Source organism: Felis catus, chromosome A2, assembly GCF_018350175.1.
Source record: "Felis catus isolate Fca126 chromosome A2, F.catus_Fca126_mat1.0, whole genome shotgun sequence".
In the NCBI taxonomy this organism is placed as follows: Eukaryota; Metazoa; Chordata; class Mammalia; order Carnivora; family Felidae; genus Felis; species Felis catus.
This window is the reverse complement of record NC_058369.1, coordinates 100081485-100142432: the sequence shown is the minus strand read 5'-3', so window position 1 is coordinate 100142432 and position 60948 is coordinate 100081485. Positions and strand designations below refer to the sequence as shown.

The window sequence follows — 60948 nt, the reverse complement described above, 5'->3', positions numbered from 1 at the left end:
CTCCCAGGCAACCGTGGGGGCTGGTGATGCGAATGGAGAAAGCGTTGGGTTTGGGGTTGGTTTCCCAAGACAGGCTCGCTTGTACACGGTAATGTTTCTGCTTCTGAGGCTCATTTGGTCAATGAGGTAGGTGGGATTTTCATGTGACAGACAAGGCTCGAGAGATTCAACTTCGGGCAAGTCTGAGGGTTCTGAAGGCAGCAGTCCCAGGATTTCCTGATTTCCCGCCAGTGTTCTTTGAACAGACTCCTTTCTCCAGTCTAATAACTTTCTCTTAAATTCTGAATACTTTAACCCTTGCTTGTAGTAAATGTATTTGTAGTTCTAAAATGTGTCTATTTCCCACAGAAATCTAGCGTGCGAAGGCGAGAATCGATACTAAAGTACTCTTTTTTATTTTTAAAATGGGTTTTAAAGGCCTATTGTGGGGGGAACCGAGTTGTCAATGTGACCCGGAGGCGCAGTGGAGATCGGGATTCTATTGGTTGCCACAGCGGGCCCGGGCACAGCCACAGCTGACTCACGTGTGAGCCTTATCATGCAAATCCGAAGGCTGGGCATGCGCACTGCATCTCGGGTGTGGGGGCGGGGGTACCCGCCTCCGTCTCTTAGTTGGGACCAAGACTTCCAGATGCGCAATAATTAGGTTTCCTCATTAAACAAAGGTCTCCCCATCATTCCCCTCCTCCCACCGTTCTCAGCCGCCGGAGCTCCTTGCAAACCAAGCTGATTACCCGTCCCCCCGTACGCCCCAATCTCTCATACACAGACTTCGGTCCACGGCTTCTATTTGTTAGGGTCTCCCCGAATTTTGGGGCCCTTTACATACCTCTCCATTATTCCCTTTCTTTGGGCCAACTTTAAAGGATATTAAGATCTGATTCTCTCTTCATTTTAGGTCCCCTCCCTCATCTCTCCTCAATTAAGAGAAAAAAATCCCCAGAGGTTGGTGCCACGAGAAGAGTACCAGCATCGCCGCTCCCCATTCTCTTTGGGGCTTCGGCCATCTCCGCCTCCCCCCCCCCCCGCCCCCGGCCATGTGGATTTCAGTCCAAAGTGCAGGAGCGTTGGATGGACCAAGAACTCTATGGGCAGTAGAGCCGGTCACCAGTCAAGCCGGACGGCGCACTCCCAGGCACGACGAGCCCCGGCCGCTAAGAAGCCCAAGGCCAGCACCTGCAAGCCCGCCTGCGTGGGTGGGCGGCTGCTCCGCGGCTTCCAGCCCCCACCTCTCAGGAGAAGCTCCTGACTCAGGGAACGCCTGCAGGGATGTCCTCTAAACCTCTCCAAGACCCCCCAGTGAGGGCACGGAGACCCCAGAGATCCATCTCCTTGGAGCAGAATGGCCTTTTCTGGAAAGGGATCTCAGTGGGCGACAAATAGCCACCATTACGCTCTAAGCCTCCCGCGGGAAAGCTCCGAGTCTGGGCGCTGAGCTCTGGCAGACCCGCGTGCGGCGTCGCGCGGAGGACCGCGCCCACACGCGCTCCCGGAATCGCAGTGAGCTCATTCTCCCCGGTAGGAACGGGCATCGTTCCTCTGGCTTTCAATTACTCTCAGCTTACCTGCAGGGAGAGCAGACTTGTATTTTTCCTCCGAAAAACCTCTTACCCTCGATTCCCCCAGATTTCCCCTTCCCCCTCAACCGACCTTAGCCCAAAGAAGGGCGAGATAGCGGCTTGATTCTTTGATATGACACGAATAGTTGTTGCATCATGTAACTTCCTGCATCTTGGTTTTAATTTGCCGTGAACCAAACAAAGATATTTGCAATTTTAAAATAAGCACTCGATTTAATAAATGGGAACATTGTGCAGGGAAGACTATGCTCCCCCCCCCCCCCCCAAGAAGACGTTATTAGCTCTGACAGCATGCCGCTCAGGTTTGCGGAGAGGATTTTGTAAAGGGATGACAGACAGGAAGGCCAGCAATCATGGGCTCCTTGGGCTGAAGCTTTTTTTTCTTTCTTTCTTTCTTTCTTTCTTTTTTTTTTTTTTTATCAGAATGTTCTGTTCGATGCCATTTATCCTTGATGATAGAAAATTGCGCTGTTGCCAGGACGCTGCTGCTGCCGCTGAAATAGAGGGCAGGAGCCACATTTCCATTTTCCGGCTTGAAAGCTATTCAAATGAATTTGTGGAGAGGTGGGGGGAACGTCTAGCGATAAACAAATGAGAATAAATCGAGTTCCCCTTTCCATTCTTTCCTTTAAATGGGTACTCTTCATTTCCGATATAAAGATTTTTGTTCATCAGTGTTTAGGAATACCTGGGAGATAGTGTGAGCCAACGTATAATTTATTTTGATGTTCTTAAAGTGACTAACCATGTAAACATTTAAAAGGGATGCATGTCTAAACATATATAAAGTACAAGAACTATACATACATAGATCCCGTACATACATACCTTCACACAATTCCAAAATACAATGAAAGATCAACTCTTCAGCAGAGTTTCAATCGGATACAATTTGCAAGCAATGCTGGCTGTTGGTAGTTGTGGACTTCTTGCTAGTTGTGTATATGCAAGGATTGTTAGATGGGATCATTTTTTAAAGCCCTCCCCATATTATATATTTCAGAATGCTATGTAATTTTATTACTCTGTGGGTCTTAACTGATTTAAACACCCTTCCCTCCAAAAAAAACCTGATGAAAGTCACCCTTTGTTATGTGCTGCTTTCAAGTTAATTTTCCAAATTTACCTTTAAAGTTTTCTAAGTTAGCAAATACAAGTCAAAAGAGTTGGTAAACCTTACTTGTAACGATGTGAAGAGAGGCTGAAACCTGCACTTCCCTTCCTTAGAATTTCGATTTTCTGCTGGATTAAAAAGATCACATATTAATAGGAACTTAAGGAATCATGCCCAAAACATGAAGTTTTAAAAATGAGAGCTTAAAAAAATACAACCCATGAGAATATATACATACATGTTAGCAATGTCTTGGCAGAAACTGTAAAACTTACAGGGCTCCCATTGCGCTTTAGTAAGTAACTTCTACTAAATTCTAACTCCTATATTTTGCAAAGTCAGACACCGACGGTTAGAAATTTTTCAGCAATATAAAGTCCTTTAAAATACAGCGACTAATTGTACTTGAGTTTTCAGGTGGTCCTTTAAACTTCGGGAAAAAACACCCTGCAATATTTTAAAACTTAACATTTTTAAAATGAATTGTGGGTCTCTAACTACTATCCCTTTTAGCTACAGGATGGTTTCCGAGTGATAGGCCACCGCTGTGCAAACCAGGGCTGCAGAAAGAATAATAGTGTAAAAATAGGGAATGAGAGGGGGAGGGTGGGTGGGCTGATACTGATGTTGGGAGCTTTTCCAACAGAATTTTCGGGCTGAGTCCCACAGCCAGCCAAGATTCCTAGTTACCGATTCCGGAATAATCCCTGTTCAACGGAAAATTTCCTTGTTAACAAATTAGCATGATAATGAGAAAACAATTATCAACACCGCCAGCTGTAGCTAAATAAAGCAAGGACAGTCCAGTTTGCTAGTGTTTGTTGTGCTTGAAACAACTGGAGGTGAGCGTAGCGTGTTTAGGCACTGAGAGAGATTCCTCCTCCCTTATCTTGGCCCTGGGAATTGTATTCCGGACAAAAAGCTTCACCAGCGGGCTGCTTATCCAGTTGAGGCAATTCACCGGGTTCCTTGTTGAATTCCCTCTCCAGGTGGGAGCTCGGGGCAGGCAGCGGGAGTCCGGCGCCGCCAGGACGCAGAAGCGAAAGTTTGAGCTCTCGGGCGGGGCTGCGAGGACTGCAGCAGAGGAGACCCCTGGCCTCGCACTCCTGGCCCTGGAGACAGCCTGACTCCAAGCTCCCCGCCGCTCCGCAGGGGACAGGCGTATTGGACGTTACGCAAAAGGAGGTGGAACCTCCATGGGTGTCAGGGCGGGGATACGTGTGGGAAGGCCCCTGGGTTCCCGCCTTTGGGTCCTATCTAGACCTTTATCCCCAGCGTGTCATGAGGTGTCTTCTTCTTGCGCCACTTTTGGGGCTTTGGCCACGTAGCCTCCAGCTGGGTTTGGAGAGACTTGGTGAAAGGGGGAAAAAGTGGTCTTCGATCACGAACCTAAAGGAACTTGGAAGAGCGAACAAGACGAAGGTGCTCGCAGGAAAAACCAGGGCTTAGCTTAGTAGTGAATGGGCTGTTGGAGTTGGGGACTTCTTGTTGTGCGAGTGTCTTTGTGTGGCTAGGCGTGCAGAGTTGCGGAGAAGGTGAGTTTGGGGTGGAATTACGTAAACCAAGAGTGGAGACCGTGGGGTCACATCCCTGACTGAGAGAACCTCCGCCCCTACCCCCGCAATCCGGTTCTCCCCTGCTGTACCGAGTCCCTAAAAAGTGCAGCGCCCTCTTCTAGGTAAGGCAGCTGAAATCACAGTCAGGTTTGGCAGAGGGGGGCTTTCTCTACCCCTCCAAGAGGTGTATACATTAAGCATTAAAAACGAGAATGATTTTTCCTTCACCTTCGGAGATCCCAGGAATATAAGACTTGCCTTTTTTTCTCAAGAAAACAACGAGCACCTCTGAAAGGCTGCAGAAACACTCTCTAGGGGTTCCGGCATCCAGGAATGTGACACGCGGTGGAAATACAAAAGCTCATTTTGATATTTTGGAAGATTTTCCCTTCTTTTAAATCCTCTGCATAAATGCCTGGTTGTAACGCGAAAGGGCTTTAGTGTGAAAACATGCAGGGTTCCATTCTCTTATTATGTGTACTAGCAGCTGCAAAACATTCCCAATGAGCTAGAAGGTCATTGTGGAGACTTATTAATATGACATTTAGTGCTGGCCTCATCAATTAGCCAAAAGCCTTGCCCCAGAAAATGAGAAAAGAGAAAGCAGAGGTGTTTAAAAATGCACAGGACTTTAAATTCTGCATTGCTTCCCAAATCCCAAATAACTTTTCATAGTTATCCTTTGGACTGTTCACCCACCACATTCCTATTCTGTTTCCCCTGTGTTCCAGGGCTGCATCTCCACTTATTTCCGAAGTCTCCAGAGCTCTGAGATGTGCAGGGCAAACAGTAAAGAATCACATTAATCCTGCTTTGATCTCCAAAGGGAGATCGTAGCAAAAATGAGGTCACCACACAGATAGGCACTGCTGTGAAAAGGAGCCCCCTCCCCTTTCTCTCTCTCTTTCTTTTTTCTTTCCTTTGTGTGTGTGTGTGTGTTTCTATAAGATATCTTTCTTGGCTTCAGGACATCCACTGCTAGTTGGCAAACTGGAAAGTGTCAGTGTGAACTATAACTTTTTATTTAAAAGCTCAAGGATTAAGCATCTTAGATGGAGCCATTTTTTTGTCTTACAGATCTAGATACTGAAGTGTATGTACTCCTCTTGTCTACCTGGTTATCTACATAAATACATTGGACCACTTTCCAAATGCATGCCCCAAACACAACCTCCACAGGAACTTAATTGCCTGAAAAAAAGTTATTATTTCCTCTGCCTTTCTTTACCCCTGCATCCTGTAGGCATAGAATAAGAGTAGTTAATCTGCTTAGATAATTTAAGACTTAAATATTAGAAGGACTATATTGACAATTTCAAAATTTGAGTCTGAGTGCTTTGGCTAAGCAAAGCTTAGGGGATGACAGATGTGATAAAAGAACTGCCAAAAACTAGACTTTTTTAAAACTAAAAAAGTATGATGTTTTTGTGGCTTTGAAAGAAATGATTGTTATAGTGCTCACTCAATCCAAATGTGTCCCTAAACAAACAACTATAGGGTATTTTATTTTATACTACCTGATATTTATACACACAATACAGTATTTCACTCTGCTTGCATATGCACACACACATTCTAGTGCTTTTCAAACCACCTCCCATATATATAAATACAGTTAATCAGTTAGTATAGTTAGTATAGCTGAGCTATGTACTCAACACGAGTGATGTGTACATAATCATAAACATTTGTGCTATGTGCACATCCTTCCCCTCATTTCTCAATTTTTTGTCAGCGCATCAACATCATATAGCAAGAAGCTGCTTATGAAGCTGTAGCTGCTGTCCAGCTTTTTTCAGAACTTGTTGAATGGGAGGAATACCTGCAGATATCTGAATGTGTTTTTAAAAAATGCTATTCTGTTTTACATCATCCCTGTTAGAGTTGATTTTCATTTAATCTCGGTGGGCCAGCCTCCATGGCAGCCCAATTCACACTGACACGGAGGCTACCCAAATGCTTCTTCTACACATAGGACAGAGTGCACTAAGCTGCTTTGCATCAAATATGTCCTTTTAAGGTGATTTTAGACAATCAGTTTGGGAACAGCTTGGAAGGTGGACTGCCATGGAAAGAGAGCGATCAGGAAGGAAGAAAGCAAAGAGAGAAAGCAGGTGAAGGAAAAAAAAAAAACCCTGAGTGATTACTTAGGCTGAGAAACCTTTTGTGGCCATAGATCCTATCCTGTGAATTGCTGAGGTTATTTTCAAACTCAGTGTCTGTTCTCACCTTAGTGGCCTCCCTTTTCCTTGATCCATTCCTCTAAATATGCTACCAGTAAGATCAGCTTCTGGAGAATTTGTAGTGGAAACTACCAAAATATTTTTTATAGGATGCTGGGGATATTTTATCGGATATAGATACATAAAGCACAGTGTTAAGCGTCTTAGGAATCCTCATCTTGGTGATATTTAACTGCAGAACGTTATTGTCATGTTCCTATGAGGTGATTTGTGTGTTGTTACTTGTGACTTAACCTGCCTCTACAGTTTATTTTATAAACTAACTTTACACATATTTTCAAGTAAAACATATTTTCTCTCTAGAAAAGCAACAATGTTTGATACTTGTTGGTCCTTAATGATGGAAATAAGCATTACATCTTAATTAGCTTTAGTTTTGCTAAAAATTCTAATTTCTTCAATCTGCTCTTTTCCTTTCACCAGAATCCCAAGGGCCTAGTATGTCGTATGTGTGTAAGGAGAGGAGAGAATAGGCCTCCTTGTCTTTTTAATTAAAGTTTATGCAGCTTGTAGAAAGTAGTAATTTTCTAGAAAATTAGATCATTTTAGATCACTGTAGTTTTACTCTACTATTTTAACCATGGTTCTAAGCAAATCTTGCCCTTTAAAAACCTTCAATTATAAAGAAAGAATACTGAAGAAGTACTCTGAATTTAAATTATTCAGATTTAGCAATCTGACCCTACCTCCATGAGAGTAGTTACAAATGAAGTATTCTACCATGTATGCATGGCATGACAGCTCAAGTTGGTGTCTACACAGCATATCAGAGTGACCGACAGCAGTTCCCATCTCTGCTTGTTGGAAATAGTATTACTCTTACCTCTGTCCTAATTCTAGGGGTTATGATTCACATGCACAAAGGGACTTCTTAAGTCACTGTTCTTTTTCTCAAGTTGGAAGTCAGATTTAACCAGAAAGCAATCAAGGTATTGGGCTATAGGATTTAAAAAAAAAAGGATTACTTTAAGTATATTCACCTAAGATTTTTAGAGGTCTCCTATTGCCTATAAAGCAAAGACAAACTCCATTTGGGGTTTGGGGCATTCCTGTGGAGGCTTAGAGCTTAGAGGTGAGGATCTTGGGTTCTCGAGTCAAACTGCTACATAATCTTGAGCAAATTATATTTCTTCTCTGAATCCTCACTTTTCTTTTTGTACAACTGGAATGACAATAGAACTGACTTATTTGGTAATGGTGGAATTAAATGAGATAAATGACTGTAAAATCCTTAGTCAGGTGCTTTGTGAAAAGTACTAGCTAATGCTTACCATTAACATTAATATAATGCTTAACAAGGCCTTTTGGTTTCTCCTTCTGCATCTCCTTCTGCTATTCCCTTATTCTAGAAAGCCCTCCCTGGCTCATTGTGCACGAGGCTATGTTCTCAGCTCTCCAGCTTTGCTCAAGTAATAACCCTCCAAAAGTCTTCTCTGATGCTTGAAATTAGGTGTCTGTCTTTATGACTACATAGCACCCACTGCTTATTTCTTTTATAGTATTTGTAGTTTTGTGGGTTTTTTTTGTCATTGTTGCTTTATTAACCTGTGTCTCCCTAAGTAGCCAATAAGCTGTGGTGTGAGTGCCATGTAATATTTATCTTCCGTTTTCAGCGCTTATAACTGAACCTGATGGATAGTAAATACTTAATATATGTATGTTGGATGAATACTCAATCTTTCTGTTTTGTTTGCATTTATAACTAAGTTGTAGTTAGATGGATTCTTCTACATTTAGTTTACTTAGTGTGCCTCAAGGAGAGTACTCAAAGAGACCTATCGTTCCCATAAGTAACATTATGAAGAGTTTTGGTTGTGGGCTCTGTAATGAATTGTTGGTGTTTTCAAGACAAAATATCTTCAGCTAGCTTCTCAATTTAATTGAAGAGCTCATGAACAAGTTGGGTCTACCTGTGAAATCCTTAGACATTTGACCATACTATTCAATGTATGGCTTTTGTATATTCCTTGGATAGTGATTTAGATTATCTACATGATTATCTACATGAGTGTTCATAGTTAAGTTTCAACTATCACAATGTGCTGGACAACTGGCTTCCAATTAATCCAATTGTGCCATTGGTTTAAGGGACATATGTATATGTAAAAGTCATTAACAGAGATTGCATGGATCATAAGTATCTTCAAAAGACCATTTAGGCTTATTTGACTGACATCTTGGGTTCATACAACTCTAGAACAGAAATACAGAGAAACCTTCATTACAGCAGGCTAATTTGAGGGAAGGTCATTATACACTATAATATGTCAGAATTAGAGAATACTGTGTGTAACCTACCATATAGAAAATATTTGCTCAGTTCATGATCTCACAGTTTGTGAGATCGAGCCCAATGTCAGGCTCTGACCTGACAGCATGGAACATGCTTGGGATTCTCTCCCTGTCTCTCTGTACACCACCCCCCCTTGCCTATGTGCTCTCTTTCTCTCTCTCTCTCTCTCTCTCAAAATACATAAATAAACATTAAAAAATATATTAGGAAATATTTACATAATCCAGGGACCAATATTCTGTAGCCAAGACCTTATAACTTGGGTCTGCTTTAATGAGTAGGCCAGGATTCTTTGTAATCGTTTCATTAATTGTCAGAAACAGTTATTACTGGAGTGTTTGAAAGCAGTTTGTTTTCTTAAGATTAATCACCCCCTGCAAAGCTCACTTAATTAGATTTATTAACTCTCTCACTTCCACCAAAGGAAAAGTTCAGTCAATTCCCCATCTTGGAATTACCAAATGTTTCAAAGGCTCAGGTCTAAATTAACTAGGTTTTCCTGGAACAACTTAATAAATATATGAGTTATGTGATAATAATGATGATTCCTACTGTTCTGTTCATGTAAACCATAATTGATTTTATAATTTTTCTCTCTCCCCCTTGAAAATAAAATGAAGCAATACAAAATTTAAAAATAAATTCATTTCATTGTGAGAACAATAGAATTTCCATTGATGATGAAGAAATACTATGCTCTTCAAACTAAAGAACGAAGTAAATATTTTAATTTGATTGCAGGTCGAATGAATGAGTCTCACAGAAGCTGCAAGAAAATCTTGGGAAAGGTCGTGTGGTCTATTTTCTTGGACTCAGGCAGGGCACTCCTCTGCCATCACAGAGTCAACATTACTCAAAACCTAGTACAGCTCTAACCCTGCACTTACATGTTCCCATGAGGCATTTCATTTCCTGGCTCAGACAAAGGAGGTCAAAGAAAGGAAAGGAATGGAGAAACAGGAATTTGTATTTTGCAACTGGCATAAGACAATACAGAGTATGGGATCCTAAGATTAGGAAACTGTAGATAACTAGTCAGGGAAGTGGTAAAGTTTGCTGTGCAAATGGATCTTTGCATTTCTGCCACCTCTTTTGTGGCACTTCCCATTTATATGTGCTCCACATCTTTCCATGAAGGTTTTGAAGCGGCTTTAATAACTGACATGTAAAACAAAATGGATTATGTTACTCTTCTCTCTCTCACTTTAGACTCATGCTATGGAGTTGCTCACAGCAAGATATTTCTGCCAATGGAACTAATCTTTTACTAGTTTTATGATTAACAAAATGACATGCATAATAATCCCTTGCTTTCTTTTTCCTATGTAGATAATATTGGTCCAGGAAAAGACAGCCTTTTTCTTCCCTCTCAATATCAGAATCAATTTTTGTCACATAAATATGGCCCAAATAGTCCATCTATCAACCATATTTAAAAGATATTCAAACAAGAGTCTACAACTTCTCTTGGAAGCTTATTCCTTGTGGTTGCTGAAAGGATAGTGTGAAAACTTTTTATTGTTTTAGATTGGACCTCCCAAGCCTGACTGTGAATTTTTATGCCTGAGTACCTAAAATACTCCAAGAAAAACATAGCTCAAACCACCACATTTTGCTTGCTTTCAGGTTCAAACCCTATAAAACCACCACATTTTGTATGGTTTCCACACCAAACCATAAGCTGGCATGAGATTCCACTAGATGCTCTGTTCAGGTCTAATTGAGATGTTTACCAACCTTGACAACATTTTTGGCTAACTTGTCACTAATTTGGAATGCAGGTGAAGCAAGCTGAATTCTCAGCAATAATTTCTTCATTTGGATCCCTTTACTTGGCAACCCTACCCCCAACCCCTGCCACCAACTAGAGGCACAGAGCCATTGCATTGTCTTGGGTCAGTCATTATTACTTCCTCTGTGACATTCTACTGATGCTTGCCTTGCCTTGGACCTTAGTCTTCCCTTCAAAACTTAGTTCTGCACTTTGAGGCTAATTGGATAAATCCACTTTTGCTAAGGTGCTAATAGGTTTAAAAATTCTTAGGGAATGCATAGGGCACTAGATTGTAAGGTCCTTGTGGGCAGGCATGGTCTCTTGCTGGCCATTTAGAGTTGCCAGACCAAATACAAGATTTTTATTTGCTAAATCTGGCAACCCTATGGCCATTGTATTTCCATCTTCTAAAAACCCCTGCACAGCAGGTGCTCAATAAATAATGGTTGACTGACTGAATGAAAGTAGTTGAGGGGTATATATCTTGGAATCTTTTGATTTGCTCCAAATTATATTGCATAGGGAGCTGGCTTACTGTGTAGGCTTGAAGCTGTTTTTATATGATCTTAGGCTTCTGACTTTTTGATGGAAACTGAGGTGTGCCAGTTCTGCATTTTGTGTGACAATTGTTCTAGAAGGGCATCCTTCTTTGGAGGAGCCTGTGGCATAGAAAGGGGTGAGGAAGAGAATACCTGCTGTTAGATCCTAGTTCACTATGACAGAGCAGTCCCATCAATTGAGTTGGGAGGCCTTGAGAGAGAGGGGAAGAGTCTTGCTGTCTTTCTTTCCTCGCCAGATTGGGGATCTCCCTTGGTAATCACCAATATACAAATAGGAGCCTCCTGGGAGTTCACAGGTACGGGGAGGACAAGTAATAATAGTAGTTTGGGCTGACTAGAATATTTTATAAATAGTCCTAATGCTCCCAAAGTCATCATCATGAGGATTCTTAAGGCCTCTGTGGATGGGGGAATACTGTCTCAACATGTTTATTTGATAATTATGTTAAATTATCAATTACATTTATTATTGAAACTGCTGTAAAATCATAAGGGTTCTCTTACTTTAAGAGCGAGGGGCCATTGGATACAAAGGCAGTGTTGACTTTTTCTTCCTTTATTGCATCTACTGTTTCTTCAGGAAGTTTCCAGAATATTCCCAGTACTTTATTATGCTTCTCCTTGGTGTTGGTCAGTCAGTATTTCTCCTAAAAATGTGGTTTGGAAAGTTAAGGAATTAGTGAGTAAAGTTCTTGCTCTTCAGGGACCTGCTGAATATATCAGATATTAGCATGTTACCTATTTATGTAGAGCTGCGACTAAAGCTCATGGCGGTGTATCTTCCTGTATTAGCTGCTGCTGAAAGACAAGAGAAATACTTTAACTTTGACACAAGTCAACTCTGAGCCAGACTAAGCCTAGAATTCACATTTCCACCCACACATTCCCTCAAGTTCTGCTTCGTGAGTGGATTATCTCTGATGCTTGTTTATCTGATTTCTAGAATCTACTTCTGTCCTCAGGCACATTGTCAGATAGAGGAAAACTATGTGCTGTCTGGCTACTGAATTCTGTCCCTCTAACAAAACAAGGTCGAAATGACTTAAAATCTCATCCAGGAAGAGTGCTCTCAAAGGTGTAGAATTTTGGTTTCCTACGCTTGATCATTAAAAATGTGGGTTTTGCAAATGAACAAACAAAAGCAGAAACAGACCCATAAATACAGAGAACAAACTGGTGTTTGTCAGAGGGGAGGAGGTAGGAGATGGGCAAAATGGGCAAAGGGTAGTGGGGACACAGGCTTCCAGTTATGGAATGAGTAAGTCAGGGGGATGAAAGGCACAGCATAGGGAATATAGTCAATGTAATGTAATCGCGTTGTATGGTGACAGATGGTAATTATACTTGTGGTGAGTACAGCATCACATACAGAACTATGGAATCACTATGTTGTATACCTGAAACTAATGTAACATTTTGTGTCAACCATAGCTCAATAATAAAAAGAAATAACAAGAAAAAGAAAATGATGGGACATTTTAAAAAACTGTGGGTGTTGGAGTCAAATCTACCTGGCATGGAATCTTGGATCGGGCTCTTCAGTGGCTTGAATCAAGTTCTCTACTCTTCTAAATTCTAGTTTCCCAGTATGGAAAGGAGAGATAATTATAGTATCTACTGCATAGGATTATTAGAATTAAATGATCTATTACATGGAGAGTCTAGCCCATACATAGCAAGCGCTCAACAAATGACAGCCATTATTGTTCAGAGTCTGGAAGAGAAGATTTTCTTTTTAAACAGAATCTCATAATGTTTCTGTTCAACAAACACACCTGTGTGGCCTGGATTCTGGTTGTGGGCCATGATAGAAACTGTGGCAGTAATGTCCCTGCACCTGGTTGGCCACATTCCTGGCTCCTCCCCTGAATGTCCAGCTTCTGGTTTAACTGGAAGTTAGGATGCAGGACTGGGACACCCTTGCACCCTGTTTCATAGCCACAACTAGAGCCCAGCAGGAAGGTGGGTGAGTGCTGGTGCCAACCCCAATTGCTTCTGAAATTGCTGGCTGCTTCTCTGTACCTAACTTTTACGGGTTGGGTGTTTTGGGGACAGTACATTCCCAGTGCTGTAGAGGAGGTGGCTGAGCCCACTGCCTGAGGCTGTGCTGGGCTTCTGGCCCTGCCCCCAAACTTCCAAGTGCTCTTCTGGCTCAACCAGAAGTTCAGGTGTGGGGTGGCCTGGGAGAGTGGGTGGGGTGCAGTGGAAAATACTTGAGCAATGAATCTAGAGGCCCTGGGGAAGTGTTTTTGGTTTTGTTTTGGTTTTTGGTTTTTGGCTTCTAAGTGGGATTTTACTTTATGCCATTTGTCCCTTCTACTTCTTCTGGGCTTCCCAAGGGTTTCCATCCCACCAGGAGTGTAAAGGCCACTGCAGGTGAGTTGTGAAAAGAGAGATTAGAAGAAGAAGGAAAAAGTTGAGATGGTTCCTCCCTTTAGCAGAGTCTCTTCTGGCATCTCTTGACGTTGTCTCTCTTCCTAGCATTTTTGATCTTTTTAGTGTTTCTAGAATGGTCGTTCACTTCTGGTTGTCCACAGAAATAGAACCTGAGGTTAAAACACTGAGAGAACCTCACAATTCTTCTTTTTTCATCTTTGTTCACCTTTCCCATCCTATCTTCCATTCTCTTTAGTATTCTTCTTTCTTAGAAAATAGGTCCAGGGAGCTTTTCAGAAGAACAGCAGGAAAAAACAAACAAAACAAAGCAGAGGGAAACTAGGCAATAAAGTAAGGAAGATGGAGAGGAGGAGGAAGGGGGGGCGGTGACCCCCTCAATCCCAAGTTAACAGGAAATGGTCCTGAGTTAATACAGAGCTGGCAAGGCTTCCTGTCTTACTTAAACTACAGAAAGGAATTGGCTGAAATTTGATAAAATTGTAAAGGAAAATCCGAGGGGGAAAACCCTCCACAAGAGTAGTGATGATATTAAACCACTCAACATGTTAAGGAAGTCTGGCTATACGCCTGCAGATGACCTATCCAGATAGACTAAGAGGATTAAATTATCTCTTGATATTGCACTGTATGTGTATGTGTGTGTGCGTGTGTGTGCGTGTGTGTGAGTGTGTGTGTGTGTGGTGATAGCTACGTGTATTTTAAATATAAGGTAATAATTACCTATACGCTTGTTAGAATGGGCTTTATTTTTTATTAAGCATAAATTTAGTTCACATTTATTCGTTTGTTTATTTATTTACCAGCATATTCAAAACACACAACAATTCCGGTAGCATCAGAGCAAAATAAAAAGATGACTCCTCTATTCATGGAAGACTTAAATTAAATAGGAAGCCACCAAAATATGATAAAGCTAACTAACTTTAATCGTAATGAGTGTACAGGGAATACGGAAAGGTAATAAAAAGAGTACAAACTTCCAGCTGTAAGACTAGTGAGATCTGAGGATCTAATGTATAACATGGTGATGGTAGTTGATAACACTGTGTTGTATAATTAAGCATATAAATTATCACCAAAAAAGAAGATCAATATGTGAAGTGATGGATGTGTCAATTAACTAGGTCAGGGATCCTTTCACAATATACAAATCACCATGATGTATACTGTAAATATCTTACAATTTTGCTTTGTCATTTATGTCAATAAAGTTAAAAAACTATTAAGAAGAGTAAATGTTTTCCTTTCACAGGAGTATATTACTGATAACGGATTTGTATAATAAACTTTCTAAATGCTACTGCAATGGTAAAAGACCCTGCTTGGAAAGAATCCTAGGTGTCTCATTTCCCCAGCAGAAGGGCAGCAGCTCGTAGCCAGGAAGTGGCCACGTTTATCTTTGTGCCTCTCATGCTGGGACAGGGCTGGGCACATACCAGTGTTTCTTGAGCTAAACCAAACTGGGGGAGAATAGTGAAGGGGAAATTCTGAGGAAAAGTGATTTGTTTGCTTATTTTAGCATCCTTATTGTCTGGGTGGTAATTGGATTTAGAAACCCACTCCCATTTTTCTCCTGACATTGAACTCCCAGAATATTCTAATTAAAACAACTTTTTTTTTGGTCCCCATTTATTGAGCACTTCTTATGTGTGAGGCTTTTAAATATCCTGGGTGCTCAGTCCTCATCACAGGTGATACCATTTAACACTTACACAGGCCAGAGATGTGGGGATCCTGACTGTTGTACACAGCATCCTGCTCGTTGCCAGGACTCAATACAACTTAAACAATAGCAGCAACAGCTGTGAGAAGAATCCAAGGACCAATTTGTTGGAATAAAGCAGAACAAGACTTTACCATATGGTAGATATATCTCAGATGGGTTTATTAGATGTAGGATGATTTTTCTTGTAGCCTAAGGGCTTTCTGGAGGGAAACTGAAATCTTTTCACTATGCCCACATCATTGCCAGATGTGGATGTAGTGAAATAGACCTTATTCTGTGTGTGTGTGTGTGTGTGTGTGTGTGTGTGTTTGTGCACGTGCACATATGTGCGTGTGCAAAAGTAGCAAATTCTGATTCCCATAACAAGTTTCAGTTATCTCACTTTCACTTTCTTATGCAAAAATTTCTTCTTGAGCCTTTCAAGTGTGCAGCAGGACTCTGTCCCTGCTCCATCAGAATATGTTATGGGTCATAATCATGTTCACCAAAATGTAAAACTAGAGGCAGTAAAAGAATGATAAAACATGGCAATTTCATAAAGGGCTTTGTTAGTCTTGTATTCTAACAGGATGTATTGGAGTGCTCCACCAAAAGTTAAAAATTCATCGTGATTACTGATACCATTAATCAGAATTTGCCATGTGAACAGCTCAGAGCTCTGTTGTATTAAGCTGTCATGTGGTTGCAATCATACCTTTCTAACTGCCATCAGAGGTAACTGTCAGCAACACCATGTCTTCTCTCCAGTCTATTGCGGCTCCAGGTCCCCAGGGTTCCATCCTGAGTCCAAGGTGATTTGTACGGTACGCTAATGACCTGCTGATTGTCTGCACAAAAGCGTAATTGTACACTGTTCAGGCAACACTGTGATTCTACACAAAAGCAAAGGACTGTCTGGTGTCAAAATAATACCATAGTCTAACTTTGATAAAGGTTTTTTAACTGACTACAAGGTACTATTTGGTGCTAAAGCATGTGGCAGAAATAATGTTTATTCAAATAACTAACAAGTTGCCAGCAGGGGGAAATTTCAGAAGTGTGTGTGTGTGTGTGTGTGCGCGCAGGATACTGTTTGATAGCTGTTTCTGTTCAGATTTTTGTTCTAATTTTGAAAGGTATAGAAACTAGCAAATATCTTTGTTTCAGTTAGATATTTATTCATGGCGCTGATTATCAATGTACATCTTAAATAAGATGTCACTGAAGGGTTTTCCTACTAGGTAATGAAAATGTGTGGTGAACACTATCTTGATCTATTTTCCTCTTTGTCTTTTGGCCTACCTCTCTGATTTGCCTCAGTGAGCAGGTGAAGCCATCAATACTCTTCCATGGGTGTGACTGCCCCCATGTCTCCCCTCTAAACCTGAGGACAGAGGAGAGAACCTGTCCAGTGATGGAACAATTGAAAGTCACTGAAAACCCTATCCTGCTCCTCTTTTTCCCTGACCCCATGCTCTGCTAGCTGAAGTCTGGCCAGTTTGTGTGTGTGAAATGGGCTGGTTCTTCCCTACAGGGACTTGTCACTAAGTCATTTATCTGTTTAGTGATAGAGGAGAATTCCTGCTGAGACTCTGACCTGATTCCAAAGCTTGATTCCAAGACTTGACTTGTTTCATTTCTTCATTCATTTGTTTATGCTTTCACGCATTTGGTGATAGTTTTAAACCTGTTGTTATATACCAAACACTATGCTAACCAGGATGATAATGATGAATAAGATTTGGCCTCAGGTCTCAAGCCCCTTGTTGTCCTATAGGAGTTAACTGGCTATTACCAAATGCTTAAGAGACTACCAAGCATCCCTTGTCAGCTCAGTTCTGAAAGGATTTAAAGAGAATGTGAATTGCAACACGTTGGCAAAATGAAAGGTTCTCCATGGGACTGTATGCATATTTAGGGCAAGAAGCAAGTCTTGTCCTTGGAGTTATTTATGGCTCTGAGTGCAGGAAGGACATAGAGCATATGTCCTATAAATGTTGATTTTTTTTTGAATTTTTGAATTGGAATCAAATTTTGGAATTTGGAAAAGAATCTTTAGCAATGGACAGTAAATTGAAGATGCCAAGAGCAGGGGCTTTGGGGTCAGCTATGAGTTTGGCCTCTACTGATACAGCTTCACTTAGTAGTCAGTAATGGCCTTTGTCCCATCAAATTTATTTGTCCATTTCAGAATCTTTGTGTTTAAAACTTATGATATGTCAGTGCATGTGCTAGGTGTTGTACATTCAAGAGTGAACAAAATGGAAACAGGATCTTTCCTCATGTAGCTCCCAGTAGAGGGGGTATGGGGATCTCAGAACAGATTAAGAGGATTCCAATAAGGTGTGTTAAGTTTCATGAGAAAGGAGTCCTACTGTCACCAAGGAGTCATCCTTGGTGACTACAAATGGGAGGGGTTGGAGGTCAGGCAGACAAGTTCTCCAGCACATAGGGACAATGTGCCGAGCCCTGGAGGCAAGAATGGTCAAGGTGCATTCCAATACTTAAATATATCCAGAGCCATTGAATTTTCACCTGCAAGGAGAGGAGATTGAGATGAAGCTAGGGAGGTGAATGGGGCCAGACCTTGCATGGCCTTGTAGGGAGTGCTAAGTAGTCTGGACTCCACCGAAGACCAAAAGGAATTTATTGAAGGGATTTGAACAGGCAGTGCTACAGTGAAATTTGTATTTTTGAACTATTGCTTGGGCTACATATTGGATGAAGGATGGAGGAGGTGAGAGATATACCAGTTAGGAAGGCTTTTGCATAAATCCAGGTGGGAGATGGCCCATAGTGAGTGTGGTATTGTGGAAAATGCATAAGTTTGAGAATCCAGTAAGACCTGGCTCTAAAACTTAACTAGCGGGGCGCCTGGGTGGCGCAGTCGGTTAAGCGTCCGACTTCAGCCAGGTGACGATCTTGCGGTCCGTGAGTTCGAGCCCCGCGTCGGGCTCTGGGCTGATGGCTCAGAGCCTGGAGCCTGTTTCCGATTCTGTGTCTCCCTCTCTCTCTGCCCCTCCCCCATTCATGCTCTGTCTCTCTCTGTCCCCAAAATAAATAAACGTTGAAAAAAAAATTAAAAAAAAAATAAATAAAACTTAACTAGCTTTGTGACTGTTAGCAAGTAATTATTATTTTATATAACCCCCACACTTTCTTCTGCAAAACAGAGTAACTTTGCCTATTCCCAAATGGAATACTGTAACCAACCTGCCAGATATTACATGACACACACTTAAATGCTAGCCCCTTCTTGTGCCTAACAGTAATAGCCCTCCTTCCTCCTTGCTTGTATTTCTTCTCCTTTGATGTACAACCTTGTGCTTTAAAATCTTTTTAATGTTTATTTATTTTTGACACAGAGAGAGAGAGAGACAGAGAGAGAGAGAGTGTGTGTGGAGGAGGGGCAGAGAGAGAGGGAGACACAGAATCTGAAGCAGGCTCCAGGCTCTGAGCTGTCAGCACAGCTGACAAACCGCGAGATCATGACCTGAGCCAAAGTCAGACACTTAACCTACTGAGCCACCCAGGTGCCCCTACAACTTTGTGCTTTTAAATAGGATATTTTGTTACTGTTGTTGGTCCTTTTTATTCCTGGACCATGTGTATGGAGAAGAGCCCTCTTTTTTCTTTCTGCCTTTGTGACTACTATAGTTCTCCCAGAGCGTTCTGGGCCATCACAAGGTTACCTCTGAAGTTGCTTCTGTGGAACACTTCATTCTGTTCTGTGTGATGTTACAACCAATGAAAACCAAGCTTAGTAAAGATGAAAATCTTTGCTCCCTTCACTTTTGGAACTTTCTGGTAACTGTATTCTCCTCCTCATACCCTCGGAATGCAGCTTTGGTATTATCTTTGGCTGTCCTCGGGGCTGCTTCTTAAGCACTTGTGGAGAGACAACTTTGTATTTTTTACAGAATAGACCTTATTTTCACTCGGAAAATATTCCAAAATCCTGTCATATTTTCCTTTCTGACATCTCTAAAACTCATCTTTTCCCACTGGTCTCTAATAGCTAAAATCCTTTCCCATATTTTGGACCTCTTTTTCTTCTACTCCTTATAAGTCCCTCCATTGTGGTCTCTATTCTTGAGTTCTGTCTCTGTTAAAGCAATCTCCTTGGTACCTTCATTACAACATCTTTTTAAAATGCTCTCCCCAGTTTCTCTCCTCTGCATTAAATCTGGACTTCAGGGACTTTCACTGGTCTTCACTGCCTGATTAGTTTTTCCCTGCTGGTTTCTTACATTTCTTCTTAATTTCTTAATACCTGACCTCTTTATATGTGTTCTTTTTATTTTACTCATTCACTTTTTGTTTTCTTAGGCAGTTTTCAAGCTGTCTCCTCCCTAGCCAAGGACATTTTCTTTCCTTTTTATATGCCAAACTCAGCCTCAAACAAGTCGTATCCTGAAACCCCTTTCTTATTTTTCTCATAACATTCTTCCTTATTTGCTAATGCCTCCCTCTTCATGATGATGGTTTTTCTTTATCAGGTGATGCTGCTGCTATTTAATAGAGTGTATGTATACACTGTTTTGATATAAGCAGATCTATTACTTATTAAAGAAGGTCTCTGTTATTAATTGACTTAAGTCCATTCTCTCACTTCCATTACCACTGCTTGTTTGAGGTTGACAATTGTAGTTACCTCCCATTCAGTCTCACTGCCTCAGCTATCTCTCCCAGCTCCTCTATCCTTAATATCATTCTCAGAATGTCTTTCTGATCTGGTGCATTTCTCTTCTAAAACAAAACAAAACAAAACAAAATAAAAGAAAAGAAAAAACAAAACAAAACAAAACAAACAAAGCTTCTGGCTTTCCCTGGCTTGTGGAATGAGATTTATCTTCCTTAGGTGTGCTTCAAAAATCTTCACACTGTGGCCCGTCCTCACCATTCCAGGTTCACCCTGTCACTTTTTGACCCCAAATCCCAAATTCCAGTCACATGGAACAGCTTAAGGATGTTTGCAATACAATTTACTATATATAGAGGTTGAGAGCGGACTGCTACATACCAAATTTAAGCTGCAGAATTCTTTGCCATTTTTTTAAAAAGTCAAAAGATTTCACGTAAAAACCTGTCTTTCTGCTTTCTCTCAGAAAATATGGCAATACTGCATCATATACATACCTGGCAACAGAAGGGTGGAATTGAATGGTGGCCGCCCCTTTAGACGAAACAGGCTTTTCTCCAATTTGCCAGTTTCTGCCACTGTGTTTTGTATCCTCAATGTTGAGGCAAAGGGGCACTTGCCATCCGCCATTGCTCTTGTGCTTTGTCTTGCCTGACAGTATCAAGACACTGTCGTTCCGCATCTCTCCACATAAATAACAGATGGGTGGATGCTATTTTGTATTTCGAGAAACATATGGGACCTACTTTACTCTTTCATCCTTGTGGCCCCTGTAGGCATCTGAATTTGGCTCTAGGACCAAGTGCCTTGCAGTAGGGTCTGGCTCCATCACTTGCTAGCTGTGTAGCTTCAGGCAACTGACTTAAGCATTCTTTGTCTCACTTTCACCTTAATAGTGTGTACCTCACAGCTTTTTTGTGAAGATTATGTGAGATAATCTATGTAGAGAATTTAGTAGAAAAATTGGAACATGGAAAGAATTCATAATTCTTAGCTATATCATTATCACTATTATTATTATTCTGTTTTCCCAAAATCGAATAGTGGGAATATTAGAATCATGAGGGACATGATTTTGGACAGATTCTTTTGGTGCCTACTTAGCCACACCTTTCTAGCTATCAGTTTTGTCACTTACTGGCTATGGGCCTGGTCAAGTTGTTTAACCTTACTGTACCTCCATTTTATCATCTGTAAAATGTCAACAATAACAGTATAATAATAGTATCCACTTCTTTGGTTATGATGTATCATTTGAGATAACCACATACAGTGTATCACAGCTGTCTGCCAAATAAGAAGCATGCAGTAGACCTAGCTGTGATAATAATCAGCTGCCCAGGCCTCTGTTGCCCAGGGGAAGTCACCCAATAGTTGTGAGGACCCAGAGAGCCAGGTGATCCACCTGCCTGTGATATATGGTGCCCACAGGTCTACATGGGTTTTTCAAAAATGGAAATATAATTTGCATACCATAAAATTCACTCTCTCAAAATGTATAATTGAGATTGCACAAAGTTGCAAAATCATCACAACTAATTCCAGAAAGTTTTCATCATCCCCCAGAAGAAACCCCATACCCTTTAGCTGTCATTCCTCAAACCTACCCCCCCAGCCCTTGGCAACCACTGATGATGTGCTTCATTTCCATGGATTTGCTGGTGTTTGTCTTCAGGGCTCTGACTTGTGCCCCAATTGTCAAGAACTGTTAGATATTTTGGCTTGAGAGGATGTCCCCAGGGCAGTGATAACAAAGCATAGGGGTGATTCCAACACCTCACAGATCAGGCTCTCCCTAGATTCCTCAGGGAATCTGCCAACATTCCGGTGTCTCCCCCTGACCCACTGAACCAGACCGTTGTCCAGGAAGGGGAAATTACTATTCAGAAAGTACCCAAATACTGCTCAAGAATTGGTTGGAAGAACATGATCCTCCCGTCTAGAGCAAGGACAATGTGTTGTGCTCATGAAGACTTACTTGGGCTGGGCTGTGGGCTGGGATTTAAGAGATTTAGGCTCAGTCTTGGCCCTACCTTTTGGTCAGTCCCTATGTGACACTGGATAAGCCACTCACTTTTCACTTTGTTTCTTTGTGAAGGGAGGGATTTGGACCAGGGCAGATACCTGGGAGGCAGACATGATCACTGGTATCTGTAGGAAGCTTTTCTGTAGGTTAGACATCAGTTCTAAAAAATCCTCTTTATGTGCTCTGAGGACAGCACTGCTTTCTCAGTCTGGGCTTAACAGCTGTTCAGATTGTTTGTAATGTGGACGCAACGTTGCTGAAGCCCACTGTTTGTGGAGTTTTGGTGGTTGGTGTGGAGCAGTGTTGAGATTCAACAAGAAGCATGGGAAGCCCCTCCGCTTTGCTTGCTCACTTGTCCCTTCTCTATTCTTCCCATATTCCAGTAATGAAGATTGCAGGTAATTTTAAATTGCAAATAGCCCACAGGAATGCTAAAGCCACCAGTTGTTAATAGTCTAGTGTGAAATACTCAAATCTAACAATTGGAAGACCTTTGGTTTAAGCAGTCTTTGTCATATTAAAGACATTTGAGTGGGCAGATGATGGCACGTGCACACTGGGTTCCTGGAGCCCCAGGACAGGGACAGAGTGATGCAGCAAGGGAGGGGATGGAAGCCAAAGACAGTTACTGACATGGCAGTTTTGCTCAGTCCCTGAGTGGCGGCACTGTAATACATCTGCTTTAGCTTTGGGCAGAGATGCCCTAAACTAGTCATGCTTCATCTAGATCATCTTTGGGTGAGGTTTTTATCATTCTGTCTTACTTTGTTAATGACTCTGAGAGTCAGTCATTTTGGTTTCCAGGAACAGACTAAGACTTGGGCGACTGTGCTTCTAACTTTTCATAGTATCTTAAATCCATTTGTCCCAAATATTATCATTTATCTCTCACTTAGGTCACAGAACCACAACTCCATTCAGGTCAGCTCTGTGAAACACTGGGAAGAAACAGCAGCTGTTTCTGGATTCTGGTGGCTCTCTTTCCTTTTTTTCTTAGTATGTCCCTCCCAAGCCCCCTCATTCTACACCCTTTTTGCATGCAGATTCACTTGCATTTAATTTCAATTATAATTTTTCCTCTTTCTTCGATAAAGCAAAATAAATGAAGGAATAGAGAATCCTTAGGCATACTTTGTGTGTCCCTGTAGTCCCTGCCTCATTGTTTGGAAACCACAGACTTCATCTAGATGCCAATGAATCCATCACCGGGGTTTGTTTAAGCCATGTATTTACCAAGATCTTCCCCTGAGCAGTGGCTTAACTTTTTAATCTTTGATTTATAATTTTACAGTTGCTGAGACAGAAGGAAAACCCACTTCTTTGGAGGAGCATGACCTTTTCCTATATTGCTTCTCACTGGACTTCCTGAATCCTGGCCCCAGACACCATCATCAAGAAGACCTTATGGATGGGCTACCTATCCCCTGAGAGAAGAGGAACATCAACGGCAGTTTCTAAAGAGATTGCCTTCTTCATTTCAAGTAATGGCTGCAATCAGGGTCAGACTAAAGACAGACCAGCTGGACAACTGCTTGGAGGACCAACCCACGAGGGCACTAAAATGTCCATAGTATGCTAACACGTACTTTATATTTCCGTGGAAATATAAAGAGAGGAAAATGATACTAGCACTAATTTTAGGGAGAAGCCTGTCCTCTAGTAAAGATCTGGCAAGTAGTAGTTTGATGGAAACACCAATTTATTAGCCTACACGTCTCTGCACTCTAGGGCTTGAAAATGAAAACATAATCAGAGACTATCTTCCAGTTCTAGGATGTTAGCCCTTATTATATCTTCATTCACCTGGAGGTAAATGTTAACTAACACATTTAACTAACATAGATCAAATCAAATAGAGCTTGGACTCCCTGCCTATGGGCTGGTTGATTGGACTCTGTGTTGAGTTAATTAGATCAGTGGAGACACTGGGTGGAGTTGAGATCTTTAAAAATATTTGGCTGAAGGGTGATATTACTGGGTATTTGTAGATGAGGACATCAACAAACATTCTTAGAATCATGAAATATGGAACCGGTGGTCACATTAAAAATTTCAACTAATAGTTAAGTACTTATTGGACACCAGAGACTTAGGTATAAGATAGACATGGTTCCTACATCAAGGAGCTCACATTCTAGATTTCTCTTGGATATAAAGAGCAGTGGCCATAGCAAACAACTGAACACAAAGGTATTCTTGAGTCCAGAATTCCATTTAACATATTAATTCCTATTGCCTTAATCAAGCCTAGTGAGCATACATTTATAAGACTTACCAGTCTGCATTCTATAAATGCTCTGTGAACCTGCCTAGATTGTTTCCCTAGCAAGCTGCGTAAAGTCCCATGGTGCCAGAGGAAGGGGGTAGGGTTAGTTAGAGATTCTGGGGAGAGAGATATCAAGTGACATGGGTCAGGAAAAATGAAGAGATAGAATTTGGGAAGCAACTATTGCTTCTGTTTCATGTGGGGAAACTGTAGTGTGAAAAATGCTAGGCTGGGAACTTTGAGACCTAGATCTTTATTCTAATACAAACAAGCTGTGTGACTGTGGGCAGTCCACTTGGGGGCTTCTTGGGCCATCCAAGACCCCTTCCAGCTCTAAAAATGTTAACATCAGGCCCCAGTCTACTGGACAACTGGCAAATTTCTAACTCAGCTCTTCTTAAGCTGTTAGGTTAGTAGATCTGCAACAGTCATTTGATTGATTGATTTTTGGAGGAATTTTTATCAACCTTACAGCATACAATAAATCTGCTTCTCCCCTTAGGAGTTGAGCAGGTTCTAGAAACACACCCTGTAGAGCTCAGAGAGGCTTTATTCCTTCCTTTACCCTTTACTCTCCTTCCTTTACCCTTTATTCTATCTGTGCCTCTCTCCCTCTCCTTTCCTTCATCACACTTCCTTTGAGCATATACCACATGAAATATACCAGGTGTGTGCTAGGTTTGGAGATACAAGCTAAACTTGACATTTCCCCACACTCCCACACTCCTTTCACAGGAGAGGGTACAAAACCCTCCTTGCTTTCATCTGCTGGCGTTTCTTTTAGTGAGAATCAGCCATGTCCCAGGGGAGTGTGCTGGCGGTACTGCTGGGGTAATGAGTTCTGGGCAGATGTCCCATTCTGCTCAAGCAGTTTTGAGGTGCCTTGACATATGCCCCTAGGCAATCACTTAAACCCAGGGTCCAGAAAAAAAGGAAGAGACAATCATTTACTTCTTGGGATAAATCTGTAAAGGGACAGTCCTCTATACAGTGATGGCCACTGTCTGTCATACCTCTTGCAACCCTCTCTGCCCAGGTAGGGAGAATGTAGGTGATTACTGCCTAAACTTAAAAAAAAAAAAAACCTCTTTAATAGATAGACATCTTTCATTATACTGTGCTTTATATTTCATTATGACCGGTGGCCTTTTTAAATATATATATTTTATATTTTTCAAGATCAGATGGCTGATAGGACTTAGACGAGAAACAAAGAGCTTGGTAACTCACGTAAGTGGAAAGTTGACCATGGAATAATCGACAGCATATTCAAATATCTTAGTGAGTGCTAGAGGAGCTGCAGCAGAAAAGGAAACATTCTGTCAACCATCTCATATTTCCAAATATCTGGATACTGGCCATTGTGAAGACAAAAACTACAGATGATGGATCTTTCCAACTCTCATCTGCATGGTCTGAAGTCTTGTAGCTCCAGCTGTTGACTCTAAGCCAATTGACATTTGTTTTCTTTAGCCCTCTTGAGAGAAAATAAAAATCTTATTTTTCCAAGCAATTAAAACTCTTCTGCTTCAGCTAGAATGAAAGAATTAGGAGTTATTTCTCCTTGTGTATAATTGCATGTTTCATTTTTGTTGTTTAATGATTGACAGAAAACTGATAAATTGAGACATCTTTGAATCAGGTTGAATGTACTCTCTTGGTGGCTCCATTGCTAATTTGTTTGACTATTTCACAGCATATTTTGCTCTGTAATGGAAAGGTTTATTAAATATGAGGGGCGCAAAGCTGTCTGAATACTAATGAACTTATTTGCCAAAATTTAAATGTTCCTTCTTATTAGGAAATGCCTGTCTCACTTAACAGGATCCAAATTGAATAAAGAAGAAAATTAAACTATATTGTATCCTCAAGAGACATTGTGTGTGAACTGTAACAGAATAGTGATGGGGGAAAGGGATCACTTTTTAGAAAAAAGAGTAGATAACTTGGATCGTATAAGAAAGGATAACTCAGGGGTTCTTGGGTGGCTCAGTTGGTTAAGTGTCCAACTTTGGTTCAGGTCATGATCTCATGGTTCATGGGTTCGAGCCCTGCGTCAGTCTCTGTGCTGACAGCTCAGAGCCTGGAGCCTGTTTCAGATTCTGTGTCTCCCTCTCCCTCTGCCCCTTCCCCACTCATGCTCTTTCTCTCTCCCTCTTTCAAAAATAAATAAAAACATTAAAAAAATAAAAAATTTAAAAATAAATAAAAAAAAGGATTAACTAAGAGAAATCCAACTTTTTTTTGAAAGAAATATACTCACGGAAATTTAATGAGCAGGATTGCCTACTGCACAGGTGATCTATACCTTTGGCTAGTTTAGAATGAGAGTAAAGTCATAATCATACAGCAATGCATGCTAGGTTTCAATGGTTACAATTTACTAACCTTATTCCAGTGTAAGGCATTACATATACCTCATGGAATAGGAAAATCAATAAGCTTGGAAAATGAAGACAGATATCTAGAGAAGTACAATAGGGAGATAGAGTTTGAGCAATTGCCCCAATTCTTAAATTTAGCATGGTGTTATGAGGCTGCCCCTTGATTAATATATTTACTTCCATTGCCTTGGTGTTACCACTAATAAAGTTCATGATCAAGCCCTTCCCTTGCCAGCATTTGAAGGGCATTGTGGGAGCAAGATGGCTGCCCACTAGACCAGGGACACAGGCTGGGAGAACTTCAGCAGCCACACAGACTGTTGAATATGGTCAGTGACAGAATGTATGGAGGGAAATAAAGTGACAGAGGGAAAGTGAGGGAGAATGTTAAGATGAAACTGTGCAAAGATGGGAATTCATTCCTGTCAGTCACTTAAATAGGAAGGTATCCACTGGAAAAGGATGAGATGAGAAAGGACCCTAAAGAAGAGAAAATAAACGGAAGAATGAATGTTTCCAGAGTTTGCTAAAATTAATTATCCTGAGATTTCAGGAGGAGGAAAGGAATATCAAGAGAAAAAGTAGTCCCTGAAGCCTGTAAAGTCTCAAAAACAAAACATAAATAAAAACATTTTTAAAACTAAAATCATACTCTTCTAGGAAAAGAGGCTGTGCATTAACAGAAAGTTTGATGACAGCAGGGTTTGTATTTAGGGATTTACTTTCAATCTCTAAGAGAAGTTTTATGTGACATAGTTTCAAAAGACAATGTGTCTTGTGGCCGTAATTCAGGGCTTCAATTGTAAAGGGGAAAAAAAGAATGGTCGATGCATCTCAGATAAATACCAACGAACTGTGCAATATTTCATTTGAGATTTGTATTATCCCCAATTAAGTTTTAAAAAGAGAGACCTAGGGCATTTGATTGCCTCTGTGGGAAGGCTTGAGAATTATAAACTTAGATTTCTCCCTTGGAGTGAAAATTTGCTCTGAAAAATTAAGTAAATAGTCTGGGGACATTAAGATTCACCTCCACCATTTCTTTGTTTTTTTTTTTTTTTTCATTTTTTAAAAAATTTTTTTAACGTTTTTTATTTATTTTTGAGATACAGAGAGACAAAGCATGAACGGGGGAGGGTCAGAGAGAGGGAGACAAAGAATCCGAAACAGGCTCCAGGCTCTGAGCTGTCAGCACACAGCCCGACGCGGGGCTCGAACTCATGGACCGCGAGATCATGACCTGAGCCAAAGTCGGCCGCCCAACCGACTGAGCCACCCAGGCGCCCCCATCTCCACCATTTCAAATCATGATCTGTTCCTTCAGAAAAAAAGAAGTTGGAAAGTAGGAAGCAGAGGGAAAAGAGATGATTGATGGGTGGGTGAGCAAGAAGGGTAAATGAATACTGCAAACCGAATAGACTATACAATTTGTGAGAAAATGAACAATAGAGTGTGCAGGATAAGCGGGTAATGTGGAATATGAGATAATAAGACATTTAAACATAGGAAATTACTAGGGAAAGGGAGGATAAATTAAATGGGAGATGATTGAGGGAGGCAGGAAGGTGAGGAAGGGAAGAAGTCATTGGAATGGGAAACAAAATGTGACTAATGGCTGTAAAGGGCAAGGTTGAACTCTTGATGGCATGTCCCCCAACCTTTGGAGAGCATGCACAACCTAGAAAGAAAGGAAGAAAAGATGAAAAGAGTTCATGGTTAACATAGAATCATGAGGGCAATAAAAGAAGTAATGTGTATCATCAGTCCTCAAGAACAAAAGCATTTCTAGAGAATTGTATTAGTCTATCTTGTCCATTCATCTATGGACAGAATCGTCTTCATCTACCTTTTGCAAAAGGTTGAATTATAAAATTAATGCCATTAAAGGAAAGAAAAGCATTATTAGGAGAAGTTGAAGAAAATATTACATCCAGAACAACTGAAGTGGTGACTAAGTGAGCAACCTGTTCACAGCCTTTTATAAAAATTTTTAAAATTCAGCCACTTAATGAAAGAGCTGGAGATAATGTACCCAAATAGAAATGTGGGCAGCGATGAGGGAGGAAGTTTTAACTGTTGTAAATATTTTATAATACATTCTTCCACAACATTCTTTTTTTCCCTCATAAAAATGAGTGAGATTAAGTAAAAATCTTCCGGGTATTGCTTTAAACACTGGATGAGAGGATTTATAGCAATGCAAATATTCCCAATAGTAGAAATAACATTAATTTTTCAAGAAGATTAATATCTGGAGGAGATCTAAATGCCTGTGATTATCCTTTTGCTTTCTTGTGTTTGTGCAGGGGATTCCTTTCAGCCAGACAGTACCAGACCCCCTTCGGAGGGAAGCTGATAAAGTAATTTAGGTGGAAAGGCCTAATGAGATAATGATGCTAAGGCCAGTTAACACCTAATAAGAACATAACCACCAGGGATGATATTGTTGCTTATTAATTATAATGATGATGTGGAGGAAAGAGACAAGGTGGCACTCATTTAGCAGAGAGCACTCAGGAGTAAAGCTGTTTTCCCAAAGGGCAAGATGCAGTCAGTTAGAGTTAGAAGTAGGCAACATTTAGCAGGGTCTGAAATTTATGGCCATTGGGTTATCCTGGCGACTGCAGAACTGGAGGCCGAGTAGGAGGTAATAGATGCCTTCCTGAGGTGGCCCCAGGCTGGAGATGGGACTTCTGTGGTTGCAGGGCCAGGCCATGTGTGTAGGCAGAGACTCCAAGCTGATTTTGGGGGGCAGTCTGCTTGCCTTAGATTCCACAGTGGTCATTTGTGGGCAGACAGGCAGGTGTCCAGAACTGGACTGAGGCTGCTTTCCATTCTGGACCTTCTCCTCCACTCCACTCAGTACTGTGAATCAGACCCATAGTGCAGCCCTTCAATCAGTGCTGGAGCCCTGCCCTGTCGAGGGAGCCCAGAAATTCTGCTGGTCCTGTTTTTAGAGGCACAGATCTAACTTCCATCTGCTGATTTGAATTCAAGGTTTCTGGGTATTAGTCACTGCCTCCACTCTGCTTCCTAAATTCTCTGTGGGTCTGGGCACCTCCATGTTCACCCAGGGCAGGAGAATTGTAGTATCAGTTCATTGCAGATACACTAATATCTGTATTAATCACCCAGCAGGAGTCAAGAATGGGAGGAACAAAAGGGCCATGTGAAAAACCATGGGGCTTTTGGAAATCCTGTGAATCCTTAAGGGAGGCATAGAAACTTTAAATCCAAGATCAAGCTGGGGAAACAGATTTGTCACCCAGGAAAGAACCTGAAATTCTCTTTCTTATTCACTGTCTTTCCCCTCACAACATGGGTCTCCATCTGGATCCTAAACCCTATGCTATCACTCACTTCTTTCTGGGTCTGTGGATACCACATTTGCAGTGATGGCAGTGGTTTTCCACACCTTTCTGTGCTATTAATTTTATTAGCTGGATGAGTGCCATTTCACAGGATTTTTCTTGCTGTATGTGATGATGTCATTGACTCTGCCATAGAAAGGAAATAACATCTCATCATTAACTTTTAAAAGCAAGTATATTTTATTTTTATTAAATGTGTGGTCTGAGAGTGGCAAGAAGTAAAAAGCACTGAACTGGAAGACAGAAGGTACACCTCTAGTCCTGATCCTTATACATATACATATGTATCCTGTAAACTTGGATAAATCTCTTGCTTTTGTGAGCCTCAGCTTCCCTGTAAGGGTAATCTTTATATATATAGTTTTATAGCCACATCCAGCCTTTAAATTCTATATATATGCATATATGTTCATAAGAATCCTACACCTATTAAATCTTTATGAGAGAAGTAATTGGTAAACCCATAGGATGATAAATATTGCCTTAAATCCATGGTTCCGAGTGAACAATAAAGGTCGGGTGTTAGCAATAAACCAATGGCAGAACTATTTATTGAGCATTAACCATGTGGCAACCACATGCCAATCTTAAAGGCAGGCCCTTTACAGGTGAGCAAACCAATGGGTTCAAAAAGTGAAATAGGGGGGCGCCTGGGTGGCGCAGTCGGTTAAGCGTCCGACTTCAGCCAGGTCACGATCTCGCGGTCCGTGAGTTCGAGCCCCGCGTCGGGCTCTGGGCTGATGGCTCAGAGCCTGGAGCCTGTTTCTGATTCTGTGTCTCCCTCTCTCTCTGCCCCTCCCTCGTTCATGCTCTGTCTCTCTCTGTCCCAAAAATAAATAAAAAAACGTTGAAAAAATTAAAAAAAAAAAGTGAAATAGGTCATTCAAGATCATATAGTTAATAAGGGGGTGGAGCCAACATTCAAACCGAAGTCACCCTGAAACTGAAACCCTTGACCTTAATCACCACTTGTGTGTCTCTCTATTTAGAACCCAATACTTATGTCCCATACCTGATGGCACTGAAGTTTTTTCAGTCACAACTGTTCTTAACTGGTGATGGAAGGAGGAAGTGAGGCAGGGAATGGTATGAAAAATGTCCCCAGTTGATTCTGATGCATACATCTTTCTGCCTCTAAATCTGCCTTGAGACCTCACTTGAACAGAGTCATAATACCATAATTACATAAACAGCACCTTACTCTAAAAGTTCCTGCCATGAACAGTTCTCATTTTTGCTCCTTTCTACATGGTTTTGAGGTAGGCAAGGGAGTCAGACACAATTATTTCTCCTGTGTTCCAAGTGGGAAATTGAAGCAAAGAGAATTGATTAATGCAATTTCATGCACTCAGTGGTCACAGAACTGACATCAAGACTCATACCTTAATCCATTCGTCAGTTGATGGACATTTAGGCTCTTTCCATAATTTGGCTATTGGGTATGGAAACTAGTTTGACAACAAATTATATATGTATATATACATTTATATATATATTATATATATATACATTATTTTATATATATATATATGTATATATATATATATATGTATATATATATATATATATATATATATATATATATATATATATAAATGACTTACACCTTAAGACTCCAGCCACCACAAGGCATTGTCTTTTAGCCAATTCAATTAATAATGTATTTCATATAAGGATATGTATTTCATATATGTTATTTTGTTCTTCCTGGGAGTTTCCTAGTAGATGTAGCATTTCAGTCACATTTATTTATTTGGAATATCTGTAAAATCAGCCTCTCTGAATACTGCCAGTTGCAATAGTCATTGCCAAATGCCAAATGGAGGAAAATGGTTTCTTAATCAGGCATTTCTATGAACAAAACAATAATGTTCTAAACCTTCAGTGACTAGTCCCAGAAAAATACGTCATCAGAATTGTTAAGAGAATTTAGGTACCCAAAACAGAGAGGGCTCTTCATTGTTCATAGTCTTTGAAAGTAATACAAAGAATACATTTTTTGTAAGCAAGAATTATTAGCATCTAGAATTTCAAATTGCTTTTCTTTTTTATGGTTTATTTATTTGTTTTGGGGGGGGCAGGGAGTGCACAAGTGGAGGAGGGGCAGAGAGAGAGGGAGAGAGAAAGAATCCCAAGCAGGCTCCATGCTGTCAGTGCAGACCCCAACTTGGGGCTTGATCTCATGGCCCTGAGATCACGACCTGAGCTGAAATCAAGAGTAGGATGGTTAACTGACTGAGCCATCCAGGTGCCCCTCAAATTGCTTTTCAATAATTTATTTTAATGCCACACAGACAAGGCCCTAGATTTAGTTTTAATTCATGATTCTTTACAATTAAAAACATTTCATCTTTGTTTTGCTTTCTGCTCTTTCCTTTTGCTAAATAAATTCTAAATTCTTGCTCAGTATGGTTGTCTTTAGTTACCTGTGAAAAATTAGAAATATATACCTACAGGATTTGATTAAATAAAGGTACAATAGGATATAATATTGCCACTTAGAAGAATCAGGTAGCCCTATATGGAATGATCTCCAAGATATATGGTTAAAATTTAAAAAGCAAGATCTAGAACAGCATGTATGGTAAGCTTCCATTTATATAAATACAAAAGCATCTGTTTGTATACATTGCCTAGCTGTAGAGGGACATCTAAGGAACTGGTAATAGTGGTTGCCTCTGGGGAGAAACCGACTGCTGGGAGACTGGAGGGAGATGCTATATATACACTGTTGTCCCTTTTATATAGCATATCATGTTCATGTACTACCTATTCATTTTTTTTTTCATAAAGAAGGAGGTAGAGCTATTTTTATGGAGATGGAAAAATACAAAAGACATATTGTTAGGTATAAAAAGCAAGTTGCAGAATAGTATGAATAGTATATGATTTTATGTTTATAAAGTAATTGTCCATACATATATGTATATATATACTTACACACACACATCTGTAAGGATGTGCACTAAGTTGTTAACAGTGGTTCCCCCTAGGGAATACAATGTGAGAATATGTGTATGTGTGTGTGTGTGTGTGTGTGTGTGTGTGTGTGTGTGTGTATGGACTTCTATTTTATATCCTTTGTACTTCTATATTGTCTGACTTTTTTTTTATGGAAAGCACATACTCCTTCACAATAAATACGTCATATAACTCAAACCCAACCAAAGGATGGTACTTGATTTCTACACACCTATAAACAAAATTTCCCGGATAAGCCTTTCTGGCCAGCCATGTTTTGTTTTTTATATCCCACGCATTGACTTCACATCTCCTTAACCTCTTTTCTGAAGTATCCTGAACTTTCTGTTCCTTTATCTTTGCTTTCCTATATCTCCCTTTATCAATAGGGCCCAGCCAAGATCATGACCAAGAAACCATGGTAATACTACTTACAGTTCCTCTCTCAACTTCTTGCCCTTTAAATCAATCCAGAATTATGCAGCTAAAATCCTCATTCCTACTTTAGAGACTTCTGCCTCCTGGGTCATTCCTCTCAGCACACAAATATGCTATATAGTTCCTATCTGGTTTGTTAAGTTTCAGTGGTAAAAACTCTACTCAAACTCTCTGAACACCACACCCCTCCAAATACCATCCTATTTCTCTGAACTTTACAGTAAGTCTTGAAAAAGTTGGCCTTATTTTTAAAAAGACACTTCCTCTCCTCTCCCCCATTAATTTTGAAAACCACCCTTCTTTCAGCCCTACCACTCTCTGTCTTGTCAGGGTGACTTAGGGTATTTAGTTGCCGAAGCCAGTGGTAATTTTCCCTCCTCATCTTTGCTATCTCTTAACTCATTGGTTACAGTTGATCTGTTTCTCCTTTTTTTAAATTAAAAAAATTTAATTTATTTTAGAGAGAAAGACAGCATGAGCTGGGGAGAGGGGCAGATGGAAAGAGAGAGAGGGAGAGACAGAGACAGAGAGACAGAGAATTTTAAGCAGGCTCTATGTTCAGTGTGGAGCCCAATGTGGGGTTTGATCCTATGACTCTAGGATCCTGACCTGAGCTGAAATCAAGAGTCGGACTCTCAACCGACTGAGCCACCGTGGTGCCCCCTTTCTCCTTCTTGAACACTTTTTCTCTTGGCCTTCTGGGAACCTCTCTCTTGGATCTCCTCCTACCTCACAATCTGCTTCTTTTTAGTGTCTTCCTTATCCTTTTTACCTTGAATTATCAGCACTTTTCAATACTCAGTTCTTGAGCCACCTGCCTTCTCTATTTAAATTCATTCCCCTGGCAATCTCATCTAGGCCCATAACTTTGAATCCCATTTCCATACTGATGTCTTCCAAGTTTTACGTCCAAACCCCAACCTGGCCCTGAACTACTAATGTCTTGTCTTCTTGACACCACTATTTAGCTTTTTATCAGGCATCTTAAACTTAGTATGTACGAAATAGATAGACCAACCACCCCCACCATCCTTTCCATATCAGTAAATGGCAACTGAATTGAAACTACTTTCAAAATATGTCATGAATCTACTGCCCTTTAAATCAATCCAGCCACCATTAAAGCCTAGTCCAAACCTCAATACCACTCATTTGTATTACTTCAATAAGTTTTTGGATGATTACGTGTCAACGTAGGTTCATCAGTTGTAACAGATATACCACTCTCGTGAGGGATGCTGATAATGGGTGAGGTTGTGCATATGCAGTGTGGGTGAAGGGTATGAGAAATCTCTGTAACTTCCCCTCAACTTTCCTGTGAACCTAAAGCTTCTCTAAAAATAATTTAAAAAGTTTTTCAAAACCTTAAGAAATACGTAAATGAGGTTATGTCACCGCTCTGCCCAAAACCCTGCAATGGGTTTGGGAAACCTTATAATGTTTCCCTCTCCCCACTTTACATCTCTGAACTCATCCTCTATCACTGCTCTTTCACTGTCCTCATGCTACATTGACCTCCTTGCTGGTTTTTGAGCATACCAAAAATGCTCCCACTGTGGGAACTTTGCGCTTGCTGTAGTAGCGTCTATCTGGAATGGTCTTTTCTCCAATATCCACGTGGCTCAGTTCCCTCCCTTCAATCTGCCCAAATGTCACCTTCTCAGAGATCCTTCCTTGAACACCTTTAGAATAGCACTTTTCTCGCTCACTGTGTCCTTTTACCCTGCTCTATTTTTCTTCTGAGCAACTACCATCATCTGAAGCATTATATATCTATTTGACTATTATTTTCTTATTATATATAATAAGCACTGGAATTTAAACTCCATGAGAATAGGAACTTTGTCTTGATAACCATGATATCCTCAACATTTAGAAGAATTACAGAGAAGAGTGCTCAAAAAAATATTTGCTGAATGTTGAATAGAGTGTTGAGAGGCTCATTATATCTCCTCTAGCATATTCAAATTACATGGAATTTGTCTTAAGACATTTATTTCTCCATCTCAACTTTTCCATTTCTTTTCCTTTTTAAAAAATTGTTTTAACTTTTTATTTGTATTTATTTATTTTGAGAGAGAGAGAAAGAGAGAGAGAGAGAGAGAGAGAGAGATAGATAAGAGAGAGAATTCCAAGCAGGCTCTGCTCAGTGTGGAGCCTGATGCAGAGTTCTATCCCAGGACAGAGAGATCACGACATGAGCTGATATCAGAGTCAGACACTCACCCAACTGAGCCACCCAGGTACCCCTTAACTTTTTATTTTTAAATAATTACACACTCAAGTATTTGCAAACATAGTACACAGAAGTTCCGCATACTCTTTATCCAGCACCCCCAAGCACTACATCTTTTATAACTATCCTTTTATAAAATATATTTCCTTTGTTTACTTTATTCACATTTCTCCTGTTTTCTTCCACAAGTCTTTCTAAATGGGCCTTCACAATAACTCCATCTCTTATTTCACAGTAAAGCCACTGATCAACTATCTTCAAAACAAACATCAAATCCTTTCTCAAAGATGACTGTCCTGCTCAAGGGAGACATAGAATACTTCAGTTAAGCGGGAAAAACATTTTAACTTATTTTTAATACTAATAACACAGAACAGAAAAGCTGTTTCATCTCCTAAGTTTGCAGGTCCTATGGAAAGATGCTGTCTCTCCTATAATTTCTAATAGCAACTTGTTTGCTGTGACTTTTAAGGATGGAGGAAATGATAATTTGTTGACTCTAGTGTGTACTCATTTGTCTCTTACTATGCAACTGTTTAGGAAGAGTTGAATAAAAACAGATATGTGATTTCCTACATATAGCTATATTTCTGTTTTTTTTAATTTTTATTAAAAATTTTTAATGTTTATTTATTTTTGAGGAGAGAGAGAGAGAGAAAGAGAGAGAGAACAATCAGGGGAGGGGCAGAGAGAGAGGGAGAAACAGAATCCAAAGCAGGCTCCAGGCTCTGAGCTGTCAGCACAGAGCCCGACGTGGGGCCTCAACCTGTAGACTAGGAGATCATGACCTGAGCCGAAGTCAGATGCTCAACTGACTGAGCCATACATGCACCCCCATGTGTCTTTTCAAGAAATTTTTATTCTGCAGAGTACCTGTCATTCATTTATTCAACAAATATTTATTGTGTACCTGCTGTGTGCCAAAGTTCTATGCTAACAACTTATTTCCCAAGATGATCTTGGAGGAACATCACCTTTAAGATACTGTAAATACTGAAAGATAGATTGCAAACTCCTCCCATCTTCCAGGTAATTAGGTTGCTCTCCATGGAATGTTCAGAAGACAAGGGCATTATTATACTTTAATAACTGGTCCAGGGTTAAAAGATCAGTGTGCCTTTCAATATGCTTAAAATATATAAAATAACCTACCATTTGAGAAGATAAGGCCCAGGGATTTAATGATCAATAAAAAGAGGACATAACTGGGACATCACTATCCTCTATCATTAAAATGAACATGTATTAAATGCCTTATAAAAGCTGCCTTCATGTTAAGCATTAATTAGAAACCTTCCCTGTGTCAGTGTTCTCCCATAATCAAATCTCCTTTCCAGTATTAGCAGGGTGATCATTCACCCCATTTCCCTGAAATGTCCTAGTTCACACCTGTTGTTCCAGCATAATTGTTAACTGCACCTCTTTTCACTCTGTAAAGAATCTTGATTTGGACGATAAATTACACGGTCAATCTAAGTATTAGGGTCTCTGGGATAAATGATCAAGGCGCCATTCCTATTTATTGGTATTACCTTGTCACAAGCTGTAAAAACAGTTTTCTTTTTGATTGTTTCTTCCTGAGTTGTCACAAAGACCTTCACATAAAATCGCTCTGTCCCATTAAAGCAATTATTGAAACCCCCTTCAGTAATGACCACTTGTTTTAGTTTTCCTCCTCAGATTCCAAAGACCAAATGCAGACATTGCTTTTGCTGGGTCAGCATCATAACTGTTCAGAGGCATAGCCTTGCACAGAAAAAATTTTGCCTATCTAATCCACAAGAATCTTAAAGAAACATTTTTCCTTGGTAACATTATCTGGTAGAAAGAGTCTGTGATTGACTACTAATTTTAGCCTAGAAAATGGAAAGCCCAACATACTTAATTTCAATGGAACATATGTATTTCTGGACTAAGATACCTAATGTCTCGAGGGTGCTACTGGAGAATAAGTAATTGAAAGGTGAATTTGGGTGGCCTCCTTAGATATAATCTGTTAAAACTATTTAATCTCTGTGGTTCACAAAGAAAACCTTTCTTGAGTTGAGGAATGGAATGAAATTTCTTGGACTACATGTTTCTACAGGTAGATTTTTTTCGTCAAATCTAGTAGCAGCACCATCATTGATTCATTAATTTTGAAAATTGATCACCTTTTTTTTTTTTTTTAATCTAGGGCTGTGTCCTTATAGCACTGAACCACCCAATCAATTTGATGTTTAAAAAAAAGTCACTTGTTAGAGATGTGGGATTATGATAACAACTAGTGAGGGAACTGAACTGTTTTCACCTAACTGGCTCTTTCTTAAACTATGTGTAGATGGTGGTGCTGCTTTTTGCCTTCCTGACGATTGCTATGAGGGCAAATTACATACTTAATAAAACATGAACATTTGGGATAACAGAGGCTGAATGACTTTGTCATTCTTGTTTGGAGTTTGCTTGAAAAATGAAGTTGAATGAGATGAAGTGGTTGAAATGCGTTCTTCTTTCTTTCCCTTTTTTTTCCTTCTCTACTTAAAATGAAAGTATATCTTTTAAAGATGTTACTGAGATAGCTTTATTGTAAGACACTGATGGACCCTGAAATATCAACTACACTCCTTTGTTGTTGTTGTTTTTTAAATCCCATCCTTTTATCAAAATTAAGAAGGGATCAGGAACACTGGATTCCTAAATTCCGTTTTAACCCAAAAGACTACTGAAAGCTAAAGAAAAATTTTCTTGATAATTATTCCTCTTCCTATTTCAAGGTATCAACTCTACCTCCTTCACACTAACTGACCTGTTCCCCTAGAAAACCCATTGCAAGACCTGGAGAGGCTCCTTTCTTATGAGTCAAAGATAGCTCCTTTCCCAGCAGTTCTCGGGCCTATTTGTGAAACATGGCCTTGGCAATTGCCCCAAGAGTCCCAGAGTCCTGAGTGAATGTGGATTTTCCATGATTTGGAAGTAGTGGCATCAGGTGGTGGGAGGGGATGGGGTGATAGACCAGGCTTCTGGTCTTCCAGGAAATCAATTCCATTGGGATAATCTTAATAGGTCATATTATATATTATATACTAAAAATATCTGCAGTTCTCTTAAAGGATAAAGACCTGCAAAAAGAAGGTAAAGAGCTGATATGATAGAAAAAATATACATATTTAATATATTTAATAAATATATTTTTCTGAATAATAATGAGTCATTCCTAATTATGGGACAGGAACTACCCAGAAAGTACCAGATCTTCTTTCAGCAAGGTTATGCTGAGGAGCCTATGCACATCTCTGCAATGCTCAGGAGATCTACTTGCTATCTTTCAGCCAACAGTATGACAAGAATTTACTGATGTGCCAAGATCAGAGCCTGGGTGTCAGAATTGGGAAATCTGAGACATTATCATTTGGTTAAAGAACTCTAGGTTCCCTAAACATTCTTGTTCCATGAGTGGTTCACAAAAAAACCTTAGAGGCTACCATAGTAACTGTAAGTTTCCCAAATGGGAAACTGGGGCAGGGGAACAGAGCAGGGGTGGGGTATGTGTTTGTGGTGGAAGGGTGACATTTTTCACAATATATTTTGCTGGAAGGTCTACACTCTAGCAGGACTGGCTTTAGGAAATGCTGGTTAAGTGGTTCTTTAGCAATATTTGCTTATTTTGGAACCACTCTTCCTCTCTCCTACTTCCTCTGCCTAGAGGTGTAATTTTGTAATCTGGTTACCCAAGGTCCCCTCACTGTGGCCCTCACCTGACATGTTCTGGACCTTGTCCACCTCTCATGTTGACCAAACTTCCTATCAAATTCTATCTGTATATCATGTCCCATTTCCACTGGATATTTATTTCTGCTTTCCAAGGGAGCAGGAGGTGATCTGGTAATCTAATTAGAATGAGAGTTCAAAAGGTAAAAGCAGTTGAATATACTGTCCCTGGTACAGTGGAAATAGAATGTTGGGGTTTACACTTCCATGAGTAGAAGCAGCATTTTAACTTAAAGATATGAATTTTTAGGGGTGAAGTTTCAGGAGCTATGTTTTAAATTAGCGGGAATAGTATTTGGGGGACATGGACACATTTTTTAGTACTCTTGAAAGCATGCACAGACAAACACCTACTCTGAGAGTAAGGAAGGCCTGGCCCTTGAGCTTGGGAGAATCAAGAGTATCTGTTTTGCGTAGCCAGGTTTCATCACTATTGAGGGAGGAGGTGCTGGTAGGGAGTAAGTCCGCCAGAGAACGTGCCTAACTGCTCTGTCAACAGGAAGACCAAGGTACATACCTTTCTGGGAGTGTGGGGGGAAGGGTTGGCACGGAGAGAGGGTGCTTGGCACCCTTCCCACGTGCACATGCACCCTCACCCAGGCACTCCCAGCCTCACCCCGTGGTTTGCCTACAGGCTGGTTCCTAAAAGATCAGAAAGACAAATGATTCAGAAGTGCCTGCAGCTGATTCCTACTTAGAATATGTAATCTCACAATCCATGCCTGTTTTCTTTTAAATGCTTATACGCCTCTGATCAAATCTTCACTTCACTCTCCAACTGTCCCTTTGAAAACAGCAGCAATGCTTCATTTCTGATTACATAACGACTTAAGCCAAATAACTTTAAAAAAATGCCCACAGCAGTTTTGATTTGACACTGTTTATGTTTCATTTTTGTTATCCTAATCCAAGATTTTCTGAATATCTTCGTAGTTTAGCCAGGACACATTTGCTGAGTTATTGACTGGGCAGGGCTCTGATTTAAGCTCTTAGAAAAATTTCCCATGTGACTTAGAGTGATTTTCAGGGAAAATCAAGAGCACCGTTGTTGGTTCCTAATAATTTTGTGGTTTCTATATGTAAACATATGTCTTTCACACACATAAATGCACACAGGGCATACGATTTCCAGCACTGGCTCAAGTGCACACGTGCACGTGTGTACAAACACACGCACACCACAAATCTCTGGTCTTCATTTACTAACCATTCTCTCATTTGAAGTAACTTTTCCATTGCCCCCATCACTATTAAACAATAACAATTTCAGAAAGATGCTTAACTAAAACAACCTAAAGTTATAATTGTTCAGTTTTTTAAAGTTTATTTATTTTTGAGAGAGAGAGAGAGAGAGAGAGATGCAGAAAGAGAGGAAGAGAGAGAATCCCAAGTAGGCTCTGTGCCGTCAGCACAGAGCTTGACACAGGGCTCAAACTCATAAACTGTGAGATCATGACCTGAGCTGAAATCAGGAGTCATATGCTTAACAAACTGAGCCACCCAGGCACCCCTATAATTGTTCAGTTTTAAAAGAGAATGGCATTGAAACTGACACACATAGCTCAACAGGGTTTTTTCTGGAAAAGTAACACAGTAAATACATTTTTTAATTTAAAGATTTTATTTTTGGGGTGCCTTGGTGGCTCAGTCGGTTAAGCGAGCCACTCTTGGTTTGGGTTCAGGTCATGATCTCACGGTTCGTGGGTATGAGCCCCACATTGGGCTCTGCGCTGACATGGCAGAACCTGCTTGAAATTTCTGTTTCCTCTCTCTCTCTCTCTGCCCCTCCCCCACTTGTGTTGTCTCTCTGTCTCTCTCAAAATAAAGAAATAAACTTAAAAAAAGATTTTATTTTTAAGTAAATTCTACACCCAACGTGGAGCTCGAACTCACAACCTGGAGATCCAAAAGCTGCACACCCTACTGACTGAGCCAGCCAGGTGCCCTGAGGTAAATACATGTTAGAACTTAATAAACAGCTTCTGTTTTATTAGCAAAGGAATAAATAGGTAGTTCTATCATTCCTTTAAAAGGTGATAAAGCATGAAGAAATGCTGTTCAGAAGGTTTTTTTTTTCCAAATGTAATGCAGATCTATGTGCATGAGCCACATCCTTCTTACTGTTTCCTTTTATTAAATACTGCCAAGAGATTATTACAGTGGTGTGCACAAATCTGCAATGATGCTAAATTCACAAAGTTCTCAAGGGAAAAACATACATGAGAAAGAAACAAAAAGACTGAAACAATTTTAAATTAGGTTCAAGACTACCTACCCCTTTGAGAGAGGAAGTTATTGGTTATTATTATCATGACATATTTTAAAAATTCTTATAGCATCTAAGTTGCTAAATAATAATAGAGAACAAGATTTGAGTACTACCTCTGTTCTGAGCACCATGCTTAGCACTTTACTTTGTTCTCATCTGAGCCTCGTCATTTTTCTATGGATGAAACTATTGCTATGCCCATCTTATAGATGTGTGCGTATTTTGGAAACATGTAGGTGTAACAGCCAATACGTAGAACATGTGAACTTGAAATTCTCCGGAACAGATCTGAGTGACTTATGTGGGAGCTGTGTGAGGGTATGTAGAAGAGCGTAATTTTTTTTCTTCAAGTCACTACTGATGTGCTTGATAGCATCGTGATGTCTCCATGCGTGTGCACATGGAGAACTTTTAGAACTTTTAGAACTTTAGAACTTTAGAACTTTTAGAACATTTCAGAGGGATGCTCACTTTTTAAAACACAAATGCTGGGGCGCCTGGGTGGCGCAGTCGGTTGAGCCTCCGACTTCAGCTCAGGTCTCACGGTTTGTGAGTTCGAGCCCCGCGTCAGGCTCTGTGCTGACAGCTCGGAGCCTGGAGCCTGCTTCGGATTCTGTGTCTACCTTTCATTCTCTCTCTGCCCCTCCCCTGCTCGTACTCTGTCTCTCTCTCTCAAAAATAAACTTAAAAAAAATAAAACACAAATGCGCACGAAGTCTTACACTCACTATGAGAGAAACGTTATGTCTCCCGGTGCCATCCCCCAGTTACTGCACAGGCCATATAGGCTAATGTCATTGTAGCCAGGGCCCCGCCCTGTTCCTTTTCTTTCTTGTGGCTTGGGCCTTTACAACTTTCGCATCTCTTTGCCTGGGTCTGAGATCAGGCTCCCTGACACTGTACCTCTGTGTTGCTTGGAGAGGCAACTTAAAATATACAATCTCCAGACGGGAATGATTTAGCAAAATTAAAAACAGACAGGGGGCAGAGAAGGCGGGAGGTGTCAAATGTTTCTTCTACCCCACTATCAGTTTGATGTGGTGGCCTTGTTCCTACCTAGTCCCCCTCTATGCTGTCCATTGCCCAAAGTTAAAATGCCTGAAATGTTAACACGATACACATGGATAGAGATACATACACCCTTCCTTCTGCCTCCTAACCCAACACATGGAGTTTTAATTGTGGCTTATTTCAACTTAATTTTACTTCACCGTTAGGATAAAAAAGACTTGTTTCAATAAGTCTCAAGAGGTATTGTAAAACATGTAAGTACTGAAAAAGTCTGCTTAGCCATCTCAAAAGAAAATCATTACTTTTGGTGGATATTGAGCATTTGCTTTGGGAGTGAGCTTCCTTCCTCTTTACAAACACAAAATGGTCATATTGATGAGTTGATATCAAAGCTGCTGAATGTATAATGTATACTCTTACTCATTATTAATGCATATGAGTAAATAAAATCTCTGTTCTGGTTAGAAGCAAATCTAATAGAAAACAGGCAAAAGAGGTATGGATAGAGAAACAATATCATGTAATGTATCCTTTCCTCAGCCCCTCCCTGGGGAAAGATATGGAATCCGGCAGCTCAGGAGTGCTGGGAGGTTTTATTACAAATGGAGAATTTCCCAGTTATCCCAGATCTTAAAATCAGCATGGCTCGATATGATACAACAAGGCATCACTGGGCTCAAGGTGAAGACTCACATGGAGATGTGATGGCTACCACTGAACACAGAAATGATTATTAAGAAGCCCATGAGAACTACTATTTTCTTCATAGCATTGCTCCACTGTTTTCATAAATTTTTTAAACGTTTATTTATTTTTGAGAGAGACAGAGACAGAATGCAAGTGGGTTGGGGCAGAGAGAGAGGGAGGCACAGAATCTGAGGCAGACTCCAGGCTCTGAGCTGTCAGCACAGAGCCTGATGTGGGGCTCAAACTCACAAGCTGTGAGATCATGACCTGAGCCGAAGTTGGATGCTCAACCGACTGAGCCACACAGGTGCCCCTCTACACTGTTTTCAGATCTTATGTTCATTTTCTTTCTTTTTTCTTTTCTTTTCTTTTCTTTTCTTTTCTTTTCTTTTCTTTTCTTTTCCTTTTCTTTCTTTCCTTCCTTCCTTCCTTCCTTCCTTCCTTCCTTCCTTCCTTCTTTCTTTCTTTCTTTCTTTCTTTCTTTCTTTCTCTCTCTTTCTTTCTTTTTAACAAGGCTCCACACCCTATGTGGGGCTTGAACTCATGTCCCCAAGATCAAGAATCGCATGTTCTACTGACTGAGCCAGCCAGGCACCCCATAGATCTTATATTCATTTTAAAATCCATACCAGGCAAAAGGCTGCTATGGGTTAGGTTGCATCTAATGTCTAGCATGCCTCCTGAACATAGCCATAGTATGTACTTCTAGTTGTATTAAGCTGTGACCAACTTTCAAGGTGGTTTCAAACACAATTTCTGAGTTCTAGTGGGGATGAAAGCCCTTATATTTTGCTCTTGTTTTTTGTTAGTACCTCGCATGACTTTCTGCAGGATATGACCCATGGAATCCTGTAGCACAAAAACGATAAGATGTTCAGTATCTTTCATTTTCTGCAAATAGTCTGTATTTACACTACTACTCTAGTGGTTTCTGACTACCGCTCAGGGCAATTTTGCTTAGCCTAGCGGAATGTCCTGGAAACTACTGGCAGTGATTTAGCCTCCAAAATTGGAACGCATTAGTAGAGACAGAAAGCCTATGAACAAATAGTGGGCGTGAGCCAGAGTAAATAAGTGTGGTTCATGAGCTGCGGTTAGAAATGTCTCTCTTTCAGTATGCAGGGCAAAACTTTTGCCAGCATTTGCCATAAAGTCATCACACAAAGCAGTTTTTCCTCTCAGTAAGACAGACTCAATGAAAGAGGGCTTCTAATCTCACAATCAACTGTTGGGGCTATAGTCATAGGTCATGCCAAAGTAGACCTGAGCTGAGGGGTCCTTTTCTCCAGCTAGCCTTTCATACCCTTCCCACTGCCAAGCCTCTGTTAAAAAGAATGAAACCCACAAGGGAGTGAGGAGGAGGCTGGAAGAGTTGGAAGAGGAAAGACTCTTTGTAACGCTGAAAGCTCCTCCCAGGATCTCATAACAAACCACAGAGTCAGTTTGCTTCCTCTCTTTTCCAAACCCAAACTTGGCCCTTACTGTATAACTCCTTCGAAGCACTTGGTGAAGCTATCATTACTGGGTGAAGCATTAAGACACCTTCCTCTGCAGAGATCTGTTGGAGGCTCAGAGGCTCAAGGAGACAGACATACATGGTTTCCACTTTATACTGCTTGCATTTTCCTTTAGAACTTAACTCCTTGACCACACATTACAGAAGGATTTAGTACATTTGGATTGGAATAGCATGATTTCTGGTGCAGTGTGCATGCTTGCCCTCTGAGCTTGGAGTCTGGTTTCATGCAGTTTTTTATTCCTGTGTAGCCTGTGCAATCTTAGCAACCACTGAAACCCAAGAAGAAACTTTTTTTTAAACTGAAGAAGCCATTAATCAATACTCCCTAAGACTCATTCACTGTGGGGATATTGTTGTAGGGGCATGTGTAGTTTACCTTTAAAAAAACGGAACATAATGAGAGATGTCATTTTACAAAGCCTTCTTTTGATCACCATTGTCATCATACCATAAGAGAGTAAAATACAGGTAAATATTTTAGAAAAGCCTCAGACATGACAGCTTTAGGAATAAAAAAATCTGAAATATTATTTCTGCACTAGTTAACAAATTTCATAATTCATTTCAATAATTATGGATCTCACATTTAAATGCAACTAATATTCATTTTACATTGACTATGTGCCAAGCATTATGCTAGCTACCAAGAATGCAAAGATGAAGAACAGAACAAATCTACCAAAATGTTGACAATTGTCAGTTATGAATGGTGGAACTTCAGATTTTGCACTCTGTTCAATTTAGAAAATTAACTGAAATTTCTTTTTTTTTTCCAAAAAGAAAGAAAGAAAAAGAGATAGTCTCTTTAAGAGCTCATAGTCGATATGGAAATGAGTGACCCAATGATTTAAATACAGGGTGATAGGCAGAGTAATAGAGGGATGCTCAGAGATGGCCCAGTGTCCTTACAGAAGCAGTGCTGAGTAGGATATGATTCTGGTATTCTACCCTAGAGGGATGAGAACTGGCTTAAGAGTTAGAAAAATCAAGCTCTGTTTTAGACTAGTTTCTTGCTTACCCACGTGATTACAAATTGCTTAACCTCTCTAACTTACAGCGTCTTCTACTGTCATAAGGGGTTTTATCTGGTTTTAGGATTATCTGGTTTTAGGATTGCTGAAAGGATTAAATGTGCATATATATATATATATATATATATATATATATACATCTATATGTACATATATATATATACGTACATATAGATGTATATATATATGTATATATATACATATATATATATATAAAAGGACATAAAGAACTGTGATATAAATGTAAGATGTCATTTTTATTATTGGTCTCAGAACCTCAAGCCTTACTTGCTGAACAAACCTGCATAGCCAACAGCACTTTGTCATATATGTCAAATAAATTTGACTACAGAAAGCTATGTTTCACTTTTCTTTCATCTGAATATCTCCAAACCCTTTTCCCCAAGTCCTATAACCAAGGACTCTGATCTCCTTAAAGGAGAAACAACTAGACTCATTGAACAGGCCTAGTTCTCAGCTGGGAGAATCAACAGGCTTTTACCTCAACTGAAGTTGGAAGGCAGAATGACCTTGTGGAATGAACATGGGCTTTGGAATAAATGGACCTGTGGTATCTTAACATCACTGCATCTCAATTTTTACATCTGTGGTAGGATAATATCTACCTCAAGGTTCTGTGAGGATTAAGTAAGTATGTGCAATAGTTGGAACATGGAGGCCACTCAATAAATGCAGCCCTTTCCCTAAGTACTAGTTACATTGATCCATAATGATCTCAAATTTTATTTCACTGTGCTCAAGTCCCCTTCTTACATAAACAGACGCTAAGAAGTAAAATAATCTGAGTAGACATTTTGATATTAAAACTGAAGCAACAGTGAATAGAAAAGGAAGAATGGAAAAAGGAAAATGGAAGGAAATTTACATGCACCACACGAAGTTAACTGATATCGGGGTTATGGGTTGGCCTGAGTACTAAGTGAATGGTGCAGTAAGTGGGAACTTCCAGGAGCTAAATAGGGTTTGCTTAACCTTAAAACTGGGCATTCTAATCTTGATTGTTTGTTTGTTTGTTTGTTTGTTTGTTTTTGGACCCCCAACTCATTCCTTCAATTTCACTCCAACAAAAGGCAAACATTTTTCCCTTTCAGTGTCCCAATCCTTTTAAAGTTTACACATAATGTCCTTTTGTGCTGTCTCCAGCATATGCAATAATAATTTTTTTGGCCAAACTGCTGCAATGAGCCTGGTAACCATATGGCTTCTGCACTTGCTTTCTCCCTACCAGTCACAGAAAAACAGATGACATGTATTCAAGATGCACAGGCAAAAATAATACTAATACTAATACTAATACTAATACTAATACTAATACTAATAAAAATAACAACCAATTACTGGGAGGACAAAAAGGTTTCATGGTGTAAATGTCACTTCTATCCAAGGTTCTGAAAATTCTGCTATGTTGTCATTGTACTCCCCACTATGGTACCATCCTCCCCAGCTGGGGATGACAACTTAGTTTAAGACTGGAAAGATGCATTCCACATGACAAATATTCAATTCTCTTCAAAGTGGTTTCATTTTTTAAATCACTCAATTTAGTGATTTTTTTTTTACCAGTAGAAATAGTTTTTCCTTATTCCACTAATTGTTTTCTAAGAATTTCATTCTAGATTACATATTAGCAAAGAATTGTAAGATCTGGTGAAGTGTGGCAGAATCAAAACCTAGCTATCATTGTTTTGAAAATCTCAGGCATATCCCATGAACACACTAAGAATTTGATTTGGGGGCACCTGGGTGGCTCAGTTGGTTAAGCGTCTGACTCTGGATCCTAGCTCAGGTCATGATCTCATGGGTTTGTGAGTTTGAGACCACGTCAATGGTCTGACAGCCTGGAGCCTGTTTGGGATTTTCTCTCTTCTCTGTCTTCCCCTCCCCTGTTTATGCTTGTGTGCTTTCTCTCTCCCTCAAAATAAATCAATAAACATTCAAAAAATTTGATTTGATGAGTCCTTTAAAATCTCCTAACAGTATTGGGGGGAAAAAGGCAGTCTAGAACCTGGTAAAAGCAACGCATCAGATTAAATTGGAAGGCTAAATAAGAGGCTATCGGTTTTGTCAAACTGAAATAAACAAATAAGATTGTTTTGGCAAAGAAGAATTCACACCACACACAAACACACACACACACACGCACACGCGCACACACACACCTACAGACTAAGTTTCTTTACCTGTATTTGTTACTGTATCTTTCTTGTCCTTGTCTGACCCTGCGTACTTCCAGTATTTAGAATATTTGACTCTCTATTTATTTTGGTAAAAAAACTGTTAGGTATTTCAAAGACATAAGAGAAACACAATTGAGAAATGGTGTAAATCAAATGGATCCACCTTTCTGACTTGCAGTGTGGGCAGGGTATCTGGACACTGTCAGGGCATTGTAACCCATATCCCAAAGTGACTTTGTTATATGAGAGGAGTTAAATTTTTCTCCTCTTTGTAACCTTGTGAAATTTCCACATTAAAAAGCAATCACATCTTTCAAACTGGAAATGATTGTGTTTGGCACTACAGCCTCTGGTGTAATGGGTTGAGCTTGTTTCCACTAAAACGAAATCAGCTTTCAAAATAAATCATCTGTAACAACATTCTACTCTCCAAATCGTATAATCCTATTAACAGAGTTTTTTGGTTTGGTTTTTTTTTTTTTTTTTTTCATTGTCACTGGGCTGACAAGATTGGCCAAGTTTCAACATGGAGAAACAGAAAGCTTTGAAGGATCTGGCCAACACAAGGAGAGCTACCCAGCTCCTCCCTTGCCAGGGCTTAATGAGCCTTTAAATATAATCATCTGTGTTTCACCTCCACCTAACATGTTTCATGGGTACACGGTTATCCAGTCACTCAGCAATTCAAGCCACTCAACAAACAGTCCAGTTGGGACAACCAAAGGACAGTGGGTTCCCATTGCTATTCCAGTGAATAAGACTTTTATCAAAATTACATAAGAGCACCAATGTGTTGAATGAAAATGTATCCCAAGTGGGTGCTTTGCCAGAGTGTAAATTATGTGGTAATATCTAAAAGAGAACGTTATAATTCCAGATTTCTCAGGAAAGCATATTTTTCTTTGGGGGTACAAAGAAGAAAAAGAAACATCTTATTAGAACCAAGTAGATTTGTTTTCTTCTTTCAGCAGAAAGAAAGAACTCCTAGAAAATGTTTAGGGAATTCCCAGACAAAACATACTGTTCTGTTTGGTGTTTGCCTCTTGCAAATAGTGTAAGACACTATTTGCGTTTCGGTTTATCAGTCAGGCAACTGACAGTCTGTGAGCAAAATGCTCTTATTAAAATAACCCAGCCGAAGCAGCTGGAAATGGTGGTCATTTATAACTTTCCACAATAAGTGACAGATCACAAATGTTAGCTCTCACCAGGTTCTATCTTGGATAGGCTGCTCCATTTGGGGCTGAAATTTGCAGACAACACATCTTGTTTCTCTGGAGAATCCTCTTTCAAGTCAGTCCTTGGGGAGAGCTTTTTCCGTGAGCCAGTATTTTCTGGCACAACATTTACATGTAAGGCTTCAGAGTAATTCAGTTCTTCTGAGTAAATGCAAACTTGATGTTGGTGTGATCTTGTCTTTTGGAAGCTTTCCCCAGGACTGAGGCTCATGTGAGATTCCTTGATTTTCAGCTTTGCCTTCTCTGTTGCAGAATGGCTAACTCTGACTCTAGAATCAGCAGTACTGGGTTTGGATTCTGTCTCTGCTAAGCAGCCTTATAAGCTTGGTCACGGCATTTAACCCTGTAAGCCCTCAGTTTCTACATCTATTGAAAAGGTATAATAATATTGCCTGGCTTAAAGAACTATTGTGGGGATTAAATAGTAACTGTAAATTAGCAGTTACTCACCCTCCCTTACCATAATTGGGACCATTTTGCATACAATTAATTTACTACCTGAGTACACAACAGCAAATATTAGAAACAAACAATTTTGTAATCTCAAGTCTCTGAAAGCATTTCCCTCAAACTTCTATTATAATAAAAAGGGCAAATAGATGCAAATGGGGGGTTCTAGATGTTCACCATTTGCCTCCCATGAATTCCCTAGAGATAGAATGGTTTTCTTACATTACAGATTAAACAGTAAGAGTTCAACTGATTTCCTAGACCACAAGAAAAGCAGTAGTTTTCTATGGGAAGTTATTTTGGGTCTGAACTAGTTTTAGATAAACTGGCAAGGGTCACGGAGCTTGAATGAATGATAATTGGCTTTTGTAAGGTCTCCCACTATTTAAAATTTTATGGTCATTATTTCAAACCAAGGAAAATGGAAGTTACATTAAAGAAAGAAGGATATTTCTCTTTTGGCATAAAATTTAGTAGCTATGCTAAAGTGGACAATTTCCCCCTCTATGTAAGGCCACTAGCCATAAGGCAATACGCTGTACAGCTTATGGAGATTTTAATTTAAAAAATTATTATCGGGGCGCCTGGGTGGCTCAGTCGGTTAAGCGGCCGACTTCGGCTCACGTTGTGATCTCGCAGTCCATGAGTTCGGGCCCCGCGTCGGGCTCTGTGCTGACAGCTCAGAGCCTGGAGCCTGTTTCAGATTCTGTGTCTCCCTCTCTCTGACCCTCCCCCGTTCATGCTCTGTCTCTCTCTGTCTCAAAAATAAATAAACGTTAAAAAAATTTTAAAAATTATTATCTTCCTATAAGAGAAATTTATGTATATAATTTTATCAGAATATCAAGCAATTATACTTAAAAGGATGGTTGCAGCATTCTTTCTGTGATCATTTGTAAGTTATTCTTATTTTCATTCTTTCCCAATGATTGAAATACCTGTCTCCATTTATGTGGTCTACATGCAAAACATATTTTGAGTTTTAAAAGCATTCTTTGTGTAGCTAGAGATATGAGCAAACAAATGTTTATTTTGATTTAAAAATGGTTAATTGTACATAAACAGATCAGATTTTGATAAATAGTTTCTTATGAAAAACTAGAGCACTTAGGGACCATATTAATGGCATATTTCTTCATAACTGGGTTGGGCATGAAGTTAATTCAAACTAGTTGTCAAAATATCTGAAATATCTGAAAGTATTAGATTGGCTACTTATGTATTGTTTATTTAACAATATTTGTTGTTCATTATAAACATAACTATTAATGTTTATTGGGACATATTTTACACACCATAAATTTTTTCATTGTAGATTGTAAGTGTACAATTATTTATTTGGAAAGTAAGATTATATAGAGTCATGCAACCATCATCACAACCCATTTTTATAATGAAATGACCAATTATTGATCCAGTGTTTTAGATTGTTTAGACTGAGCCTCAAGGATGTACAGCCAAAATGCAAAGGTCCTCAAACAAGTTCACCATTCCTGGGTTGCATTATTAACCTCTATCACAGAGTGATGAAATCATTTGGATACATGTCTGTGTTCCTGACTAGCCTCTGAGCTTCCCAGGCTGAGAGTCTGATCTGGCACTAGTATATACTTTAATGCCTTTCCTTAGAATATCAGAATCTGGGAATGTCATCTTTGTAGATGGTAGATCCAGTACCAATGGCAGCCTTAGTGTTTGAGGCACAGAGATCCAGCATCAGACCTGCTTTCCTGCTTCTTCAGCTTCTCTAACTTTTGGTTTACCTTTCTTCAGTGTGAACATACCTAATACTGGAAGTATTTTTCTAAGTGTAAAATAGGTAAAGGCTTCCCACAACTTTGGGATACCGATTTAGCATTTTTGAATTACAGTGAAACAAGACTTTTTTTTTTTTTTTTTTACCAGCAAACAAAAAGACAGTGACCTGAGAAGGTGGACATGGGCCATTTCTAAATCCCACACAGTGGGCAATCTGTCGGTGCACCTACTTCCCTGAAGCTGCTTCTGTCAAGGACTTATCTTGGAGTTCCACTGTCATCTTGGTCAGTATCTTCACAGAACAAAAAGGATACATAAATATCATACAAAAGTCATAGTTGACACTGCTACTCCCGGCAATAATCATTTTGCTTCCAAGCTACCAGATGTCGAATATGGCACTGCAGTCATTGAAACTGGCATCCTTCACTCTGACGACAATAGCATTCAACTGGGGACAGATCATCTAACCCTCTTCTTCAGGCTGCCAGAACAATTGGTTGAAAAGTAAAAATGCAGTCAATCAGTTCACTGCTTTGATACATTCTGGATCCGCCCCCCACCCCCCATTCCCACCCCATAGACCAGAGTCATTTGAATGGCTTTTCTTACAGAATTGGCAGCCATTTTGGCAGCTTGTAAGGAGAACCTTGATGAGAAATACTGTGGAACACTTGCTGGCCTCAGGGAACCTGATGATTTAAACCTTATGCTGCAGTAGTCCTGGGTAAAGCAGAGCTACAGGCAGGCCAGGTATTCTCATAACACAATGCCTGACAGATTTCTTAAACAAAGTAAAAAAAAAAAAGGCTGTCAGCAAAGACTCTCACCTCTATGGGTCTCTTTTCAGAGGAGAGTCTTAGAAAGGAGAATGTTTGTAGTCTGCTGAAAAGAGGGACAAACACTCCATTAAACATGAAATCCTATAGTTACCTAAAGAACATTAAATTCTGACCCTTACTGACAAAAGACAGAACCTATACTCAATAGTTTACAAAGTTAATATAGCTCTGAGTTGGAGTAAACAAGGACATTACCCCATTAACCTTCGACAGACAACTGAGCTTATATCATGGTTTGGAATATTGCCCTTAGAATCCACAATTGCTGTATATTACATGATCTCTTGCCTGAAAACAATTATTCCCATGTGATCGAATGACATTTTCCCCTTTGTTCATAATAATATGCCAATTTTCCTGGGGCACAGGTGTCATCCAAAGAAGGTCCTCTCTCCTAAAAATTTTTTTTTCAGAAGTCTGCCTGGCCAAATGGCTACCACTTACTTCAATGTTTCTTTCTTTCTTTCTTTTTTTTTTTTTAACGTTTATTTATTTTTGAGACAGAGAGAGACAGAGCATGAACGGGGGAGGGTCAGAGAGAGGGAGACACAGAATCCGAAACAGGCTCCAGGCTCTGAGCTGTCAGCACAGAGCCCGACGCGGGGCTAGAACTCACGGACTGCGAGATCACAACCTGAGCCGAAGTCGGCCTCTTAACTGACTGAGCCACCCAGGCGCCCCACTTTAATGTTTCTATATTCCCAATAAGGTTTTCTGGCCCAAGTATGAATATGTAAAAGAAAAACAGACGGACATTAGGCTTTTAATGCTGTGGTAAAGTGGGTGGGTCAAGACCAGAGATCACGTAATTAAGACTTTGCATTTGTGAGAATGACATGAGTTTTGGCCAATTCAAGATGGCAGCCTCTTAATTTGAGCATCTAAAATTTCCAAATCATAAGAAAGATCCATAGTGTTATGCCTGCTGGCCAGGTTGAAAAAACAATGGTAACCTTAAAAGCCTAAATTTGCAGCACAGATAGCAAAACATAGGACATTCCCCTTAGCTCCTATCCCATAATACTCTATGACACAGCTTGGAGCTTGGGTTGCATTTAAATATTGTGCACGGTTGTATTAGATATACTGTTGTGCCTATGGTCACATATTTATTGATTTGTGGATATTGAACCAGCCCCGCATCCCAGGTAAAAATCCCACTTGATTGTAGTGAATAATTCTTTTAATGTATTGTTGGACCTGGTTGGCTAGTATCTTGTTGAGGATTTTTGCATCCATGTTCATTAGGGAAATTGATCTACAGTTCTCCTTTTTAGTGGGGTCTTTGTTTGGGTTTGGAATCAAGGTAAGGCTGGCCTCATAGAATGAGTCTGTAAGTTTTCTTTCAGTTTCTATTTTTTGGAACAGCTTCAAAAGAATAGGTGTTAACTCTTCTTTAAATGTTTGGTAGAATTCCCCTGGAAAGCCATCCAGCCCTGCACTCATTTTTTGGGAGATTTTTGATTACTAATTCAATTTATTTACTGGTTATGGGTCTGTTCAAATTTTCTATTTCTTCTTGTTTCAGTTTTAGTAGTTTATATGTTTCTAGGAATTTGTCCATTTCTTCCAGATTGCCCAATTTATTGGCGTATAATTGCTCATAATATTCTCTAATTATTGTTTGTATTTCTGCAGTGTTGATTGTGATTTCTCCTCTTTCATTCTTGATTTTATTTATTTGGGTCCTTTCCTTTTTCTTTTTGATCTATCTGGCTAGGGGTTTATCAATTTTGTTTATTCTTTCAAAGAACCAGCTCCTGGTTTCATTGATCTGTTCTACTGTTTTTTAAATTAAATTTAATTTCTTAAAAAAAATTTTTTTTTAACGTTTATTATTTTTGAGATGGAGAGAGACAGAGCATGAACGGGGGAGGGTCAGAGAGAGGGAGACACAGAATCTGAAACAGGCTCCAGGCTCTGAGCTGTCAGCACAGAGCCCGACGCGGGGCTCGAACTCACGGACCGCAAAATAATGACCTGAGCCGAAGTCAGCCGCTTAACAGACTGAGCCACTCAGGCGCCCCTAAATTAAATTTAATTTCAATAGCACTGATTTCTGCTCTAATCTTTATTATTTCCTGTCTTCTCCTGGTTTGGGGTTTTATTTGCTGTTATTTTCCCAGCTCTTTAAGGCATAATGCTAGGTTGTGTATCTGAGACCTTTCTTTCTTCTTTAGGAAGGCCTGACTTCTATATACTTCCCTCTTATGACCACCTTTGCTGCACCCCAGAGGTTTTGGGTTGTTGTGTTACTAATTTCATTGGCTTCCATGTACTTTTTAATTTCCTATTTAACTTCTTTGTTAACCCATTCGTTCTTTAGTAGGATGTTTTTTAATCTCCAAGTATTCGTTGTCTTTCCAAATTTTTTCTTGCTGTTGATTTTGAGTTTCATAATATTATAGTCTGAAAATAATGCACAGTATGATCTCAATCTTTTTGTACTTGTTGAGGGCTGATTTGTGTCCTAGTATGTAACCTATTATGAAGAATGTTCCATGTGCACTCAAGAAGAATGTGTATTCTGCTGCTTTAGGATGAAATATTCTGAATATATCTGTTAAGTCCATCCGTTTCAGTGAGTCATTCAAAGCCATTGTTCCCTTATTGATTTTCTGCTTAGATGATCTATCTATTGCTGTAAGTAGGGTGTTGAATTCCTATACCAATATGGTATTATTATCAATGAGTTTCTTTATGTTTGTGATTGATTTATATTTTTGGGTGTTCCACGTTGGAGGCATAAATGCTTATAATTGTTAGGTTTTCTTGGTGGATAGACCCCTTATTTATGATATAATGCCCTTCTTCATCTCTTGTTACAGTCTTTTTAAAAAAAATTTTTTTTAACGTTTATTTTTGAGACGGAGAGAGACAGAGCATGAACAGGGGAGGAGCAGAAAGAGAGGGAGACACAGAATCTGAAACAGGCTCCAGGCTCTGAGCTGTCAGCACAGAGCCTGACGTGGGGCTCGAACTCACGGACCATGAGATTATGACCTTAGTCAAAGTCGGACGCTTAACCCACCAAGCCACCCAGGTGCCCCTCTTGTTACAGTCTTTGTTTTAAAATCTAGATTGTTTGATATAAGTATGGCTACTCTGGCTTTCTTTTGGTGACTATTAGCATGATAGATGGTTCTCCATCCCTTTACTTTCAATCTGAAGGTGTCTTTAGGTCTAAAATGGGTCTCTTGTAAGCAGCAATATAGATGGGTCTTGTTTTCTTATCCATTCTGATAACCTATGTGTTTTGTTTGGAGCTTTTACTCCATTGAAATTTAGAGTGAGTATACTGAAAGAACCATAAGAGACTCTTAAAAACTGAGAATAAACTGAGGGTTGATGGGGGGTGGAAGGGAGGGGAAAGTGGGTGATGGGCATTGAGGAGGGCACTTGTTGGGATGAGCAGTGGGTGTTGTATGGAAACCAATTTGACAATAAATTTTATATTAAAAAAATAAAATACAATAAAAGTAAAAAAAAAGAGTGAGTACTGAAAGATATGAATTTATTGCCATTGTGTTGCCTGTAGAGTTGGTGTTTCTGGTGGTGTTCTCTGGTCCTTTCTAGTCTTTGTTGCTTTGGTCTTTTTTATTTTGTTTCATCTTTTCTCCCCTCAGAGAGTCCCCCTTAAGATTTCTTGCAGGGCTGGTTTAGTGATCTTGAACTCCTTTAGTTTTTGTTTGTCTGGGAAACTCTTTATCTCTCTTTCTAATTTGAATGACAGCTTTGCTGGATAAAGAATTCGTGTCTGCATATTTTTCCAATTCAGCACACTGAATATATCCTGCCTCTCCTTGCTGCCTGCCAAGTTTCTGTGGATAGGTTTGCTACAAACTTGATCTGTCTTCTCTTATAGGTTAAGGATTTTTTCCTTTGCTGCTTTCATAATTCTTTCCTTATCTGTGTATTTTGTGAATTTTATTATGATATGCCTTTTTTTTTAAATTTACATCCAAGTTAGCATATAGTGCAACAATGATTTCAGAAGTAGATTCCTTAATGCCCCTTACCCATTTAGCTCATCCCCCCTCCCACAACCCCTCCAGCAACCCTCTGTTTATTCTCCATATTTAAGAGTCTCTTATGTTTTTGTCCCACACCGTTTTTATATGATTTTTGCTTCCCTTCCTTATGTTCACCTGTTTTGTATCTTAAAGTCCTCATATGAGTGAAGTCATATGATATTTGTCTTTCTCTGACTGACTAATTTTGCTTAGCATGATATCCTCTAGTTCTATCCATGTAGTTGCAGATGGCAAGATTTCATTCTTTTTGATTGCCGAGTAATACTCCAGTGTGTGTGTGTGTGTGTGTGTGTGTGTGTGTGTGTGTGTGTGTATATGGATATATATATATATATATCCATATGTGTGTGTGGATATCCATATATCCAGTGTGTGTGGATAAAGATGTGGTATATATATACCTCTTTATCCATTCATCTTTATCCATTCATCCATCGATGGACGTTTGGGCTCTTTCCATATTTTGGCTATTGTTGATAGTGCTGCTATAAACATGGGGGTGCATGTGCCCCTTTGACACAGCATCCCTGTATCCCTTGGATAAATACCTAGTAGTGCAATTGCTGGGTCATAGTGTAGTTATATTTTTAATTTTTTGAGGAACCTCCATCCTTTTTTCCAGAGTGGCTGCACCAGTTTGCATTCCCACCAGCAGTGCAAAAGAGATCCTCTATCTCTGCATCCTCATTAACATCTGTTGTTGCCTGAGTTGTTACTGTTAGCCATTCTGACAGCTGTGAGGTGGTATCTCATGGTGGTTTTGATTTGTATGTCCCTGATGATGAGTGATGTGGAGCATTTTTTCATGTGTTGGTTGGCCATCTGGGTGTCTTCTTTGGAGAAGTGTCTATTCATGTCTTTTGACCATTTCTTCACTGGATTATTTGTTTTTTGGGGTGTTGAGTTTGATAAGTTCTTTATAGATTTTGGATACTAACCCTGTATCTGATATGTAGTTGGCAAATATCTTCTCCCATTCCATCAGTTGCCTTTTAGTTTTCTGATTGTTTCCTTCACTGTGCAGAAGCTTTTTATTTTGATGAGGTCTCAATAGTTCATTTGATATGCCTTGTTGATGGTTGGTTTTTGTTGAATCTATTAAGAATTCTCTGTGCTTTTTGGATTTTGATGTCTGTGTCCTTCCCCAGCTTAGGAAAGTTTTCTGCTATGATTTGTTCCCATAAACCTTCTATCCCTTTTTCTCTTTCTTCATCTTCTGGGACTCCTATGATTCAGACGTTATTCATTTTTAATGAGTCACTGAGTTCTCTAATTCTTATATTGTACTCTTTTGCTTTAGTTTCCCTCTTTTTTTTCTGCTTTATTATTCTCCATAATATTGTTTTCTATATCGCTGATTCACTGCTCTGCTCCATCCACCATGGCATCAAAGGGATGCATCTTTAATGACTTGGTGCCAAAGGTCTGGGTTGGGGGATTTCCCTTAGTTTAGATCATGAGGTGAAAAATAATTCATCTTCCCATTTTGGCTAACTGCAGCCTAACTTTAAGCCATTAAGTGTTTGTCTTCCTTTTTGGAACCTGGGTCAAATATAGTGTAAGGTCACCTTTAACAGATATTAATATAAAATCAAATTAGTGAAAAATATGCTTGAAAATATACTTATAGTTTTAAAAATCAGCACAAAAGGCCAGAGACCCTATTAGTGGTGTAGTATCATTAACTATACTCTCTATCATACCTTTTTATTCCCATGACTTATTCACCCCATAATTGGAAGCCTGTATCTTCCACTCTCCTTTGCCCATTTTGCCCATGTTGCCCATTCCCTACCCCACGCCCCTCTATCAACCATCAGTTTGTTCTCTATATGTATAGGTCTGAATCTACCTTTTGTTTGTTTACTCATTTGTTTTGTTTTTTTAGATCCCACATATGAGTGAAATCATATGGTATTTGTCTTCCTCAGTCTGACTTATTTCACTTAGCATAATACCCTCTAGGTCCATCCATATTCTGCAAATGGCAAGATCTCATCCTTTTTTTATGGCCACATAAGTGTGTGTGTGTGTGTGTGTGTGTCTATCTCACATCTTTATCCATTCATCTATCAATGGACATTTAGCTTGCTTCAATATCTTGGTTATTGGCTATTATAAATAATGCTGTGATAAACATAGGGGTGCCTATCTTTTTGATTTAGAGTTTTTGTTTTATTTGGATAAATACCCAGTAGCAGAATTACTGGATCACATGGTATTTGGATTTTTAACGTTTTGAGGAATCTCCATTACTGTTTTCCACAGTGACTATTACAATTTACATTCCCACCAATAGTACATGAGAGTTCCTTTTTCTCCACATCCTCACCAATACTTGTTATTTCTTATCTTTCTGATTTCAGTCATTCTGAAAGGTGGAAGGTGACATCTCATTGTGGTTTTGATGTGCACTTCCCTGATAATTAGTGATGTTAAGCATCTTTTCATGTGTTGGCCATCTATATGCCTTCTTTGGAAAAATGTCGATTCAGGTCCTTTGCCCGTTTTTAAATTGGATTGTTTGTTTTTTTGGTGTTGAGTTGTGTGAGTTATTTGGGTTTTTTTTAAGTATTCATTTAAATTCCAGTTAATTAACATACAATGTACTATTAATTTCTGGTGTACAATGTAGTGATTCAACACATCCATACACGACCTGGTGCTCATCACACGTGCACTCCTTAATCCCCATCACCTATTTCACCCATCCTCCCACCTACCTCCCCTCTGGTAACCATCAGTTTGTTCGCTATTGTTAAGAATCTGTTTCTTGGTTTGTCTCTCTCTCTTTTCTATGCTCATCTGTTTGTTTCTTAAATTCTACATATGAGTGAAATCATATGGTATTTGTCTTTCTCTGATTGACTTATTTCACTTAGCATAATACATTCTAGCTCCATCCACTTCATTGCAAATGGCAAGATTTCATTCTTTTTTATGGCTGAGTAATATTCCACTGCATATATATATACCACAACTTCTTTATCCATTCATTAATCAACGGACATTTTGGTTCTTTCCATAATTTGGCTATTGTTAATAATTCTGCTATAAACATTGGGGTGTCTGTGTCCCTTCAAATCAGTATTTTTGTATTGTTTGGATAAATATCTAGTAGTGCAATTGCTGGGTTGTAGACTAATTCTATTTTTAACTTTTTGAGGAAACTCCATACGGTTTTCCAGAGTAGTTGCACCAGTTTGCATTCCCACCAACAGTGCAAGATGGTTTTCCTTTCTCCACATCCTCACCAACCCTGGTTTTTCTTGTGTTGTTGATTTTAGCCATTCTGACAGGTGTGAGGTGATAGCTCATTGTAGTTTTGATTTGTATTTCCCAGATGATGAGTGATGTTGAACATCTTTTCATGTGTCTATTGGTCATCTGGTTGTCTTCTTTGGAAAAATGTCTGTTTATGTCTTCTGCCCATTTTTAATTAGATTATTTATTTTTGGAGTGTTGAATTTTGTAAGTTCTTTATATATTTTGGATACTAACCCTTTATCTGATATGTAATTTGCAAATATCTTCTTCTATTTCATAGGTTGCCTTTTAGTTTTGTTGATCATTTCCTTCACTGTGCAGAAGCTTTTTTATTTTGATGAGTCCCAATAGTTTATTTCTGCTTTTGTTTCCCTTGCTTCAGGAGATATATTTAGTAAGAAGTTGCTACAGCTGATTTCAGAGAGGTTACTGCCTGTGTTCTCTAGGATTTTAATGGTTTCATGTTTCACATTTAGGTTTTTAATTCATTTTGAATTTATTTTTATGTATGGTGTAAAAAAGTGGTCCAGTTTCATTCTTTTGCATATTGCTCTCCAGTTTTCCTGATATGAAGAGATTGTCTTTTTCCCATTTAATATTCTTTCCGGCCTTGTTGATGATTAATTGACCATATAGTTGTGGGTTAATTTCTGGGTTTTCTATTCTGCTCTATTGATCCACGTGTCTATTTTTGTGCTAGTACCATACTGTTTTGATCACTACAGCTTTGTAATATAACTTGAAGCCCAGAATGGTGATGCCTGTGTGAGTTCTTTATATATTTTGGATATTAACTCCTTACCAGATATATCATTTTCAAATATCTTCTCCCATTCTGTAGGATGACTTTTTGTTTTGTTGAGGTTTCCTTTGCTGTGCAAGATAACTGCGAGTTTTATGTAACATGACTTCTCCTGGATTTGTGTTTAAATTAAAAAAAAAATTTAACATTTATTTATTTTTGAGAGACACAGAGATACAGAGTGAGTGGACAAGGGGCAGAGAGAGAGGGAGACACAGAATCCAAAGCAGGCTCCAGGCCTTGAGTGGTCAGCACAGAGCCTGATGTGGGGCTCAAACCCACGAACCCTGAGATCATGACCTGAACCGAAGTCAGATACTTAACGGACTGAGCCACCCAGGCGCCCCCTGGATATGTGTTTAATAGGTACATTAAAAACCTGATTGTGTTTATTCTGTAGTTAATTTACTATACTTTTTACCCCAAGGAGCTCAGAGTGGTATGTCAGGTATCATTTTATTCATCTTCACTATATTTCAATAAAGTGGCAATAGTCTGATGCTAATTGTGGATTTTATGAATTAAAGGCAAAGAGAAGTTAGATTATTT

At 39.6% G+C, this 60948-nt stretch overlaps 1 long non-coding RNA gene across 1 annotated transcript; it reads right to left on the bottom strand.

Annotated features, from left to right (window-relative positions):
- Positions 1–1109: 1109 nt before the first annotated feature.
- Positions 1110–18151, bottom strand: LOC109497461. Its single transcript, XR_006594223.1, has 5 exons — positions 15938–18151; positions 15230–15319; positions 11859–11915; positions 11625–11767; positions 1110–7430 (listed from the first exon to the last, which is right to left on the bottom strand). It is a non-coding gene; the product is annotated as an uncharacterized LOC109497461 (long non-coding RNA).
- Positions 18152–60948: the final 42797 nt, after the last annotated feature.